This window comes from Meriones unguiculatus, chromosome 21 (genome assembly GCF_030254825.1).
Source record: "Meriones unguiculatus strain TT.TT164.6M chromosome 21, Bangor_MerUng_6.1, whole genome shotgun sequence".
Lineage (NCBI taxonomy): Eukaryota > Metazoa > Chordata > Mammalia > Rodentia > Muridae > Meriones > Meriones unguiculatus.
Window position 1 is genome coordinate 15,428,339 of NC_083368.1, and position 60,948 is coordinate 15,489,286.

The following is a 60,948-nucleotide window of genomic DNA, read 5'->3' on the forward strand; positions in this document are numbered from 1 at the left end:
CCCCCACTTCCTGTTCCCTTCCTGCTTGCTGACTATAGACACACTGTAACTAGCTGCTTCACATCTCTGGTGTTGTTATTTCTGCCATGATGTATCTCCCCAAACTGTGAGCCAACCCAGAACACGATCACACACCCTTCCACCTGCGTTTGTTATTTTTCTGATTACTGAGATGAAACACCTGACAAAAGGAAATGTTCATTTCGGTTCGAAGTTCAAGGAGAGCTGGTCTGTCAGGATGGGGAAGTCCTGGCAGCGGGACATTGAAGCAGCGGTCACTCTGCATCCTCCCAGTGTGATGGAACGGCGCTACGCATATTTAAGGCAGTCCTTGACAACACCCAGAAGCAAGAAGAATCAGGAGGGACTTCTCCCTCATACCTTCAGAGGGAGCTAGCCCTGTTTACACCTAAATTTTGGACTCTTGGACTCAAGAGTTAGAGGACTCATGCCCATCACCAATTAGGAACTGTAACCACATTTTTTTTGTACATTTTTAAGCTTTCCTTCTATGATGTAGATCTATAATTACAGCCAATCTATGTTTGAGCTTCTACAAAGGTCAAGCAGTGGAACAGTTTTCACACCACCACTTACGGAGGAAGGAGGTTCTCCATGACTTCCCTCACACACTGTGATCTGACCCCACCAAGGGTTTCTCTCATTCTCTGCCTAAGTCAGCAGCTTAGAGCTTCCTCCATTTAGAAACCAAAGGGCCCTTTACATTCCACTTAGTTTGATGGTAGGAGAGAGGGCAGAGTTAGTAGGAGCCAACGGAAAAAGACTCTGCAAAGCAGTGAAGGGGACACAGCACCCCACTCATTTTGCCTTCTTCCCGATTCCCATGTTCCCCTGTTCCCAGACACACACCCTAACACTCTAAGTAAACTCTCACCCTTGGCGGCTCTCCCAGCAGTAAGTAGATCTGGCTCATCCTACACCCTCGACTTCTGAGAGGCTAAATGTACAGTTCTGTTTTCACCTGGATATTGTGGGGGATGATGTCAAATCTCGTCCTAATCATAATGTGTATGTCACTCTTCTTGCACAGGGATAGGTGGGGGAGGTGACCCCAGAATGCACAAGCTTTAGAGGCAGATGCGGCACACTATCCTGCCCTCACACCCGATGTGATTCAGCTAGAGCCAACCTAATGGTTATTTATAAAACTGGATGTGAGAGACACACAAAGCTTCATGCTGGTTCCATTTTACTTTGGTCAGAATGTCTAGCCAGTGAACACCAGAAAACTTTAAGTCAGGCAAAATATTTCATCAGCCAGCCATCAGTGGCCATGGCCCAAGTTACCAACAAGAGCCAAGATAAAGAAAGAGCCCTTTTGAATGGCTGTAGGAATACTAGCCAGTGTTGGGACAGCTCCATTAGACAGTACTTTGGATTTGCAGATGGAAAGTGATCCGTGGTTAAAAGCACTGGCTGGTCTTTCCAAGGACCGAGGTTTGATTCCCAGCACCCACAAGTTTGCTTACAACTGTAACTCCAGTCCCAGGGGATCTGATGCCCTCTTCTGGCCCCCATGCGTAACAGGCACACATATGACAAAAGACATGTATTCAGACACTTACACACATAAAATAAAATAATTAAACAGCTCTCAGTATGTTTGTAATACCATGCCAAATGCTACTCTAATCAAGCTAATTCAATGCTGCTTGGATCTGATGCTCCAGTATTACAACTGACTTTCTACAAATATTCAGGAGAGGTTAGAGACGTTGTAGATAAATGTTTGGAAAATGATAAATAGATAGAAAATCCCTCTCTCTCTCTCTCTCTGTGTGTGTGTGTGTGTGTGTGTGTGTGTGTGTGTGTGTCTTTCCCTCTCTTTCTTTCTCCCTGTGTATGTGTGTGTTCAATACAAAAATATTAGTATTAGGTGAGGTCATGAAAAGAAGACAGCCACCGAGAAAGATGAGCATCAGGAAAAGGACGGTGCCATCCACATTAAGAGACAGACAGGAAGAAGATGCCTGCCAGAAGGAGGCAGAGAAATTAGAAGGAGACCCAGCCAAAACTGGTAACTCAGAAACCAGACATCAGTGCTCCAACCTGAGCAAGCTTGTGTCACCTGTGACTCAGAGAGTGAAGTAAGGGGAAGGCTTTAGTGGGTACCTCACAGATTACTGAATAAATGAATTCGCTAGATGAGCAAAGGCAATCACGAGATTACACACCCACGAATGTGGAGAACCTCACCAACATGCAAGGCTTCCTACCGTATTGCTGAGGCTCAACTTCCTCCTACATCATTAGCAGCGCTAGAAACGTATCCATCAATCAAAAGAAGAAAGTACAGTGAGAAAGGCATGGAGATGAAAGAGTAAAACGTGTCTTAGTTTAGAGGGGGTGGAGCGTATACATTGCATAACTGTAGGATCACATGTATCCCCAGGAAGGCCCTCTCCCAAGCACAGCTCTCCTTCCCTGCCCTCGCCATGTTGCACAGACAGAAACCTCTCTACTTTCTCATCCGCAATATGCTCAAGTGGGAACCATGCAGCTGAGGGGAGGGCATCTCTGGCAACAAAGGGAAACATATGGGATCTGAACGTTAAGACTAATAATCGTGGGAGGAGAGCCTAGCATCTCAAGGACAGCCTCTTGATGGGAGGGACAGTGTTTTGGGGTCCAGGAAAAAGCCATAAATATCTCCAGAAGTCTTGGCCTGGGAAACCGACCCCAGTCACCAGACCAGGCAAGCCCCCTCTCCACCCTCTGTCCCCAGCACACCTGCCTCTGCCACTGAGAGTTAAGCGTACCTGAAAGAGCAACTTGACATTTCTCCTCTGTCTCATTGGTCCCCACCGTAAGACACACTTCCCAAACACATGTGCAGAAATGAGAAAGCAAATACCAGCAAATCCTCTACCCACCTCCTATGAAAAGCCCACCTCTTGTTAACTGATGTTCCCTAAAAGGAGCCACATCTACACTGAGCATTCTGCAAGGCCGATTGATGGGTCAGAACTTCCATGACTACAGAGAGGCTGGGATGTTGCATGCCCGGCTTTCTCAGCCCCCATTAATAGCTATTTACTGCTCACATTTGTGTATGCCTAACATTCCTGCGTGAAGTCAGTCCTTTTGCAATATTCAAACAGATCCCTGAATTCCAGCAACGAAAGTCAGGAACAGCATCAGGTAACATCTAATGTCTACCAAAAGGATGTCCCTTCTTTGCTATAATCCACCTTCCTAATGTTGCCACCAGTGTATTTTAAAAAGGATCTTGAAGGAGCTGGAGAGATGGCTCAACAGTTAAGAGCACTGTCTGCTCTTCCAGAGGTTCTGAGTTCAATTCCCAGCAACCACATGGTGGCTCATAAAAAGGATCTTGATTTACAACTTTGTTGTTATTATAAAAACTTCATAAAACAGAAAGTAAAAAAAAAATTGTTTTAAATCTTCATTAAACTGTCACCGTATTGGAACATAGAATTTGGGGTGACCCGGAGTGTGTTCCCAAGCCACAGTTGCTCATACTTGGCACTAAAATAAAATCCTTTGAGGTGAGAGCTGTTTTTTTTTTTTCCATCATCACTTGAGATTTTCCATCTTAGCTAGGGACCACACGATGATCACCTCCCCGGGCAAACAGTCTCCTGGGATACTACCTCCTCTATTTATTTCTGTGCTTTCCAGCGATTTATGTGGTCTCTGTGGCAGCCAGGCAAAGTGTGGATGAAGGAGTTAAGCACAGACGTGGAAGCAAGCAAGACATTGCCAGGAGACCTTAGCTGAACTGTGCTTGGAGCTGAACTAATAAACTCTCCTTCCAACACAATCCCCACTCCCCACTTCCAGAAGAGAACATGGAGGCAGCAGTAATCCAACAGATGACCTCGGGCTAATTAAATCGATAGTCCCTGCAAATTAGGTTTTTAAATGAAAGCGTTTTAAAGACCTTTAAAAAAAAAAAACTGGGATTCGTTCCTATGGGGGATAACATTTGTGATAAATTAGCAAGAAGGAGAAAGGGAAAGAAACAAAATCATCTTCAATTGTCTAAAGAGTCGATTACCGATTGGAAATGCTAACTGTGTAGTCTCTCGGCTCCATTCCATTGAACACTCGGAAATGCTTTCTTGGTGGACAGCGTCAACTACGAGGGAATCAATGTGGAAATCAGGAAGAGACTTTGGGTTTTCGTACTAAATCCATATTTTCAGAAATTATTGCAAAGAGCAGGCTCGGGAGCATGCCTTTGCCACAAGAGGGAAGAAAAGCCAATGACTGTCCTGTTGGCTCTGGGCCAAGAGTCAATGTGTTGACCTTGAGCAAGATCCTTGCCCTTTGTGATCTGTAATTTTGCTCGTGTGTGTGTGTGTGTGTGTGTGTGTGTGTGTGTGTGTGCGCATACGTACGCACAGTAGCAACAATAGGTACCCACTATGCAGGTTAGTTTTTGTCAACTTGACCAACTGCTCTCACTTGGGAAGAGGGAAGCTCATTTCAGGGATTGCCGCCTTCAGATTGGCCTGTGGGCATGTCTGTGAGGTGATTTCTTGATTAATGACTGACATGAGAGAACCCAGCAATTTCACCAGACCCAGCTGGCACCTCAGTCTGGGCCCTCTCTGCCAGCAGACGTATGAAAAAGAAGCTCCTATTATCTACGAATTACCCTCTCTAGCTATGACAGCCCCAATAGACTGAGGTGGATGCTCACAGCCCAGCTGCCACTGGGGTTTGTGCCTGTGTGAACTCGATGTTAACTATGCCCCTTGCCTTTAGCTCCCACTAAATCCCGTGTAAGATCCCACTTCCCATGTTGCCTTTTAATTGTTATTTAAGATGACTTCAAAGAGTCAAGATAAGGGAGGAATAAAGATACTTCAAAATGCTTTGTGCTTTCTGTCCACTCAGTCATCCTGAAATCTCACAGGTCTGGAGAGAAGCACCTGAATATCTCTGAGGGCCATCTTTCAACCACCTACTGCTTCCCTGGCAACTGGCACAGCGCCTGACAGAAACAGCAAACAAGGATGCTAGTCTGAATAACCGACAGCGCTGGCCCACCCACACCACTCAAGACGAGGCGGTTACTTCCAAGTCTCCATAGCCAATGTGCCTCCATTTCTCATACAGATTCAGGACTTACTTTATACAGCATATTGCATGTTCAAAGCTGGTACTGGAGCATTGGCTTTTATCTACCGGTCTCCTTCAGACTCTGGCTTCTGGTGGTTTAAGAATGGCAATTTATTTATTTCATTTCCATCCATCTTCTTGGTTTTTCTTTTCATTCAACCTATAAATTTTCCAGAAACACGTGGCCCAGCGTCACCTGGTGGAGTTTCTGTCCCAGCACACAGCTTTACCAATCACCGCTACCCTGTTTCATATTTCAGTTGCTAGCCCTTTAATCATCCCTTCTGTCGGGGAAGTTTGGCTCATGGATAAATCAAAGCAGCTTCGCAGCAAGAGTCAGGGACAGACTCACTTTCAGGGAGAACTTGGCTTTGCAGCTACATCGATGCCTCAGTCATAAACAAGGTCACCGGCAGTGCCTTTCACCTTGATGAGAAATTCAAAACTCCTCAGGGAAAAGTGGCCCTGTAAGCAGAGAAATCCTAGCTCATCCCATGGGATCCTTAAAGAAAAAAAAAATTCTCCATCATAAATTTATACTGGTTAACCCAAGAAGCCTGTGGTTTTTGATTTGTGTGACCAAACATCTTAAATCTCACTGCTAACTATAGGTCTCTAAATCTAACTGATTTTGCTGACAAGAGCCAACATTCTGGAAAGTCCAGACTGTGGGGCGTTTTCAGTTTTATATATATATATATATATATATATATATATATATATATATATATATATATATATATTTTTTTTTTTTTTTTTTTTTTTTTTTTTTACTAGCTTTGCAGTTCCCCATCAGGGCTGTGGAGTGTATGTTTCACCTCTGACCTTTCTCTTTGTTTGGACACAAGGCTGTGAAAATGCACAGCTTGTACCCCATTTACCCTGAGCATCTGAGCAGGTCAGCTCTGGGTGGGGCAAGGGCAACAAGAGCCAGGGGGCAGGCCTTCTGCCTCTGTAGACACATACACGTGTCTCCAGAAACACGTGCAGCACCTTTCCAGTGCACTCTATGCCTCGCCTCAAGAGGCCATGTCTATTTGCCTTAGCCCTGGGAGGAACTAGTGACTGTTCCTTGAATAGACTCTGAAAGTGTTGCTGAGTGGTTGAGGGCTACATTAGTCTGCAACACTGTACCCAGAGCGGGCTACTTCACAGACAGAAAGCTGGTTCAGCTGGCGTCTGAAGATAGCAGCACCAGCTCCTTCTGGTAAGGATGGCATGGCAAGAATGCATGCCAGGGAAATGAAAGAGAGGTGGGGCTTTTCTAGAAACCCCTGGAACCTGGGGTCCCATGTGGGGTACCTTAACCATCTCCACCTTTTGTACTGGGGGCGAAGCTTTCAACACACCAACCTCTGGGGAGCTCAAGGCATAGCCAAACCATAACAAGAACAATGTTTTCTCTTTCTCAAACAAAAGCCACGAAGGGCTCTCAGAAGCCAGCTGCCAACGGTCTTCAGGGCCCAGGAAGAGAGCCTCAGTAGAGAGTCCCAGATGAGATTTCAGAACCATCCAGCATCAACCACCAGAGTGAGTGAGTGAGCAAATGAGAGAAGGAGCAAGGGAGTGAGTGACCTGCTTCAGAGGTTTCAGCTTTGCCTCTGAGATTCCTCAAAGGAAGCTAAATGAGGCTCACATGGAAACCCATACTAAGTCCTAGGCAATGTGCAGATGTGTGAGCAATATAAACAGTCTGATTTGTTTGCACCGCTAAAGCACACAGAACAATAGAGAGGCTGGAGAGCAGGACAGCTCAAAGTAGCGCAGCCAGGCAGAGCGCGTAGGAATCGGCAGCCAGACCATCTCATTATCATATGGACCACTACGTGTTATCAAGAGGATGGTGGGAGGAGGTTGATATGCCAAAGCTGCAACCTGGATTAACAAAAGCTGCTTTATGAGCAAGAACTTGAGAGACAATTGTAATTGGGGCCAGAGGAACACCAAAGGATTTTCAGAAACATTTCCATCCTGAGCCCCTTTCAAACAACACTTCTAATTTCCCAAGTGTCCCCACGGGCCAAGAACTCACTTGTCTTCCATCTGGCCAAGTGTTCAGAGTTGCTACATCTATAGGAGTTCAGAATTTCCCCGCATTGATTTATTCTCAGAGTGTATACTTCTGGGCTGTCTCTCCAATGCCAGTCAGGGACATCCCTGGACTTTACAGAGCAGCCTGTCTTGAAATACACACATCTGCTACTGATGAGGAGCAGGAGTGGAGCTGAGAAGGAGAGTCAGGGGAGGACATAGAAGAGAGGGGTTAGGAGGGACAGGAACGGGGCAGAGGAGGAGAGAGGTGGACAGGGGAAGCAGAGGATGGGCACGGGAAGACATAGAAGAGGCACAGGAGCACTGCACAGGGAAGCTGGGGCCATGCTGCCCCTGAGCACTCCCTGGCTAGTCACAGTGAGCTTCCTAAGCACCTCCAGGAAAACAAGCATGCTCGTGTGCCCTCCAAACAGATTGTCTCATTAACCAAAATTTCCATACACGACTGGAGAGGTAGCTCCAGAAGCAGTAGGCTCTGGTCTCCTTTGTTGGCTGGCCCTCACCTGAGTGGCAGGAGCCTGGGATCCACCATTGTTTCCGCTCCTACTGGCTGAGCTTTTGCTTCCTGACCTAGAAGATGAAGGACAAGCATAAGTCCTGAGGACTCAGCTCTAGGCACTGTGGGCAGGGGAAATAAGACTGTGGGCAAAGCCTATTCATCGGGACAGAGAGATCCACCCACTGTCATTGCCACATGCTGCACTCACCAGGACTGACGGACACAGGCTGGGGGTAAGCAAGACCTTGAGAAGCTAGGTTTGAACGTTGTAGGTAGGTGATTTCCAAAAAGAAAAATGTGTATTTTACTTTATCATTTTAGATATAAAAGATACCTTTCTAAGCCCAGCATGGTGGCACACACCTTTAATCCCAGCACTTGGGAGGCAGAGGCAGGCAGATCTCTGTGAGTTTGAGGCCAGCCTGGGCTATACAGTGAGCTCCAAGACAGCCAAAGCTACATAGTGTGACTCTATCTCAGAAGAAAATAAAAAATTAAAATTAAAAAATACCTTTTTAATACTGATGTTTCTGTATTAGATGACTCAACTTGCAAAAACTGCATCCTGAATTCCCTATTCTGGTCCCATTGTCTCCACTGCAACAAACTTGTACACACACACACAAACACACACACACACACACACAAACACACACTCTGCTCATGCCAGAACAGGGAACTGTCTCCACATATGCAGCCCAGTTTGTTTCAAGAGACTAAATTGATGATCTCAGTGTCTTGAGACCTATCATTCCTTGGAGTATTTCATGAGAAACAAAAGCGTCAAGACAATTACAAGGAACATCCCCAACCTGTCCTCTCAGAAGCAAAGCCCAATATAAAAGAAGACACTTAGCAGCCTTTGCACCACTCTAGAGGTCATTGTGAATCCATTCTGTCTCTGGTTGTGATTAAAATACTCTGACCAAAGGCTACTGAAGAGGAAAATGGTTTGTTTTAACTCACAGTTCCAGGTTACAGTCCATCATATCAGGGAATTCACAGCAGCATGTGCCCTAAGCACCTAATCACGTGACATCTGCAGCTGGTCCCATGACATCCCCAGTCCAGAGCAGTAAGAAATGAATATAAACATGCTTGCACTCAGCATTCCTTTCTCAGCTCTGATACAGCTCAGAGAATGGTACCACACACACAGGGAACCTTCCCATCTCGATTAGCATAATCAAGTCAACCCCCTACAAAATGCCCACAGGCCAACCTGATCTACACATTTCCTCACTGAGACTCTCTTTCCAAGTGATCCTAGATTGTGTCAAGCTGACAGTTAAAACCATTCCTCACAATGAATCTTTGTGTTCAAAGTGGATTTTGTAGAGAGCATATAGGTGTGTCTTGCTTGATTACCTTGTGTGTCCTCTGTCAGTGCTCTTTGACTGCATTTAATATAAATTAATGTGGTTGCTGAGAGGACCTGACTAACTCCTTTTTTGAGACTGGGCCCAAAGCTGGGCCAAAGTTCTTGCCACCCTTCCTTCCCCCTTTCCTGCTTGATGAGTTCCTGGAGACCACAGGAGATGGGCAACCAATCAGCAACTGTCCAATATCCAGCCAGAAACTAAGTCAGCCAAAGAAAAGTCCCTATAAGGTAGTCCTCTCTCTCTCCCAAAGTGAAGACTAGTCAAAATTGGACAAGCACATCCTTCCATGGGCACTGGCCAATCCCCATCGAGGTCCCATAACCACAGTTGAAATTCCCCTAAAGCCTTAAAAGAGCCTGCAAGTTCACTTCGTGGTCGCCATTTTGTATGAATGGTTGACCCTCATGTAGAATGGTTGCCTCTGTAGAATAAAAGCTCTTGGGCTTCCACATACTATTTGAGTCTGGGGTCTTCCTTCAGCAATTCTCAGACCCTTACAGTTACATTTATATCTACCATACTTGTGGGTTGTTCCCCCCTCCCCCATCTTTTCTTGCTTTGGTTTATCTCATTTCATGCCTTCTTTTGGATTAATATGATTTTTTTCTGATTACATTTTACCCTCATTATCGGCTTCTTTATAGATCTTTATTCTGTTTGGTTGCCCTAAGGCTTGCAACATCGCTTTAATATATTAGAGTCTATTTTGAAGCTGTTATCACATCATACTGTGTGCAGCATGAGGGCCTTTTCCCTGCACACCTCTGACCCTCCCTCCAGCCCCAGCCACTGACATTTTTGCTGTGACTGTGGAATGCACTACCATAGGCATGGCTTTAAACAATCACTTATCTTTTAGGCCAGACAAGAATGAGAAAAATGAACTTCATGAATGTGTTAATTTATGTCCTTTCTATCTTCATTTATTATCACACATAAAAAATTTGGCTAACAATCATATTTTTTCTGCCTAAACAACTTATTTAACATGTCATGAAGTACAGGCACATTAGTAATAAATTCTTTGTAAGTTTTTGCCCACTTCCCTTTCCGTTTTAAAAGAGAGTTTTGCAGGGTAGAGAATTCCAAGTTAACCAACTAACTTTCTCAGTCAGCGTTTCAAACCTGCTTTTCTGTAGCCTTCTCGCTCACACAGTGTATTGGGCTGCTCGGTAAAGCCAAACAGCAAGCGTTTGCTTTCTCTAAGATGCACACGCTCAAATGTACAGATTCCAAGTGAGGGCTTCTTCTTGGCTTGTGGAAACCACTTTGTTGCTACATTATAGCACAGCCTTCTCCTGTGCATGTGGGGAAGACCTCTATGCCGCCTCTTCTTCTTATGTGGACAACCAGTCTTGTTGGACCCAGTCTTTTCCCCTTATAATTTCACTTAACCTTTATTACCTGCAAATTGGCCCAATCTGTAAATATTTGTCACAGTTCAAATATTTGTAATATTTGTCACAGTTCAAAGAGAGAAAACACAGTTCAGTCCAGAGCACATGATTTCCATTGAGATAACAGCTATTGTGCTCATGGGACAAGTCTTTATTTCTCTGCCTGTCTTCAAGATTTTTCTTTGTGATTGGCCTTCAGCAATTTGAACACACTTTTTAGGTTTGGGTAGTAAGTCATGTTTTGGTGATTGTTTTTTCTCAGAGATCTAAGATCTGTGATCATGGTTGATGTTAGAAGGCTCATTCATTACCTCTTCAAAGATCCTTCTGCCCTGCTCTCTCTCTTCTCCTCCAGAGGTTCTACTTACATGTGTATCAGGCCACTTTCTGCTGTCCCACATCTCTTGAATGCTCTCTTCTAATATCTCTCTGTGCTTCTGTCAGGGTTATTTTTGTTGACCTGTATCTAGTTTCACATCTTCCCTATCTTGCATCACACCTACTGACAATCTCCTTGAGCATTTTTATCCAATTTTCCTGCATTCTGTTTCTCTGCTGAAATCACTCCCCTTCCCACAGGAAGGAGCATGCTCTCTATGACTCTTGAATAATAGGTACCATGCACAGCCTAGCTGACGGTCCTAAAATGTGTCACACCTGGATTTGGTTCTGTCCATCATATCATTTCTTAACAGTGTGCTCTTTTTATTTTGGGTGACTTGTAATTTTGGTTGAAATCTAAACATGTTGTAGAACTAGCAGAGAATGAGGCAAAGAGTGTGCCTTGGCTCTCTCTTGGCTAGGCCCTTCGTCTATGTGTCAGGTAGTTCTGTGCACCAGTCAGAACGTAGTTGCATTGAATGTGTTGTTACTATGGTAACACTCAGAATATGACAGACTCAAATTCTTTAGCGACTACTTACGCTAATGGATGGGGCTAGGTGACCAGATGTCTATTTTTCTCGATCTTCAGTCTTCTTCTTCCCATGAACACCCCACACAGTTCTCTACATGTTCTCTCCTGGTCCAGCTTTGCTTCTTTTCTAGTAACAATTAGGCTGGGGTAGAAGACTCAACTGGAATCCTGGATGTGGGTATGGACATAGATCTCAGAAGGGGTCTTCCCAGGGGCCCTGCCCTACTCCCAGTGGCAGAACACCTTTAATGGTCTGACCCCCCTCCATTTTGGAAGAAGCCTTGTTTCTGTTCCCTTCTTCCAGACCCAGGGGTCTCTCACCAGTGTTACAGAGGGTGACAAGGTTTGCCATTTTTCCCTTTATACCTTCTGATGTACATGGAATGTGTGCAGTCCCTGAGTGTACCAACGCTGTGAAAATGCCAGCTGTCAAAATGGCACACACACACACACACACACACACACACACACACACACCTCTGTAACACCTCCTTTCCCACCTCAGCCTGCTACTGTCACTGCAAGGTACGGCAACAGGAGCTGTCCATGGTAGAGACACCTTCTCTCTTGCCTCAGCCAGCTGCTGTCATGAGACACAACCACAGGAGCTGTCCACGGTGGGAGTACCTCCTCTCTAGCCTCCATGAGCAACTCTGCCAGCAACAGTGCCTCAGCCAAAGCCACCTGCTGCTGGGAAGTTCTTCCCATCCTGACCCATGAGCCTGATGCAGGGAAACAAGGGTGAAAAAAGCTACCAATCCCTCAGCACAAAAATCCACCAAGCCCTGAACAGGAAAACTCACCAAGCCCTTAGCTCAGGACTTGAAATTCTCCTAATCCTCTCCCTGGAAATCTCTGACCCCTAAAAAAAACTGATATATAAGCCCTGCCCTTTGCTCTATTCCCTGCTGCCCTCTCCTGGAAGCAGGAGCAGCCAACTAACCCTGGATTCATCCTCCACTCCCTAGACCCTCCAATAAATATCCTTTATGAGATTTGCTGCCTGGTGTGACTCCCTCATAGGAAGAAGCCAAGAAGAAGAGAAGAACTAGGGCAGGGCTGAGGCTCCTGAGCTCTTCAGCTTAGCTAGGGGTACCCACCTCTGGGAGCTGCAATGTCTCTGCTGAGGAGGCTTCCTCCCAGAACTGTGTGGTTCCTGGGTTCAAGATGCCCTCCCACTGGGACACTGTTCCACCTCAGAACTGTGTGGTTCCTGGGCTTCTAAATCCCAGGACACATTTCCATCCAAGCAGAAAGACCAACAATGTGGACAATGAGGATTTGAAAAAGCAGAGCTTGTGTAGGATATCTTAGGGGGCAAAGATTTCCAGGGTGAGGACTGGTGGGATTTCAAGTCTCTGCTGAAGACCCTGTCCTTCCCAGCTTTACACAGTGAGAAAGGCTTTTCCAGAACTTTCCCGTGCCTTGCCTTTCTTAAAAGCACCCTTTATAGTGCACAGTCCTTTTGAGAATGAGTCTCTGCTACTCTGGGGTACTTTATGATCTCATCATAGTCCACACTGAGCTTGAATGTTTTATTAGACATGTTGCTGTCTCCTGTATGGTGTTTTCTGCCAGAAGGGATGAGAGCTCTTGTCTTATTTCTCCTTAGACTACCCTGGCTTTCCTTGGGTGTCAAGTGAGTTATACAGCCAATGACTTTAGCTTTCTAAAGAATTAAAGAAACATAAATGGTCAGCCATCAGCTGACTTTTTGCTGTTGTAAATCCTCTTTGTACATCCTCTGGAAAGCCAGGAAACTCCTCATCAAATACCATGATTGAAGAAACAATCTTTAATGCAACATACAGTAGAAACTTGGGTGAGTGGTAAAGGAGGGCCAGCTGGGTTGTGATACACCTACACGCTGGAAAATCAAACCAAGAAGAGATAGAGACATGGCTGCATACAGTAGCAGAGAAGGAAGCTGTTCTGAACGGATACAAAATAAAGCGGCACATAATCGAACTGCATAATCATGTTCAAGAAAAGCAGAGCACTGTGGGAGGGCGTCAACTGTTACACACGTAGAACAGAAGCTGCTGAGAAACATTGTCACAGCTCCACACGGCAGTCATCTCTGCTAAGATGATGCTCATCTTAAAACACCGGGCGGCTCCAACACGTGTAATATGTTGGAGAACATTCTGAGCATAGTAAGAATTTTCATCTGCTCATGTTGACTTTTTTTTCAATCAGTGGTTCTTAACCTGTGGGTCACGACTCCTTTGTGAGTCGAGCAACCCTTCCACGGGGTCACCTAAAGCCAACAGAAAACACAGATGTTTACATTACAACTCATAACAGTAGCAAAATTACAGTTACGAAGTAACAACAAAAATAATTTTATGGTTGGGGGTCACCATAACCTAAGGAACTGCACTAAAGAGTCTCAGAATTAGGAAGGTTGAGAACCACTGTGCTAAGTGAATGTAGAAATCAGTTTTCAGTTTAGCTGAGCATCGTAGGGATATATAATGCACATGTACACACACATATACAAACATGCGTGACACATTCATGTTCTCCCTCAAGGATCTTCTGCTGCCCTAGTTTGCCTAAGGGTACACTCGTGTGCCTCCACACGTACATCCACACGTACTGTGTCCTTCAACATCAGCCTTCAACATTCATCTCTCTTAGCACATTTCCGTAATTCACAATGAAGATCTTTTCAGCACTTGTGTCCAGAGGCGATCTTCAGAACTTGTCAAGGTCAAGGGCAACACCTTCCACACCCTGATGACAGTTGCTCCTAGGGTCGCTGCTCTTGGCAACTGCTCCTTAGCTGGTGCTCTGTGGTCCAGTGAGCCAACAGCAGGCTCTGGAAAGGCAACAGGAGAGATTCCTGCAGTGTCCATGCACTACCCAACCACTTAACATCATGACGTGAGCTACTACTGTTATCGTTTACCAACTTTTTAACTATGTCACACAGCAGGATGTATGGACCCACCAGCAGTTAGAATAAAGAGATGGAGGCATATTAATATTTATAAAAGCTTAGGCATTACAGCTGGCCAGATTCTCAGCTATTCTAACCCAACAAACCCTCGCCTACATCCCACCATGTAGACCGTTACCTCTCTCTGACTCAGTCTTGGTACCTGTTCCTTCCCATATCATGCAGGTGAGTCCACCTCATCTGATTCTTCTCCCAGAGACCCTCTCTCAGGCCAGAAGACCCACCTTTCTCCTCCTGCATGGATATTGGCCATCACATATCTTTACTAAGCCAATCAAAAGGTGGGAGAAGAAGAATGTTTACAAAATATGAAGCAGGTGATGATCCCTAAGAAAAACAATAACAAAGTCCGGACAGTACTTCGCTCTCTGCCAATTTTGCAATCAACAATTGAATATACAAAAACAACCTTTATACAGTGCACAAAAAGATCACCCTAACAATGTCACTAATGTTTCGAGTGTTACTCCTTATTTTAGTTAGGGTTTCAGTGCTAAGACAAAATACCATGATCAAAAAGCAAGTTGGGGAGAAAAGAGTTCATTTGGCTTACACTTCCAGATCATAGTCATTCATTGGAGGAAGTCAGGACAGGAACTCAAGCAGGGCTGGAACCTGGAGGCAGGAGCTGATACAGAGAACATAGAGAGGTGCTGCTTACTGGCTTGATTCCCATGACTTGCTCAGCCTGCTTTCTTACAGAACGCAGGGCCACCAGCCCAGGGATGGCCCCACCCACAGTGGACTGAGTCCTCCCATATCAATCACTAATTGAGAAAATGCCTTACAGCTGGCTCTCATGGACACATTTTCTCTACTGAAGGTCTGTCCTCTCTGATGACTCTAACTTGTGTCAAGCTGATACATAAAACCAGCCAGTACACCCCTCTAATCCATTTTTCACCTAAGCTATGGTAATGCTTTAGGAGAGTGCATGTTGCATTAGAGCAGAATTGACTGTGGATAGTCATTTGAGAGCATAACAAGAGTATCAACTTTTCATTATGCACATCTGTGTTATATAGTAAAATTTAAAGCATGGCCCTAGAAGGCTGAAAAGCCAGTGGTACAGGAGCAAGCACTGAAGTGTCCTCACAGGCTGCTCACTGAAGAACTACAACTGTGTACTGTGCCTGGCACTCCATTCTGTCCTATTCTATAACTTTGGAAACCCACTGAGTTTGGATAACTGTGGGTAACTGTCTTAGAAACTGGCAGTGTCCCTCAGCTTCCTCTGTGGAATTTTTTGACAAAGAAGCTGTGTCAATAAGTTGACCTGAGTTTCTAGAGAAGACAGGACCATGGAACATTTATTTTATTAGTAGTATATCCATGGATAGTCCAGGAGAAGGATCCTGTGCTAAGGCAAAGTCCTCCTAGTCCCTCATGTTAATCGATGTATGGATGGATGCATGCATGGATGGATGGATGGATGGATGGATGGATGGATGGATAGATTTGTGGATAGGTGGGTGGGTGGGTGAATGAATGGGGAGATGGGTGGATGGAGAGGTGGGTGGATGGATGGAGAGGTGGGTGGGTGGATGGATGGAGAGGTGGGTGGGTGGATGGAGAGGTGGGTGGGTGGATGGATGGAGAGGTGGGTGGGTGGATGGATGGAGAGGTGGGTGGATGGATGGAGAGGTGGGTGGGTGGATGGATGGAGAGGTGAGTGGATGAATGGAGAGGTGGGTGGATGGATGGAGGGGTGGGTGGATGGATGGAGGAGTGGGTGGATGGATGGATGGAGAGGTGGGTGGATGTTTGAATGGATGGATGGGAGTCTAGAATGCAGTCAGAGCACACTTGTAAGTAGTGGGAGGAAAATAATGCAGCAAGAGGGGAAAGGGGATTGCTGGGAATGACTCCCAAAGCAAACACAGAATCTTTCCTGTTTCCTTTCCAGAACCAACTGTTGGCTCACAGGATCACAGAGCATCAGCTAATGGAGCAGCTGAAAAGAGCAGTGTCCCAAGGAGCAACTGTCAGCAGAGTCATGGACCAGGTCATCTCTGTTTGCTGTCAAATCACCTGGGTCACCCCCCGAGTTCATGACTCTTCAGAAATTTTATTTTTCTGAATTTTATTGAGACGTTATTGGCAAATAAAAATTGACATAGATTTACCATGTACAAAGTGGCGTCATTTTCTCTTTTTAATTTGATAGTGCTGAGGGTTGAAGGCAGCACCTTGTTCGTGTCAAGCAAGCCCTCTACCCCTGAGCCACACCCCCAAGGGGATTTCTTGATAGATGTATGTGCTAGGAAGTGATCATCCCAATCCAGCTAACCGCTATGTCTACCACTGCAACATGACTGTGTAAGCGTGTGTAGAACACCTAAATTCTGTCATCTTAGTCAATTTCAAGTGCATGGTGCATTGACAGTCTCCCTGATAGACCTTCGGTTCCCCAGACTCATCACTGTAACCGAACCTTCACGTACTGCAGCCAGCACCACCCTATTTCTTCCATGGTGGTAGATAGAGAAATAAGCTTCCAAAGGAACAAAACAGTGACGATAGCAAGGTGGGAAGCCAGCACTAGGTATCAAAGTCAAAGCAGAGAGAGTAGTGGTGTTGCCTTGAGTCTGAGAGCAACCTACAAAACAGAGTCCCTACCTTGAGCATGGAGATTGCCACAGGGCTGCAAGGAAGGTTATGATGGCATCAGGAGCGGCAAGGGAGGGGCTGAGGATGCTGCTAGCAGTACTATGGTAAAATTAGTAATGGCAGTAATAATGCATGGTAGTGGTGCTGGTGGTGGTGGTGGCAGTGCCGACAGAGATGGTGCTGATGATGGTACCGACACAGTGTAGCGAAAAGGGTGGAGATGACAGTGATGATAACAGTCATGGTGAGCTGTATTGCTGTTATAGTAGGGCACGAATCCATGGATTATTTTCCACATCTCCACTGTTTCCATCCCAGTCCAGGCCATCACCACCCCTTGCTGATGGCCTTTCAACTCTCAACTTTGACCTAGTCCTCTCCAATGCCATCTCATTCTGCGCACAAGTGACTTGTCATAATGCAGATCTGAACACATCCCCCTTCTGACTCAAGTATTCCACTCACTTCTTGTTGGTCCCAGGATCAAGCTCTAAGCTCAAAAAAAAAAAAAATTGTGAACTCCATCCTCACCCTGCCCGGGGCTGGTGACAACTCAAGCATGAGAAGTGAGCTAAAATGAACATGGACAACGGACAGACACAAATATCCTCAAGTGGTGACTGTGGTGCAAATGTACGACAACACCTGGGCCACAGGCACATGCACACATATGCAGATGTACATTCGAATGGAAGGGCATTGACAGTCATACATACATACTACATATGCATATATGTAAACATATGATATATGCCCATTAAAATGCTTACAAACTGAAGTCAAGAATACCTTGAAAAGATCACACAACCAAGTCAGTTCACTCCAGAAATGCAATGGTAGTTCACCTCAAAGAAATCTATAAGCTGGTTTCCGCCTTCCACCTTCCCGATGGTGAGTGCTCTCTGTCATGAACAATTCCACATTTGGCTATGGCTGAGGATCTGGCTTGCTTCCATGTATGTGGACCTATCTGCATTGCCCCCGTGGCACGCCTGGGTTGGCTACCCAGAGGCTATTTAAGCTGTAGGCTGGCTTTCCCCGGGGTCCGAGGATTGTTCAATGTTCCTGAATAAACTGCATTGAAAAAAAAAAAAAAAAGAAATCTATAAATAAATACAACACATGGACAGCCCTGAGGACAGAAATCACATTATCTCAGCAGATTCAGAAAATTCAACATTACTTGTGATTTAAAAAAAAAAAATCTTTAGAAAATACAATAGAAGGGGATAAAGTTGGAAATCCCAGACCATCTAAAGCCCAGTGGACCATATTTTTGTAGTGAAAGGGGAATGGATTCCGCAGGATGCGCAGAGGTCATTGTGCACAGTGGGGAAAGACTTGGCTTGAATAAGCTTTGTAGATGTTATTCCAGGAAGACCATACACAGAAGCCTTCAGCACGGCAATGATTTCGTTGGACAGCCATGTAAGTTTCTCCTCTGAGTTTGAGTTTGACTTCAGTTTCAGATCAAAGCCAAAGTCACTGGCTGCTTCCTGTGACATGAGATTGCCCTGCGCTGTTCCACTGGGCCGAGCTCAGAACATGTCCTTACAGGTGGATACTAAGGAGGCATCAGCAAAGGTCACATCTGGCAAACGACTCTAAGCAGATCCAGAAAACTTACTGACACAAGAGCCTGGACTGATGCAGTGTCTGGTAAGAGCCTGCATGCCTAGCGTGGGTATTTGGGGAAATGGAGACATAGCTATGATGTCCAGGTGTGGCTGCACAGTTACACACAGTTAGTGTCATCTGTGGCCATAGTCCTTTGGACATTAAAAATTAATCCCTTTGGTCTCTGTGGAACTGGAAACTTCCACAGTCTCCCTACTTTAACTTCCCAAACTATGGGAGAGTAACAAAAATATTGAGAATATCCAGACTGGCCCTCCACCTCTCCATACCTCTCAATGTGGTGACCGCCTGTCATCCCCTCTCTGTCAAGACAAACAAAACAATTTCACCTACCTGGCAAAATTAAGCAAGGAAGGAGGATTTTATTCAAGGTGGCTTCAAAAGAGAAGAGAGGTGGGCACTTAGCCTAAACTCAGCTGTTCTGAAACGTCAGGCACACAGGCTCTCTGAAGCTAGGAGAAGAAGATGGTGGGTGCATGCGTGCATTCTAGCTGCCTTTACACAAAGAGAAAGCAGACACCTCCTATGGTCACTGGAAGTGGTGGGCTGAAACTTGGAATGAGATACCTCTGTTTAGCTTCCCATCCTCCTGGGAAACTAACACCAAGATCCCTACCCTCCTCTGGTGATGAAACTGAAAAAAAAAAAAATGTTTTCAGGTTCTAAAGAACAATGTTCCTACTTATAACAGAGGAGCGAATTCTTAGTTGCATCACACATGGGCAGAAGGGGTTTAGAGAGGCAAGTTTTTAAGGGAGATGGAAGAAAGGGAGGTCAGGGCCAAGGTCAGGGGTCAAGGTCAGGAGGAAGCTTGTGTGAAGTTTAGTCCATCTAAGGGAAGCACTGGTCATCTTGGTGCCCTCAGGTACGACCTCTTCCCCACAGTTCCCCAGGCTTCAGTCTACCCTGAGAGTTGGATCTGGCAAGTGTGTACCATCTTGGGCTACACTGCGGTGAGTTTTCTTTTCTTTAAGTAAGGGGTTGAGGTTTAATGATGCTGACCCCCAGGTCACTCCTTTATTTGACTTTCCCTCTGAAATCTAATGTTGTTTCCAGTTTGAAGAACACTGTTACTTACTGTGTTGATGGCTGGAGAAAACTGAGGAGAGGAGAGGTGATCATCCGGGACCACACCCCACTGCAGTTTCTTCTGAGACCTTTTATTCTGCTTGAAATCTAAGTGCCTGTATCTTTACTCACTTCCCCATGAACACTTGTCTGCAACGTGGCTTAGCTTGTGGTCCTCGGGGACTGCCTAAAACAGTCCTTCCTCTTTAACTAAGCCTCCAAGACCCACCACAAGCTCTGACATACTCTACGAACTTTCTGTGACCTTCACCGATGAGGGCGAATGCTTGAAAAGGTAGGCTCTAGGGACCTGGTCTGTGGGAGTGAGGTCTGCAAGTAGAAAACAGATTAGGAAAAGAGAAGTTAATTTTCCTTTTAAAAAAAAATGTAGTGTGGGTAGTGAGGAGATAGCTTGGTGGGTGGGAATGTTTGTCTCTCAAGCATGAAGACCTAATTTCAGATCATCAGTACCTATGACAAAAGCCACCTCTCCTATGACCCCAGCGCTGGACTGGCAGAAACTCAGAGGGACTTGGGAAATCCTTGTGGTCACCAGCAAACAGTCTGGCTGGAAAACGAATAGCTCGGTGAGAGACGAATAAGACAGAGAGTAACGGACATCCACTGCCCTTCTTCAGCCTCTGCATGCATACACACAGGTGTACATGTATGTATTTTCAACACACACACACACACACACACACTTTGCCCAAGAATCTGCCTTAGAATTGGGAACACTTCTGATCCCACCTTCATGGGAGGACATTCTGCCAGTCCGGCTAAGGACAGCCTCTTCATCCACGGCTGAAGAAGAGGAAGTGGCTGTGACAAGCCGTCCTTTCTGTTAATTCTCCTACATGAAATAATGGATAACATGCCAAGCTTTTCCTTGAATACATTCCTCTCAGCCTGGTGCTTATTAAACAGATATTCTCAGCCCGCTCAACAGCAGCCGGCAGCAAGGCAATTATTAATGTTAACACTTGCATTGAAAACAAATAATATTAAAATTCATCAAGGTCGTATCATGCATCTCATGGTGTGAGGTGTCTCTGCCTCTGCCCAGCCCTTCCAAGCCATCTGCCCTCCAAGTAACGAGGCCTGTTGTCTGTGGTCAACACAAATCAGAGCTGACTGTATTGTATTTCCCATTTAGATGCGATTGTAGCACCATTAGGGGGAAAATACCCAGTCAGCTTTCTGTCACCAATGAAGTCAACCTCAAGCGATAACAGGCAAGAAAATCCTCTTTACCGCCAGGCACAGGGTGCAGTGTTTGGAGACTCTCAGCAGCAGCAACAATACTGCTGAACACTGTGGGTGTCCCTTGAAAGACATCTCTGCTCCCCTCAGCAGTCAGCTGCCTCTGCCATCCGCCCGGAGTCCAGGAGTTCTTTATATTCCAGGGAACACTCCCTGGGTGAACTTTAATTAGTGATGAAATATAAGCCCGGATAAGTCAAAGAGGATGACAATTTATTCTTGCGGGCCTTTAATCAATACTCGGGGAGCCCCTGAAGAGCCAGTAACCCGTTATTTATTATTTAATTGCTCTTATTTTATTTGAGCCACAAAGAACCTTTGGGAGGTGGGGGAGGCAGCCGCAGCCCCTGCTGTCCAGAAGGTACTAGGTGGGCGTCACCCTTTGTCCTCGGACTCCTTGCTTCTGCGCATGTCAACCAGTTCTGGTGGCCCGTGCCTACTTCTCCCCGGCACCCTGGACAAAAAAAATAAATAAATAAATAAATAAAATAAAAATTAAAAAAAGGCAGAAAAGGATTGACACAGTTCACTAAGGGCGCACATGTGAACAATGGTAGTCTCTTGGACATGGAGAGTGTTTACGTGGGCTTCTATGATCCAGATTCCCAGATCCCTGAACTCTTGCCTCCTACAAGGTCCTTTTGACCCATTCTTGTATCAGCCCGTGGACCTGCAGCAAAACGTGGCGCTCATCAGATTCACCCAGAACAGGAGTGAGCGGCCTCCCAATTCCGGGCAGCCGGGCGAGGACAAGCCAAATGTTCCCACTCTTGTCATCCTGGCTCAGCTTCCTTCAGCCTGGCTTGGAAAACTAAGCTCCGACTTCCCAGACCCAGCTCCTTCAGAACGGTGTCCACGGGGAGGGTCCTGGCCGCCAAACTCCTAAAATGTATAAATAGGAGAGTGCTGTCTGCGTTTTCCAAGGGTGCTAGTATAAACACAAAAGAAGCAGTTGCTAGGACTCTATGCGGTCAAGATTACAGGAGAAATGTTTTATCGTCTGGGACAAGCTTTGAACCCCTGCTCTCTGTGTCTGACTAAGAGGAGCTCAACACACACACTCACATACTTACACACTCACACATCACACACACAAGCATCCGCTCTCAGGGATAAACCAAGCTCAAACGCAGAGCTTTGTCAAGGTCCATCCATGCATTAAAGGAGACCCTTGGCAGCTGAGTGAGCCAACACTTTCAGTGTTTTGTGCAACCTTGAGGTGACCAGTTCAGACAAATGTCATTCTGCCGTCACAGAAAGGGGAGGAAATTCCTTCCTGCACACCCCCAGTCTGAGTCCTCCCTGGATGATCACCCTCCTGTGGAAGACAGTAGAGTGCTCCTTCTGCAACGCAAAGCTCAGGTATACACACAGGAAGAAAAGAAAATTGCCCTAATGGGAATATGGTAATGACAGTGGGTACCGAAGGCAGAAGAGGGAGGAGCTTCTCCAGCGTGCATCTGCCTGCTTTCTCCCTGATCCCAGCCGGGCATCCTCAGGGGAGGTGAGCCCAGTCTGTAGCCTTTCCTCTGCTTGGCCCCAGACAAGTCTCAGGCACAGCTCTTCCTCAGTTCCCACAGGAGGGCAAAGGGTGGCTCGGGCCAGGAGCCCTGTGCTGGCTGGCTGCCAGGGCAGGGAGAAGGATGCTGGGGCAAAAGGAGTTGCTTTAAGAGTCTGCAGCCCTGCCCACAACCTGCAGCAGGAAGGGCACTGCCCCTCTGAGGACACACTGCTCTCCAGAGGGCTGTTCAGTAGCTAAGCCCCTTCCGCAGGCTTCAATGCCTGCATTGTCCCTTTCCTGTCCTGCTGCAACTGCATCCCTCCCCATCTTTCATTTCTGTTCCTCGTCTGCCATCTGCCAGAACTTGCTGCTTTCTCCTCTGAGCTCTGTATCTTCAGCAGCAGCCACTCCAAAAACCCCTGCTCTCTGTGTCTGACTAAGAGGAGCTCAACACACACACTCACATACTTACACACTCACACATCACACACACAAGCATACACCCACACCACATATCCACACAACACACACACTTCACACACACAAACACATACCCTGCACCACACACACATACACACACAAACACCATACACACTCACACAACTCATACTCACAGACACACACACACACACACTACACATATACACCCTATATACAAACATTCACACACACACACACCACACAACAGTCACCTTTCTGGGCAGCCAGAGCTAACCTAGGCCTGCTTTAGTCCTGAGACACTGCCCTCTCTTCCTGTGCCCTGCTCCTTCTGAGACAGCCTGAACCCTCATGGTCTCCCTGTGCCTGCCTTCCCCCAGCAGAACCTGCTCTCAGGATACTGCCCCTCCCCCATTCCTCTTTCCCGATAGTGCCATCCTTCCCTGTAGGAAAAGGAGCCATGCCCAGATATGGTGAGACAGGCGGCCAGACCCCCCTGTAGCTCCTAAGTAGGTCCTGCTCTGCCCCTCTACCCTCTTCTTCAAGGACTCTTGATGCTGATGGGCTGAACCACACCAGAACCCCACAGTGGCTACTGTAGTTGGCTAGAGCCAAGAAAGCAGTAGAAAAATAAGGACTTGAGCAAAAGGAAAAATACCAGCACATTCTAGGAAAATCACTAGGTACCAGGTGACCCCAAAGTAACTTTCAGCAGACCCATGCTGGCATCAGCATTTCCTCTCCATGAATCGCAGCTCAGCCTCTGTGGCTGCGACCTCTCTCCCAGTGCTCAGTTGCAGGTAACTAGACAGGCAAAGCCATCTGGGCTTATGGATGACTGGGTACCCCATGCCTTCTAGGGGCATGTGTGGGGGGCAGGTTTTGCCCCACAAGTTACACAGCCAGGTCCCAGAAGTCTTGCCAGCTCACATAGCACTGAGGAGTGGCAGGTAGCCATCATTTCACTCGTGCCCTGAGAAGCTCCCCAGAGAGTGGGAAACCAGGTAGTGAGGAAAGGATGCTCCCTGGGCACTTTTCATCTGAAGAAATTAGTCTTTGAATGTGTGCAATCTGTCACAACCTGGAGTCTGGAAATAGAGACTGCTCTGTTGATGTTGCAAGGGAGGCCTAGTTATTATCGGCCGTTGCAGTATATATTTTGCTGCTGTTAGTCTTCAAGACTCACCAGTCACTTATCAATTAAGATAATTTGTCCAGTGAACTGGTCACATTTGTCCCAGCGCTGGACGGGTGCTTTAGGGAAGCTGACATCTCTTCCACTTGTGTACATTTATGATCCTGTTGTTCTGGCCCTGGAGTGTGAGTGTTTTTCTGGCTTGGAATTATTAGTTATGCCTCAGGCCAAGGGGAAATGAAAAATACATTAGAAGGCACGCACTCGGGCTCAAAATCAGACTCCAGCCCTGTGTGGCGCTGGGCTTCTGGCAGAGCCCAGAACTTCTGAGGAATGGCTAATCCTCCTCTGGAAGGGGTAGTCACTGAGCTGCTGAGTCACTGTGACTGATTGCAAGCTCAGATCACTCCCGTCAGCAGCTTCCAGTCACTGGTCAGACCTGGAATGGCCAGGTGACAATGGTATGACCCACAGGCCCCAGAGAGCCTGCTCCTGGGAATGGATGAAAACCCAAAGCAAACTGGACATGTGAGCTCAGGACAGGCAGTACAGCATACAGGACCCTGAGCACAGCAGCTGCCAACAGCATGGAAGAAGAGAAAGCCAAGGCCCAGAAAGAAGAATTGCTAGTTGGAGAGAGTGTGTCTCTTCCTCAATGAACTCTGAGTATCAATATTTGGGGACATGCAGGTCTTTTCCAGGCCTCTTACTAAATGCATGCACCACTCAGGTGATAGGTGACAGAGAGCCAGAAAACGCTCTGTGCCACCTCCCTCTAGAGTGCTGGAGCCTAAAGAACACCCAGGCCTTAGCAGACCACCCTCTCAGCCTGTGTGAAGAGGCTTCCCACGTCCCGTGGTGCTCACTGACCGCCATCCTGCTCTGTCTTTATTGACTCCAAAGTTGTAAAGCCAGGACAAGAGATCTCTCCAAAGCCCTAGTAACCCTGGGAATCAGTGTTTCTTCACATCTGCTTTCAAGAGATCTTGATTCCAAGATCTGAAGGAGCTTAGATAAGACCATCTGGCAGCAGCCAGCACCCTGCTTTCATGGGGGTGTGTTTGTCTAGAGACAGACCACAAGGCCAGCTCCAGAAACAAGCACTTCCTGGAGGCGATGGTGTCAAAATACCCATATAGAGAAGTAGGGGGGTGGGGGTGGAGAGGGGAGGAATAGGGACAGACACACCTCCAGGAACTCAGCCAATGGATTCAGCCTGGTGCCCATGCTTGTCTCTGTCCTTCCCTGTCCTCCTGTCTCAGCCTTTACCCCACACCAAAATTTGAAAGGAGAACTGGTTGGGCCTCTCTTGGATTCAAAGCCCACCTTGGCCAAACAGGGGACCAGGCACCAAGATGGAGCGGAGAGCAGAGCATCAGAGTACAAGATAAGAATGGAGAACATTTTCCCCTGTCATTCCTGGGTGGCTCAGCTGTGCCAAGTGCCTGATGGTACCATCACGGCTGAGGCTGCTGCCTCTTGCTCCCATCAGCTCAGGGGTCACGTTAGCCCTGAGGCCTTTCTGGTTGTGCCTCCCGCAGCAAGCCATAGTGCATGCGCTGGGTCTTCCCTGGCATCTGTTGGCAGGAAGGGGCTTAGCGAGGCATTGCAGAGTCCCATATTCTCCTGGGACAAGAAGGAAAGAGACACAGAGCCACTCTGCCTTTGTCATTCATCCTCAGCACATAGGAGATGTCATGGAACTTTGTGGGTACTAAATCACTTTTATTAGCCATATGATTTGATTGATCTTGTTAAACCTGACAAGAAATCAATTGGAAAAAATATATGTACCTTCCCGGAATGTGCTCTCTACCTTAAGGTAAAAGAACAACCTGACAAGAGCAGGGGAAGATCCACAGAGAGGCCTTGTAAATTATCACCAAGCCCACAGCCCTAGGAAAAGGCTAGTTTCTGACCTTCAAAAACCAGGAAGAAATGAGGAAGTCAGAGAAGAGGGGTCCCATAAATCCAGGATGCCGCCTGCAGAGGTCCTCGGAGCTTTAGCAAAGATTGACTGAAGAGCAGAGGCCCCTGAAGAATGACAGGAGAAGCAGCACCAGGGCGGGCAGGGGTTTCCTGAAGAGGCAGCAGAATCAGTCCCTACGAAAGAGAGCAGACTCTGGTCAACGCCGTCAAGACTCGGCCGTTCTCGGCCTCGGTAACCTTGAACCTATTAACGTTCTCTCAGACCCTCAGGGTGCTCAGCTGCGAAGCAGGAGCCTGCCTCCTGCTTCAGACAACCATAAGTGATGATGACAGGCCCCATACCTCCGTGTGGGTATGCTAAACACCCACATGGCCAAGGCACGTGTAGGCTCTGTGTATGCTCTGCCCTCCCACCACTTTATGGCTGTGAAAGCAAACCAGCACAAGAGCAAGAGAGGGCCCTGGTGACTCATCAGAAAGAAGCATGCCCACCTAGTCTTCAGCCGTGACAGGAGCATGCTGTGGAACCTTCAGGACTATAAGATGACCTTGCATGAGGATGGAACTGCTGATAGAGGCTAGATTTCTGGGATCCTTCCCAGACCCACAAAACGGGAGCCCTGTGAGCTGGGCTTCCACCCAGCCTCATCCTCACCCCCACACCAGGTGCTGTCCTGCACATGGGGCCTGATGCCCGCAGAATGGCATGGCTCTGTCAGCTTTCTTCAGTGAGGCGTTTCACAGGAGTGACTGAACTACAAACACACCTATGCTGTTACTTTTCTCACTGCCATGACCAAACCCTGACAAGAAGCAACACAAGGAAGGAGGGTTTTGTTCCAGCCTACAGTTCAAGGGGATCATTCCGTCCTAGGGGGAAGCATGGTGGCAGGAGCAGCGGGCTGGCTGGTCACACTACATACCCACACAGGAAGCCGAGAGGGAACAGGAAGTGGATCCAGGCTATAAAACTCAGGGCACGCACTTGCGAACCACCTCTCCAGCCCCACCTGAATCTCTTCTGCTTTTCAGAATGTGGCTACAGAAGGCAAGGACTATTGGTCAAGCTCACAGGGGTTTTATTTTTGTTTTTGTTTTTGTTTGTCTGTTTCTTTTGAATTGTGTTCACTGTGGATCTTTTTCCTAACAGCTCCAGATGAGAAAGATATGGTTGAGATCAGGCAGCAGCTGGCAGAACACAAGATAAGCCAGGTTGGGGGACAAACAGACACTTACGTGATTTCATCTACAGCTTTGAAATTCCTTTGGCCACACTGGGAAACAAAGCTGTGAGAATGGTCCATCCAGTCCAGATACTGACAGCATCAGGTGCTGGTGAGGAGCATGAGTGTGTGTGTGTGTGTGTGTGTGTGTGTGTGTGTGTGTGTGTGTGTGTTCATGAGTTGTATGAGTATGAGAGAGGGGGGAAGAGTGTGTGTATGTATATGTGTGTGTGTGTGTGTGTGTGTGTGAGAGAGAGAGAGAGAGAGAGAGAGAGAGAGGAAGAAAGTGTATACATGTGTAGTGTGTGTGAGAGAGAGGGAGAGAATGTGTGCATCCGAGTTGTGTGTGTGAGAGGGAGAGTGTGTATGTGGAGAGAGAGAGAGTGTGTGTGTGTGTGTGTGTGTGTGCGCGCGCGTGCGTGCGTGTGTGTGTGTGTGTGTGTGTGTGTATGTGTGTGTGTGTGTGTGTGTGTGTGTGTGTGCGCGCGCGCACTGTCATTACTAGAGAGGGTAAAATGGCATTGCTGCTATGGCAGACAACATTCCACAAAACTAAGCATACCCTCCCACATGACCCAGCAAGCACACCACTCAGTGTTATTCCAAATGAGTTGAAAATTCACGCTAACACAAAAATCTGCACAGAGAACTTAGAGAGCTGTGTGCACAGTGGTCAGAGCTGAAAGCCAGCATGGCCTCCTACGGAGGGTGGATGGACAAGTAACTGTGGTACGTTCACGCTGGACTACCATGCAGCCCTGAAAAAGAATTTAACTCTCAAGCCGCAAAAAGACGGGGAAGAAGCCCAAAGGCACATTGTCAAGGGGCAGAAACCATTTGAAAGGCTGTGCCCTGATTCCAGCTGTGTCTCTGGGAGAAGACAAAGCCATAGGAAGCACAAAAATCACGAGTGGTCACAGGGAGTTTGGAGTGGGGATGAGTAGGCAGAGAAGTGAGCCTGGGAGATGCTAGGGTGGAGCGTTTGTCTGAGACACTGTACCACAACACCAAGAGTCGGCCACAGCAACAAGTGTGGACTTTACTGACGATTTTAAAATGTGCTGACATCAGTGTTAATTAATATGCTCCAGTAACGCAAGATGCTAAGGAGTGGGGGAAGGGCGAAGACTGTGGGGAGCCAAGAGTTGGCGATAACAATAGATATCCAGGTAAAAATATTTGGGTTTTATAGGACAACACACACCAAAACAGAACAGGGAATATTTGAGGTCAGGAGAGCAGCTAGAGGAAGGTGGGAAGTAAGAGGAGGAGGTACTGGAGGGGTGAACGTGGGTCAAAATGCCTGAGAGGCTTGAAGATGCCATTCCCAGGCCCACTTTATACGAAGGATGTACACTGACATAAAAATTACAAATTATTAAAAATTAAAAATAATCAACTTTGAAAAACATACAATGGAAACCTGAAAACAGATCCAGACTGCAAGCCAGCAAAGGCAGGCCACCTTCGGAAAAGCGGTGTGGTCAGACACGGTGGCACCGTGGAATGATGAAGTAGGTGTGTGTGAAGGTGTAGCTTCCTAGGGACAAGAGACTCGGGATGGTGCCCCGCCCTTCCCAGTTTCGAAGTTTATCCAAGAGGGGGTGTGGGGAAGAATCTACCAAGTCCTGAATATTCAGTCTTTTTTTTTTTTTTTTTTTTTTTTTTTTTTCAGTTACTACCTAGGGAGGAAGAGGGGGAAGGCTCCCTCTCGTCTGTCCAACCAGCAGATCCAGAGAGCAGCATGCACCCAAACTGGGAGCAAGTGCCGCCTGTGGACCTCAGCCCAGAGCTACCCACACACCAACTGCAGCCACCATTCCCGCTCCGCCCTAGCCAGGAGCCAAGGTTACAAGTGAGGAGGGCGCTAGGAAGAGGGCGTGGAGGATGAGAGGAGGGGAGGAGAAGCAAGATTTAGTGGGGAGAGAGCAGAGCACCCCCAGCAAACAGCCCTTACTGAGTTCTTCCCACGGGCTCCGAGCATTATTTCTAGCGTATTGTTTTAGTGTACAGTAGTTGATCTTTTCAATAACCTTACAAGCAGGAGCCACAAGGACATCCATCTGGAAGTTTAAAGGGTGGGTGGTCTGAGAGAAGGAACATTTCTCAGAAGAGCTTCCTAGCGGGACGGGAGGAAAGGCAGCTCCCACCCTCCCTCCGCTGTATAGAGAAGGAAGGAGGCGCCACAGGCTGAGTTCCCATTACAAAACACACACCCCTTCCCCATGGCCCCCGCCCTTAGGCTCTGGGGCTGAGCTCTACACCCTCCCAGGAAATCCATCTGCAAGGAACCCGGGCTTGCTTATACAAGGTCCCCTGCTGACTTACAGGCTGGGCGCAGTGAGCCAGAAGTGGGGGATACCGTGGGAACAGTGCACCTTCGGCTGCCATGCTCTGGTCTTAACGATTTTGTTCACTGAATGACAATACGCTTCTGTCACGGGGTGGCCACCAATTTAGTACACCAACACTGTGGGCCTAAATCAGTCACCAAGTGTTGTGCAAGGCCATGATACGTCAGCCCAAAAGGGGGCCATGCCTGGTTCAGCAGGTGATATATTGGAGCCAGACTGTGAGTCTAAGTTAGGGGGTGATCCATTGTCATTGACAGCAGTGACCATGCTTTACTGTTCGAAAGACCCTCTTCCGGAGGAGGCACGTTAAAGCCCCAAAAGCTGTGTATTTGCTTCCCTGGATTATGTATGCACGCAGCCACTGACACTCACTTCGATGGTTAATAATCCAGTTTAACATGCCATCCTTCCCCGACTCCCTAAGTTTAAGGCTGGAGGACCCCTCGTAAATGCCACTTCATTAGGAATCAACTGGAATAACCCAACCAGAAACATTTTTTATTGATGAAGCCCGGACGGAAAAGTATCAAGTTCACTTATCATTCCTCACAGAGGAACGAGACAATGAAATCTTTATTGGAAAATTCCGTGTGTCAGGAACGCACTTCATCTTGTCAGGAGGAGCACAGCCGTGAAAATATACAGCCTGCTGTGAATAATGGTCTTGGGAGGAAGGCCTGGCCCAGCACTTCCCAGTGGCTCCGTGTCAAGTGCCTCTGGCGTTTTCATCCCTTCGTGGTTTCTGGTCACCAGTTACTCTGAGATTCTAGCTCTTTCCAGAAGTCTTGGGACACTGGAGGCATCCAATTGGGTTCTCTGTTCCCCTGCCCAAAAGGAGGCCAGCTCCAGATAGACACTCAACCACACAGACTCCTGGTGGGTATGTGACACTTCAGGGTCCTCCTGCAGCTGTGATCAGGGAGCCAGGGAGGGTTGACACTGAGGTGAATCTGTGACTGGACACATCCTGCTTCTCCGAACTCATGGCCCACAGGTTCCTTTTTAGAGGGGTCCTGGAGAGCGTACCTCCATATCTTCAATGAGAGTCATGGACTATAGGCTTGAGGGGCGCCCTGCAGTTGTCAGGGGGGGGAAGCAAATCGCAGGAAGAGATAAGGATAAAGCCCCAGTGCGCACTGACTGCACCGACCAGATCTGACTCTGGTGGGTCTGATGCCAGGCGGTTCGTTGCCACCATATTAAAACACAGCACAATTTGGGGAAAGGTTTACAGGCAACAATCAGTCCAGTTCCAGGTGCACAATGAGGCTTAAGGTGTGACAAGATAGAAACTCCTTTACTGAGTACATGTGACCATGAGGGTGGCCTCTGTAGCTTCAGGCCTGGAATCTAGTGCGGTTTCTGAGATAGCATAGAGGTCAGCAGGGCACAGAGTACATGTGACATCTCCCCTGAGGATGGGTGACAGTCTAGGGAGGGAAGAGTCTGGGACAATCATTCTGGAGAATTTGAGTGAGGTCTGCCTCTATAGCAAAAGGTAGGTGAGGTCTGCCTCCACAGACAGCAGTAGCTCACTAACAGAATCCACACACAGATTTCTGGATGGAACACAGGTATTTGATTTTATCTCCTCCACTGGGGAGAGGCCCCTGTGTGTTTACCGTGCCTGGTTCCCCAGTGGTCCGTGGGCACAAGGACCTTTGTATCCTCAACAGAGGCTGCTCCTACTAGCTCCAGGGAAGCCCTAAGGAAGATTTCACCAATAATTCCCTCTCCATCTGACAGGCACAGTTTGCAAAGAGACAACATGACCATTGGCCTCATGGAATAGATCAAGAGGAGCAGTGATGTCCAATTGACCTGCAGCATCCTCACGTGCTTTTGCAAGCTCTTTTCTCTGCCCTGCAAAGCTCACCATTCCCATGCTATCCTAGTCCCTCCTGTCTTCAGGGACAACCGTGAAATCCAAGAAGGGACGAACACAAGCCTTCCAGCAACAGGAGGCCTCTTGGCCGCAGCACTGTGTGCACGTAAGCCAGGTGCTGTCGGCTGACGGGCGTCTTTAGGCCTTACAAAATGTTTGGCAGCATGCCAGGCCTTTACCACCAAATGCCAACAGCACAACCAAAAATGTCTCCAGAATGGGCCCATAGCCCTGGAAGACAAACTGGCGCTGGCTGAAGACCTTGCCAGGGGCTGGTTCAATTCTAACAGAATAAGCACCAAAAACTGGTGGAAAGAAAAAAAATAAATAAATAAAAAATAAAAAAATAAAAAAATAAAATCCAAATGACATAAAACTAAGCCTGGGTTTGCTCACTGTGAACCCTGAAGGAACTCCATGATGTCCAAGTGCCCTACATCCAAAGACAACTCATAGAGGCACGTTCTGTAATCCCAGAATATAGGACGCAGAGGCAGGAGAATCAGGAGTTCACGGCTATCCTCAGTTACTTAGTGAACGCAAGGTCAGCATGGACTGCACGAGGACCCTGACTGAAACAGAAACAGAAACGCCCCACTGTGCCTCAGTTTCCTCGCTGCAGACTGGCAGGCCTTCTCTGCCACTCCTCTTCTTCAGATAGGAGCAGCCATTCTACACAAACTCTTTTTGTTGCTTTAACAACTCATAATTCTTATCATAGAATAATAATTTACATGTATGCATGCATATAAATGCATGTCTCTACATGTATCTATCCAGAATGGGACTGGACACATATATACATAGTATTTTTTACATAAATTTAAATCTACTTTCTAGCCTGTTTTTTTTTCACTTCTTCTTGTATAATAAGCATTTTCCCATGGTGCTTATAATTTTTTCAAATTATAATTTCTGTTGAAAATATTCCAGCAAAGGCAAATCAATTGAATCAGTCTGGGTTTTGCAGTGATAACACCCAGATTTTTTATTAACTCTTTGAGAATTTCACAGGTACACACGTACAATATCTTTTGGTCATGTTCATCTCCCACTCTTCCTCTAACTGCTAGGTCATACACATCTCCCCTCCTGCCTTCTGTCTACCTCCGACCTTGTTTGCCTTTTGGAAATAAAAATATTTAGCCCAATTTGTGCTTCCCATGTACTCATGAGTGTTGAGCTATACACTAAATTGCGCTCAACCTATCAGAAGCCATACCCTTACAGAAAACTCTACCCTCAGAAGACACCAACAGTCAATAACACCTCAGCTAGGCGTGGTGACTCACGAGCTCCTCCCCACTCCATTCTGAAATGTTGACTTGTCAGAACATTGTCCAAGAATGGAGTCTGTGAGGAGAACTCTGAGCACTTGTGAGGAAACTCCAAGGGAACAAGACAAGAGTTCTTGTGTCCTCAGTCTCTTCAAAATGCAGAATTGTTCTTGGAATGTGTTTTTTTGTGCTCCTTCCAGGTACAGCAGATAGGAGTGAGTTTACTTCAAATTATTCATTACAGCTGGCTATTATTTGTTTATTGCCTCTATGGAAAAACGTGTTTTTGCCACATGTGGCTTGTCCTTGTGATTGTCCACTTTACTCAGGTGACTCTTCTTAACCCTCAGAGTAGAGATTGTCTGATGCTCTGAATAAAGCCAGCCATTGCGTGAGACTTCAGTCCACCTCATTTATCGGCTCCATTCTTCCGGGTCCCACTGCTTTAGAGCAGCAAGTATTGGTTGACTTGATCTCTTCACTCAGGTCCTTCCTGGCCCCTGGCTTTTACAATCGTTTTTGTTCCTTTCTTATAAAATGGTTCCTGAGCCTTCAGGGAAGAGTATGCAGCATGGATGTCACATCTGGGGTGAGATATATCCACAGACACTTATTCTTGTCACTTTTGTCAGATTAAGCATTGAGATTGTCCATTACACGAAAAAAACTCTGAGAAATTCTGAGAGTTTCACTAATATACAGATATAGAGATAAGAATTTATCTATATATATATAGAGAGAGAGAGAGAGATAAGACCAGTTTGATGCTATATCTATTTAGCAAAATAATTGCAGTAGGTTCACCCCTGAGACCTATGTACTCCCCAAATGTAGGTTCTTGACTAAATTTATAGTACAAAGCATGTGACTTTCATTCTCTGCGGTGTTAGATTGTTAAAAGGCAGCTATAGAGAGATGGAAAGCAGAAAGAAAGGGAGGCTCTGTCTGACTTTAGGAGGGAACATTTTTATTTGTGGTGAAGGGACATTGTTGGCACTTCCATAGATCCATAGATCCATATATATGGATAGCCAAAAATGCCTACAGAAGAAAATGGGAGGCAGGCCCTGATAGGGATGAAAATGACTTCTGTAGTTCTCAAGGGAAGCTAGAAAGTATATATAGTCTTTCGGCAGGCAATTATCATAGAGCAGACCTTAAATTCAATCAGAAAGTGGTTGAGTTCCCCAATAATAACCATGCCACGGCTAATCCATGGGCATGTCCTGCCACACTGTTTACTACTGAATCTCTCAGGGTTCACGTCTAGATAAGACTGCTGCATACTTTCCCTCAGCCCAGGTAGCATCTTCTGTAAAAGCCAGCCAACAGAAAAGACGTTTGCTGGTCAGTACCAACTCTTTGTCCTATGACCAAAGTGTTACCATCAAGTTCTTGGTGGTCATGGTAAGGTTTATTTGTTCTCACTTAAAATCCACTATGTATGCAGGGGTCAAGCAGGCAGGTATGTTCTTGTGTGATGGTTCACAGATGCAAATGACTGGGTCTGGAGGTTCCTCCTAAAAATCTTATTTCTAGGACATTCGTGGTCAGAGAGGAGTATGTGGAAAATGAGTTGTCACTTTCACCTAACTCCTTCTGTATAACATCACTTCGGCTCCCAGGGCATTGACCAGAATCCATCACTTTCCTGGGGCTGGGAAAGTCGCCCCTGTATCCAGTTTGGGGAAGAACTGGAAATCCTGAGCCATGTTGGTATCTGACATTCACTAGTTTCACCCAAAATAAATCACTTGTTCCCACTGCTGAACTTTATCTTAAGAACCCAACGTCTACGCACCAAACCACTGCTTAGAGGGATGACGGTCACCAGAGGTTCCTCAGAGATCCTCCAAACACGTGGGTGGGGCCTAGCACTCAGCATTTCAAAGGGTACAGGGTTGCTATTTACCAGCCCTGTCGGAGACCACAACTTCCGAGTAAGTGCCAGGACCATTGATGTCCTCCCTCTGCAGCAATCTAGATCTCGATGTCTCACTGTGAGGGCTTTAGATCCCTGTGGGAGTCTGAGAAATAATTGCAAGAGGTCCACAAATCTGTACTTAGCCCGAGCATTGATTGACCAGCAAAGAGCTAGTATTGATGGCGTATACCATTAGGAAATGTGTGTGGCGCGGTTATTTATAAACGATAGATTCCCTAGATGCATTTCTAAAAATACAGTATAGATCTGATTTTATAAATTATCTCATGATAACACTGTAACATTCAGGTTTTCAGAAGGAGCAAGCGGATGGCTCAGAGCGAGCAGGTTAGGGGCAACTACAGGGGATCAGGAGGCAGATTCACTGCAGGAGCCCAATGGACTCCTTTGAAAAGCACATTGTATATTTGCCCAAGCTGGGCCCATTTAGGATCTTCAGCAGCCCAAGCACAGAGAGCCCTTTGGCCTTTATCTAAGGCCATGACTTACACACAAGATGGTGGTGCTAACCACAGAAGGACTCCACATTTTCACAACCTGACCAGTTGGCCCCTCAACTACCCATAGCTTGTATTCTGTGTAAGAAAACACACATCTCTCCTCTGGAGCTACATCCCCGCCTACATGAAGAAGGGTGTTTTTTTTTTTTTTCTTTTTTTATGGGGGGGGTGTTGTTGTTGTTGTTTAATTATTAAAAATTATTAAAAATTCAACAGTTGTAAGAGCTAGAAGGATTCTCAGTATGTTTATCCTTTGTGGGGTGTTCTTGTTGAGTTTGTGTCACTATGGGCTCTAGGTTTTGGCATCTTTGGTATGTGTTGGTGGTGATAGTCTCCTGTCACTCTGAGCCTCTGCAGAAGCTCTAGAGCAGGCTCTTGTAGTTCCTCCTGCTGCTAGTCTCAGCCATGCCGTTATTTCCCTTGCTGTCTTGCTGGAGACATCCACTCTGCAGTCCTTCTCAGGAGCAGCTTTGAGTTGCAGATTTTCCGTCCTCCGCTTGCTGTTTGTGTGGCTGCTCTCTTAGCAGCAGCAGCCCCTGCCCCATGCTCACCTGGAATTTTACCTGTGTCTCTGTTTCCTGCAGTTTTCGCGGTGGGAAATATCATCACGGAAGCGTCATGTGTCCGTGCTAATGAGAGCATGTCCCTGTTTGCCCCTTGCTAGAGCAACACGCACCGCAACGGAACAAAAGCCACCGTCAGCCTCAGAGGATGAACTGTGCTTTGAGCTGAAGCGTGGCGGGCCCCGTGTCTCTGAACATGGCTGTATACGCTAGGGCACACAGCTAGGTCCCGAAAGAATGTGTCCCTATCACTGAACTATAACCTTAAATCTGCAGTGACCAGGAAGTCCCCTGGATTTCTGCTATAGGGACAGCACATGGCAGAGACTTTGTTACAGAAGATCAGCCTGCTTCCTAAGACTTATGAACAATTTTTGCCCTAGAAAACTGGATTTACTGGCCAACCTTGTCATAATTAACTCAGTAACTTTGACATAACAATCTTTTGTGAATTCAGTCACTCTTAATAAAACTGAATAGATTATAAAACACCTAAGGATCTAGATCATCTTGCTGTCAGCATAACAAATGAAGTTTGGGTGTTTATTTCAGAAAACCGTGAGAAACCCCAACTCCTAGGACACATCCTGTGTCCCCCACATTAGACTAGCACCCACATCTTGACCTGAAGGCTTAGTACCACCTTTTAGCAAGCAGTCTTCATTTAAACTTTGGAACACCCTCAACCCGCCCATGGGTCTATCTACATCACTGCCCAGTAGTCTGGGTGCTCAGCAGCACAGAAAGGCTTTCACCAGCCCCGCTCATCAGTGAGGCACACACGCATGCTTGCTCTCTCTCTCTCTCTCTTTCTCTCTCTCTCTCTCTCTCATACACACATGCACACACTCCTTTGGTCTCTGGCCTCTATGGTTTTGCACTCACTGCACAGTGTAACTGGCTTCTTGGCACCACATAAGGCTGTCTCTTTCCCATCCAGTTTGATGATACAGAGATGGACGCAAAGAGGAGAGGTATGGCGAGAAAGTACTGCTCGCCTGACAGGTCCCAGGAGTTTCATGAACAGAGATCTTGCCCACCTTTGCTCTGTGGATATTGACTTGCAGCTTAGAGAATGGCATGTCCTTCCACAGCACCACTGTCCAAGTGACATCATCACGGGATTATCATGATGTCCTGATGGTATCATCCTGTAGCCATTGTGGTGGCCTGGATGTCATTACAGTGACATGCTATCCCGAAAGGGTCGTCATATTCTGATGATACTATCATGATGTCCTGATGGTGCCATAGAGTGCCATCCTGGCATCGATGATGCCACATTTTGATGATGTCATCACCCTCCTCTGCTTCTGTTCCTTTTCTCTGTGCCTTTTTTTTCATCACCATGAATCACCATCCACGGTCTCTATAGATCTATCCTCCTGCAGGAGGCTGCACATGTATTTCCTTGCCTCTTCTTAAAGGAAATGGCGTAAGTTGTCACTAAGCATTCTATTTGCTTGTTTGTTTGTTTGTTTGTTTATTATACAATGTCTGCATGTATGCCTGCAGGCCAGAAGAGGGCACCAGATCTCATTGTAGATGGCTGTGAGCCACTATGTGGTTGCTGGGAAATGAACTCAGGACCTCTGGAAGAGCAGCCAGCGCTCTTTGTCACTACGCATTTTTAATGAGCTGAGTGTTGTGAACATACTTCACTCTATGGTACCATGTCTGTCTGCATGGGGGCGGGGGCATGCCTGTCTGCAATGGCAGCATGTGCCTGGCATGGAAGTCCTGATGACCCAGCCCAGCCCGGAGCTCCAACACAGACACTGATTCTTTCATTGCAACCCAAATTGGCCTTGTGTGTGGACCCTGTCTTTGGAAGAGCAGTCTACACCTCTAAGTCAGGCGCTATCTCCTGAGATACACCAACACCTAAACCATATCCCAGCATTCTATGTAAGACACACTGACTCTCCCCACGTGAACTTCATTCTGAGGAGCCAGCAGGCCACACAGCAGGCTGAACTACAGATCCCGAAAGGATCAACCTGGAGAGGGAGATCTCCTTTCCATCGTCATTCCCACCATGAGCCTCATCTCATCCCTGCAGTCCATGCCCCTCCCCTTTACCAAAGTCACACATTCCATGCATTCCATCTTACTCCCCCAAAGCTGGGCACCTAGCTCTCCAGCCCCCCATCATCAAGAAGGGGCCCTCACCCTGCACAGCCTGTTTGCCCACCAGATCCTCACCACCTTCTACTCCCCCACTGTCCCTCAACTGCCCCATGATTCACAGCTGCTAAGACCTTCTATGAGTCCACAATGAGTCCCACCATTTCTTACACACCTGTCACCCCCACTTTCAGCTCCACAGGGCATCCCTTCCCTGTCCCCATCCTTCTGTTCCTACTAATGGCAGAAGTGACTACAGTGCCTGAGACCCAGGGAACTTTGTGGCCATCTTTAGGGACACAAATGGGGTAACAAACTGAGGCTGATGGCACAGTCCTGGAATATTGCAAGTTCCAGGCCTGCCTGGGCAACAGAGAAAGTTCAAAGCTTGGACAACTTAGTGATACCTTATCAAAAGGGCTGGGGCTGCAGCTCAGCAGCAGAGAGGCCCTGGTTTGATCCTAGGACACATAGAGTCAAACACAGAGAGAAGCCTGGAAAAGACACTGTGTGAGGTAGATTTGAGGAGTCAGATCCTGCCTTCTGAGCAGGCTCAGGGAGAAGATGCCCAGAGGAGCGGTGCTTTTAACCCAGTGAACACAGCAGACTTGTTCCGACACTTCACAGTGAGGCCCCTTGGGCTGAGAGACCGTTTGTTCTTGGAAGCTCTCCAGAGCTTTCCGACAACAACAACAAACCTCTAGAAGCATGTAACTCTTCGAGGAAGCTGTGGACCTCTCTAGATTGGCAGCCAAGATCTGGGTAGCAACTCCGGTCTTGTGAGCATTTCTGATGACACACTGGGGAGCTGGGGCCTGGGGAACCAGAAAATAGGGCACTGGAGATCACAGGGGCAGCAGAAGCCAGGGCAGAACACAGGGCAGTGGCAGGGGCACAGGGAAGAGCTGGGAAATAGCTGAGTTTGTTCACATGTGTTTTGGGCCTGCTCCAGGTGGACACAGCTACTTCCTATGAACTCAGTTCTAAGTAAATCATTAAGAAACCAACTTGCAACTGACGTATTGTCTGTAGCTCTGAACTATAATGTCTGGATAGGTGAGTCAATTCCAAATAAAACTGCCAGGTGTGCCAAAGCTACACAGAGAAATCCTTTTGAAAGAAAGGAAGAAAGAAAGAAAGAAAGAAAGAAAGAAAGAAAGAAAGAAAGAAAACAAGCAAACAAAAAACAAACAAGATACCTGTCAAATGGTTTCCAAACTGCAAATGCATTCCTAAACCATGCATTCTCCTCCTTCACACTGAAGTCCCAGAAAAACATATCCCTACTAAATACCTGGAAGGCTGACTTAGGGTTCCCTAGAGGAACAGAACCAGCAGTATGAGTATATAGGTACATATATATTTTAAATCAACTGACCTTAAAATGTCAGTGACAGCTGAATCCCACCTGAGAGGCTGAGACCCTCTCAGGTGGGAGTGGCTGGTCCTTAACAGTAGGGTCTTTGCAGTTGGAGTCATCCCACAGTGGCTGTTTCTCACACAGGTGGAAGGAGGGGTCATGATGTGGACATGCTAGGAGGAGGGAGAATGATGAGGGCATGACAAGAGGAGGGGGCATGATGGAGCAGTCACGGTGGAAGAGGAGTCCTAATGGTGACAGGAGGGAAGACCATGGCACTCTTATTCTCTCCTAGGAAGACATATTTGCACTCCATATCGCAGAAAGGAATCCGACCATGCAGTGGACTCTGTCATCTGCCACCAGGTTTCTGCCTTGCCCTCTCCGGGAATGAAGTGGGCAGACAGCAAAAGAAGAGAATGGGTGAGCTTCTCAAGCAGCCTGTGTATATGTTACCCCCCTGAAAAGATCACAAAGTCCTCCATAGCAGGCCCCGTGCTTCCTTCTTACTCCCACAGTACCTCGCAAGAGGCTGGGTGAGCCTCCCGGAAAGGAAGACAATGGCACAGGACTGGCCGGGTGATAGTGGACAGTACCATCAGTGCTAGCCAGTAACGTGAAGCATCTGGAGGCCAGGAGTGACCCCTGCAACGCAAGGACAGTGTCAGAAATGCAAGACGACCCAAGCTGGGGCTGTTGCTGTAGTGTTCTTGTGGATGAGGCCCTTGTCCTCTTCAAAGAGCTGAAGAAGCACGTACAAATAGCAGAAAAGTGGGGAAAGGGGGCTGTTCAGAAGCAAAATCAAAGTACAGGCCAGATACGCTGTGAGAGAGCAGCGTCAGAGAGCAGGGGGTTCGCTGAGCTAGAGGCCACACTCAGCTGCCAAGACCCTGAAGGCCTGCCTGGGACTTCCATTTGAAGGCCTAGAAGGAGGAGCTGGATGCTGAAGGCAGAATTAGTGACATTCTGCTTTGACAGGCTTCGGTTATGTAAGCTTTCTTCACCACATACATCCCTTCCCATGATGCATCTGACTTTAACCATATGCATGCCTGATTGTAAGCATAAGGTAGTAAATAGTTTTTCCCTGAACATTGATTTTTGAGGACAGTTTACCTTACTGCTGATGTGCCTATAACCAGTCTAGGTTTGATTGACTCACTATTCCTAATTTCAGGGTATTTCAGGATGTGTCTGAACACACACACAGTTGCTAAGGGTTGCTAGGGAGCTATGTGTCAGAGTGACCCGATTACCTTTGCTTGTAGACAGGGTGTTGACGGGCCTAAGACAGCTAATCACATTGGTAGGAAAGAGCTATGCCAAATAGGGTCTCAAGTTCTAAGCTATCCTTAGGTTTTCCTGCCTCAGGGTGACTGGACCAGGCCTCGCTAGCTAAGGGAAGTCCAGAGGAGGCATACTCAGACATAGCTGGGGCAGCTGAGCAAGTGCTCAGTGACCAACCCTGCCCTGGCTCTCCTCGAGCACCTTCCTCCCCTTCTGAGTTGCTACATCAGACATGTCCTGGGGAGTCCCCCCCAGGCTGAGGTAGCCAGGGGAGCAGAATGCTAGGGATACCCAGCAGGATGGACCATTTTAATCTCAGAGGAAACTGCCACCTGACACCACAGCCTCTGATGTTGGCCGCTGGGCATGTGTGCTGGGTTGGGGGACGAGAAGTTGTGTAACTTTACCTTGAGGTGTGGTGGGGATACAGTGGTGGTTTGGACACGTGGCAGCTGGGGTCTTCCCAAACACTGACCACACTGAGGTCCACGGTAGGTTGGGTGGAGTCATAAGGCCAGAAAGAAGACAGGGCCAAGAGTGGCCCATTCACCTGCCAGTGTTCTGGGAAACACTGCCGGGTGGGTTGGATGCTTCCTGGACTGGTATATAGGGCCACTGATCCCCACAGCCGACGCAAGAGGCTGAAGAAGTGAGTTAGTGTTGAACAAGGGTAACTCTCAGACAGATATAGTACCACTGAGCCCAGTCTGCCCACAGCCCTGAGCCCTTGATTCTACAGAACTAGGCATTCTATGGGCACAATCCCCCTGAGGTTGATGAAAAACCCGGATCTCACCTGAAAGGCAAAAAAGAGATAGTTTATTCTGAGCCAAATATGAGTAACACAGATTCAGGTCATGTGAAAGCACACTCCCATGTGAAAGCAGTTTCATGCTTCTTCATAGTAACAGCACAAAAGAAAGTGATGGACCAAGGCACTTGCCACATATATTTGGTAAAGACCTCAGGTGGTTCCAGCAAAGTTCTGCTGTAGGTTTCTAACATTTCCAGATCACCATCTTAGCTTTTCAGTTGGTTTTGGAGGCTAACTGTCTGCTAAGACTACATCCACAAAAGTTTACCTGATATTTGAAGGGATATAAGTCAGACAGACCATTGAGCAGTCAGTGGCTATTAAAGAAACTAAAGATAGCCCAAGATAACCTAGCTCTGGATGTGCAACATTCCAAGTCCATAGTCACAATGACACGGAGGGGACAGGAGCACCAGAAGGACACCAACAAAGCTAAAAATCTGAGCCCAGGGGGGTCTGCAGAGACTGATGCACCAACCAAGGCCCATGCACAGAGAGGACCTAGACCTCCTGCTCAGATGTAGCCAATTGGAAGCTCAGTCTCTGTGTGGGTTCCCGAGTAAGGGGAGCAGGGGCTGTCTCTGACATGAACCCAGTTGACTGCTCTTTGATCACTCGCCCTGATGATGCAGCCTTGCCAGGCAACTGAGGAAGAGGATCCAGGCAGTCCTAATGAGACTTAACAAGCTATGGGCAGATGGCAATAGTGGAGAACTCCCCCTTTCAGTGGACTAGGGGAAGGGGATGGGAGAAGAGGGAAGAAGGGTGGAACTGGGAGCAGTTGAGGGAGGGGGCTTCAATCGGGATATATAATGAATAAATTGTGAAAAAAATAAAAATAAAAAACAAAGTTCTACTGAGTCAAGCAGCCTTGTACAATCTTCTTCTGAGGATGGGGGTTGCGGGTGGGCAAGGCTTTGTCCTGGAAATGCTAGTTTACCCAGGTAATCGCAGAATGATGTCTGTAGCCCAACTCCCATTCATGCATCGCTATTCCATATATGAGACTCTAAAACAACCTTAAAGAGTCTGTGTGGCTTCTTCTCCCCACCCCTTAAGATTTCAGCTTATAATTGACCTCTGCGAGATGGATTCAGCACTTTGAAATCCGTCAACACTGCCCGCCAAGGACCCGGCAGCCTGCACAGGCTGCGGTGCCAGGCGCCCTCTGGTGTCCACCTCTAAGATAGTCAGCCTGGGAGCTTTCATTCTAGGTCAGAGAGGGCCTGAGGCAGACACCTGGGCACACCAGACCTGCGACTTTCCCACCCCACAAAGCCGAGGAATCAATGCAGAGAGAGGGCACAAGCGGTGTGCCAGGACAGTAACCTCACTCCCGTCCACCGTCCCCACCCAGAATCCCCGTAGCTCAATTCGCTGAATTCATTTGGCTTCGAAGGTAAGCCATAAACACAGATTAACATTCCTGACCAGTAGTTTATATTCAAAGAATCCACTCATGAAGTGCCTGCCCTGAGCGCTGTGTGAAACTGTGGGTGGGTGCTTTCCTCCGGAATCTAGCCTGGCATGAGTGAGTTCCTTGTGTGTGAGCATGGGGAGAGCTGAGCAGCAGTTGTGGTTCCAGGTCACCCACATACTAAACACTCTGTGAAGAGGGTAGCTTGAGTCTTCTGGAGGACAAGGTGAAGGACGTGAACAGAGCAAACTCCTGGAGCTGCTTCTGCCAGGCTCTCAATGGATGGTCCCCATCTATGTCCCTTCTCCCTTCATTGCTCCCCTAGAGATAGTGAAACCAAGTGCACTGGGGATGAAGCCCTTGAGCCCGAGGCAGGAGGATTGTGAGTTCTAGACCAGCCTAAGCTATAAAGCAAGACTATCTCAAAACAACTCTCTCGTCTATCCTCCTCCCTTCCTCTCTCCCTCTTTTTCTCTCTCCCTCTCCCTCTGGTTTCTCTGTTTGCAAGCACAGAAGATTGATTAACTTTTTATGTCTAAACGTATGTTTGTACACCATGTCTGTGCTTGATGCCATCAAGGGCAAGAAGAGGTCATCAGATCTCTTGGGACTAGAGTACAGACGGTTATGTACAGCCAAATGGGTGCTGAGAATCGAACACGTGTCTTCCGGAAAACCAGCCAGTGTTCTTAAATGACTGAGTCACTTTCCAGCCCATAAAACTATAAAACATGAGTGATCTGCCTGCCCTCACACCATAGACACAGAAACCACACTTGTTTTCTTAGAAGGAAGAAAATCAAAATGCTAATCATCCCTAGGGCTTTCAGACATGACTAAGTCAACATTGCTCATTAAGCACACTGAGCAAACACCTCCCCATGCCTCCGTTTCCTGTGAGTAAGAAGGAAGATGCCTGGGACTGACAGTTCTGTGAGATGTGGCAGCTGGTTCCCAGGAAGCATGTTGGGGTCATGATGACACAGGAAGTGCTCACGTAGCCAGGGCCATAGTTCACAGAAGCAGTTTTTTTATCAAGGCCAGTGGTCCCAAAACAGACTCATGGAGCAGTGGGACAGAGCAGAGCCCAGAAAGAACCGCTTTCCTGCCCCCCGACACAGTTCCAAAGTCTGCACACCCATGGTCAGGGGGGTTATAGCAGTGACCCCACTCTTACCCCAGTTTTCTCATCGCTGTGACCAAAATGCCTGACAAAAGCAACCTAAGGGACAAGGGGCTTGTTTGGGCTCCCACTGTGAGATTACAGAGCAAGACAGAAGGGTGGCAGGGAGGGTGGGGCGGCAGAGCTTGGGGTGGCCTGTCACTTTGTGTCTGCAGATCAGGAAGCTGAAAAAGGACCGCCATAGAGCTCAGTTCCGGTTTCTCTTTTTCATTCAGCCCAGGGACCCACCCCATGGGGCAGAACCTCCCACAGTTGGGGCGGGTCTTCCCACCACAGTTAACCCTACCAATCTAGAGACACAGTCACATACCTGCCGGTGTTTGTCTCCTAAGTGATCCTAGGTCCTGCCAAGCTGGCTTTGTACTAACCTTCACGCTGGTCAGAGGACATGAAATTCATACAGGAGTGGGAAGCTCAAGAGATCTGGACGTGGTGGTGGCTGTGGAGCAGTAACTATTGTGCATTGGAAAATTACTGAGAGTAGATCTCAGAGGTCCTTGTCATAAAAAAAACGGTAACTATGCAGCTGGGTGCGGTGATGCACCCATCACCTATCATCTTCGCAGGTGGGAGGTGGGCGCAAGAGCATCAAGAGTTCAAGGTCATCCCGAGTTTTAGGCCAGCCTGAGTTATAAGAGAACATGTCCCATAAGTAATAAGTAGTAATTGAGAGACCAAAAAGATTAAAAATTAGCAGCTATTATTAAGGCCTGAACTATGTGGGTGGAGAAGTCCAGTAATGCCCTGAGGGGAAGGACCACCTTACTGCATTCTTTCCCCACCCACTAGAGATAACAGTTGCTAAGGAACTGGCCCATCCCTCTAGGGAAGGACACCAGGTCATTATGGTCTGGGGACCTTCCTATAGCCAATCAATTCAAAATGTAGCATTTTGACCAATAGATGCTTGCCAGGCAGGAATCGCCCCTGCCTTGGGCATGCTGGGAGGGACCAGAATCTAAAATCACCCAACTAACCTGAGCACTGGGTGCTCAGCTCCCACCGCTTCGGAGGAGGGGTTGTGTAGGCCCAAGCTGCAGCTTGTAATTTACAATAAAAAGAACCTCATGTATTTACAGCGGAGTCTGTTTATTTCTGGTCTTTTGGGGTTTGTGAACTGGGCAGAACATTTATAAAAGCATAAGAATAATTAAAGCATTTTTAATCTAGTGCACAGGTCTTACCCTTAGAGTTCTAATCTCTTCATGGTCTAGACATTCCTATTGAATTACCTGAAGGTGGGGATCCTACACCCAGATCCTACATCTCAAGATCCCAGACTCCCCTGTACAACAGGACTGCAAACCACTGGGAGGTGAAAATGTAAGTTATGTTACGCCATCCACAGAGTACCCCAGACAGGCCACATGACTTTCATCCTACTATAGGCACATGTCTAGGGTAACCAGAGGGTCAGCCTTGAGCAGCAACTGCAGCAATGGCCACTGCATTGTGGCAAGCCTCCGCCAGCACAGCAGGAACCGCGAACTCCCACACGCACTCCAACAGGCACTGTGAAGCAGGCACAGAGGGGCAGGGGCTGGCCTCCTGGTGGGATGTAGTTAACAAGGGCCTCTCACAGGAGTCAGCCTGGAGCACCCTGCTTTCACACACTCCCGGGAACAAAGTGGGTGTGAGATGGAGGAGTCCGGCCATTTTTCTTACCTTGTTTAAGTCTCTGCATCAGGCATGCATGCATTCGCGGGGCCCCTGGACAGGTGACTTAGTCCTGTGTTTGAGCACACGGCCTTTGTCCCCCTCCCCCCCCCCACCTCACAGTTCCCCTATCTAAGTCGCTGAGTTTTCTGTTTCAAGTGCCTCATCTGTGAAGTAAGTATTGAGAGGGCTCCTGATTGCACCTGGCTTCCTGTGACTGCTGTTACCCTGATGATTACAACTGTCATTAGATTTCCCAAACTAAAATACAAGACAAAAGCAACCATCAGGATATTTATTGTCTCCGGAGAGACAGGCAATAAAATGCGAGGTGATGAGCCAGGTCTAAAGGCAGATTGGAGGAGGGCCTGCAGCTTGAGGGCCACTGTCAGCACTCCAGGGCCTGACACTGCAAACCACTGGGAGGTGAAAATGTAAGTTATGTTACGCCATCCACAGAGTTGAATAAGGGCCTGAGCTTATTCCTACGGAGGCTGGCCCCTTGGGGAACTGGAGAGACCATGTTCAAATGTCCGGGTGCATGAACTCAAGTCTCCTCAGGCCACTGCCCACTCTTTCCAACCAGAGGTGAATACCCCCCTTCCCAGGCCCCCAGGCCCTTTCCTCCCTCCCTCCATCGCCAGGAGCCCCACTCAAGTGTTCCACGGGTCACCAGGCATTATCCACAGGTTGCTGTGTCCCAGGGGCAAGAGGAAGACACAGACCCTGACACCCGTCAGGGCAGGCGATGAGGCTGGATGACGGTGTGTTTGCAAGGTCTGGGTGGGAACCTGGCCCGGGAGCCGCTCCGCAGCTCCATTGCCTTTCTTGGCACGTCCTTGAAGACAATTCAGAGATGACTACTTGGGTTCAAAAGGAGAGCATGCCAATTCCCTTAATGCCTGAAGATGCATGCGTCCCAGCCCACCGATTCACATTTGTGCGGGGCTGTCGAGAATTCCCTTATCTGCCTCTGGCAAGGCGCCATCCCTGCAAGGTCTTCATTACTTCCCAATTGTCACAATTTATTCGCTTCATTTTTCTTGTTAGGAAACATTTTAAATATTAATCTCCAATCTTGGGCTGCTGTTAATTTAAAAGCCCCCCTCGTTTATTAATGACACTTTTACTTCAGTCCCACCCCAAACCACTTAAAGAGGCTCATCCACACTGCCATGCACAGGCATGTACACACTGTCACACAAACACACCCGCACTGCCAGGCACACAGGTGCACTTGTCCTCATGAACATGCTGCCATATACACATTGTCATGTGTACACCGTCACACACAGCCATAAACACACTGCCTTACACACATTTGCACATCCATCAACTAAGTGTTTTCTTTCAAAGCAGAGAGGCAAGTGTGCTCAAGTGGAGGGTCATATACACACTGTCATGTACACACGTACACATGCTGTTGTAAACATGGGCTATCATACACACATATATCCACAGGCTGTCATGCACATAGCATGTACACAGACACCCACATGCTGGCATGCACACACATGCACACACAGCCTATACAACTGACTAAAGCAGAGCCCTAGAGTCCTTTCTTTCCTCTCTCTTCCTGGTTAAAACCTGATTGTTTCATCTATTCAGAGGCCACTGTCACGGTAACATACACTTGACTTTCATGAAGGGAGAACTCCCAGGAAAGACTGCAAATGGAAAGACACATCCTGTGTGCCCAGTTCAGAACACTCAGTACAGGGCTGGAGAGATGGCTTAGCGGCGAAGAGCGCTTACTCCTCTGGCGGAGGGCCCAGGCTTGATTCCCAGCACCCCCAGAACAGCTCACAACCATCTGTAACTCCAGAGCCAGGAAATATGGCGCCCTCTTCTGGTCTCCTTGGACACTGCATACATTGGTGCACATACACACAGGCAGGCCAAACAACCATACACATAAAATAAAAATAAATCTTAAAAAAAAAAAAGTCAGTGAGGAGGGGAAAAAAACAGACTCTATTCCAAAGAGAGCTTTAGGAACTCACAAAGGTGGTGATAGAACCCCTGGAAAATGCACAGAAAAAGACAGACAAGCCCAGCTGTAGCCACATGATTCCAGCATGTGGAGGCTGGAGGTGGGGGCGGGGGAGGGAAATACACTCATCAGAAAGGAAGCCAAGCAGCCCTGGGAAATGGAGGCTGGCAGTCTCACCTTCAGGAAAAACAGTGCTCACAAACCTCACACCCAGTTGCAGGTTTGGGTGGGACAGTGGTTCCTCCAGTGAGTGGTCAGCCGTGGAAGGGAGTCCTCTTCCGCCAGGTCAGTCTCTGTGGCTCAGAGGGCCATGGTCAGGTGCTAACCTCACAAGGAATCTATTGTTCCCTGAAGAGTTAAACTGACAATCTGAGGGGAGGAAGGAAACAGCCTCAGGCCAGGAAGCCTGGCTTTAACAGGCCAGCTCCAATGAGAGCCACAGCCCAAGAAAGCTCTTAAGGAGAGCAGAAGGGCTAGGTGCCGAGAAGGCCAAGAAGGCAGGTGGACTCAGCCCAGGAGGTGGAGTGCACAGGAAAGGGAGCCCCGACCTCTGTGACTCAGCATAGACCTTCCCAGCTTTGCGTCCATCTCTCATTAGCTCCGAAGCACCCCACGCAGCTCCTCAGTATCAGGAGGCCACAAACGCTCACTGCAAAATTAATTAGGGGGTACTTAAGAGGGGAAAAACAATCTGCTTCATTAACCAGCATCCATGAAGAGCCTCCCCAGAACTAGCAGAGCAAACAGGTTTTCTCTCAAGAGCCTGCGCTAAACACTCGTAGCCTCTTCCAGGTCGGTCTGAAGCCGAGTCTGTGCTCTGGAGGAAAGAGAATGACAGCTGCTCCCCAAGAATCTGCCTGGCCTGGGGGCGGCAGAGTCTTCCAGAGAACGGAGCCAAGAGGGAGAAACAGGAAGCCAGGGGACTGTTACGGAATTTGCTCGTGAGAAGCGAGGATGGGCAGGCTTGTGGGCAGAGCCTCAGGCTGGGGACCCCAGTGAGTTAGGCAGAAGCCCTTCCTTCAGGAAAGAGCGCAGGTCTTGCTGCTGATTAGACAAGGCCCTCCTCTGCAGCAGAGGGTGGTCTGGAGCTGAAGGCCTCCGGACCACACCCACAAGACACCCTCCCAGCAACAACATGCAGAACCCCTGTATTACTGTCCTATTGCTGTGATAAAAGGCCTTGACCAAGGCAACCTAAGAGAAAGTTTACTTTGGCTGATGGTTCCAGCAGGATAGAAGTCCGTCATGGAGGAATCTTGGCAACAAGTGGCAGACATGATGGTAGGAGCAGGAACCTGAGAGCCCATATCTTGAACCACAAGCATGAAGGAGAGAGAGAAACTGGAAACTCAACACTAGTTTAGGAAAGGGGCCAGCAAAGGCCTCGTGAGTTGCCTAGCATTCAGGCTTGACCCAGAAGGCTTTGATGGGAGAATGAAGAGCGAAATGGGGGCCAAGTCCCAGTACTGTGCCCACATGGCCAGTGTGGTAACAGAGTCAGGGCAGATTGAGGCTGGGGCTCCAGTGCCTGGGGCTCCAGTGTCTGCCCGGCCCCCTGCAGGGCCTGCTGACCTCATCACATCCACCTCAAGTCAGTGGGCTGAGGGGAGTGACCTCACTCACTGTGCAAATGTGAGAAGCAGAGTGGGGACTCCAGCCTTACATCTCACTCTGAGGCAGGAGGCTGTACATGGAAACTAAAGCCTTTTAGAGAAAATGTGTAAGGCTGCAGAAGTATATGAGAGGCTTTAAGTAAGATAAAATCACAGATGATGCATAAGCATGGATTCAGGGAAGGGACAGCCAACCTTCACATCTGACCAGTACATGAATACCATGTGAATGCTGATTGGTGTTCCAATAGTAGACAAGAGACTCGGCCACTTAAGAGCAAGACATCAGCCAGTGGATTACATTGAAGTGCACCTACCTCAATGGAAGCTGAGGGGACACCATGACCCAGGGGGAGGCCAAGCTTTAGCTTATTGATCAAAAGACAGCAGCAGGCTTTTGTTGATTACTAGGGTGGGCTGAAGTTTAGCAGCTCTCCGCAGGTCACAGCACAGTTTCGGAAGACGTATGTTCTTCGTGCGAGCCGGCATCTTAGCTTTGTGCTTGGGGGCTGACAGGCAGTCCACTTGCTTGGAAATCTGCTGGGTCACACTGAGCACCGCCCCTTTCTTAAAGACCAGGCTTTATGATGGGGTCAGTGCTTGAGGCACCCGAAAGCTACGAGGTCGGGTTAGAAGAAACACACACTCACTCTAGCACGAGAAAGGTCACGTTCACCCTGCGTGATAGTACTAGACAAAAATCTCCCTTAGATGATTGACAGGCCAGCATGCAGAGCTGGGTGGAAAGTGACCCAACATTGAGGCAGCAAAGAGGACAGACAGGATGAGACGGAGATGCCAAGCATTTTACCCTATTCAGTCACTGACCAAATACCCACAGTCCAGGAAAGGACTGGTGTCCTGGAAAAGTACCTTTAGGCTTCTGCCAAGCGTCCTGCATGCTGGTACCACAAGCCAGGTGGCAGCGGTGTGCTCTGCAGACCACAGCCTGCACCACACCAGCTGTGGAGCTGAATCCAGGGACTTAGAGAAGATACCTAAGGGCTGAGTCTTTTTCCTTCTCGTCTTCTTCTGTTTTATTGTTTAAATAAAACTTCAAACTTTCATTAAAGTGCTTAACTACAGAAAAGCAACCTAGAAAACAGCCCTGTCAGAGGCAACAACCAACAAACAAACAAGCCAGGCTGTTTTAAAGACCAAGGAAGCACTGAGCAGAAGCGAAGGCCTTATAAGTGCTGGATAGTTGGGCTGAGGGGGACAAGGGGCTTCAAAACGTCTCAGAATACTGGTGAATAGGTAAAAATCCTTGAAACCTCACAGATCATCACACAGCAAACCGCAGATAGGTGCGGAGTCCCTTTGTGAGTCTGAGAGAACACTCACAAAGGGTCACAGCATGGGTGGAGGTGAGGAGTGAGGGGCATCTTCTCCTTCCCCTGACTCTCACCGGAAGAGGAAGAGTCCAGGAGGAGAGAAGCAGGAGCTCTGGCCAGGTGACCTGAGGGGGAGGGGAGGAAGTTGGGGAAGAAGAGACTTGGATGAAAGCCCTGTATCAAATCTGCCCTTTGCGTTCATGCTGTGGTCCTTACCTGTCTCACACCCATTGGTCAAGGTTTTTTTTAATTTTATCCAGGTGAGCGACTGTGATAGTTAATAATCTCTCAATGTGACAAAATCTGGAATCACCTAGAAGGCCTGGCCTTGCCTGTCAGGGGTTATCTAGGAAAGCTTCTCAGAGATTATCTCGATTAGGTTAACTGAGGTGGCAGCGTCATTCCACGCCTGGGGTCTGGATGGAATAAAGAGAAAGCTAAGCAGTAGCATGCATCCTCCTCTGCTTCCTGCATGTGAATGTAACGTGTCTCCGCAATCCTGCCACCATGACTCTGAGGCCCTCAAACTGTTATGATGTATTTAAAATGCCATGCATACAACAGATCTGACATGAAAGGAGTTTATTTGGAGGAAGGGAAGAAGGTAGTTAGGGCATGAGTGGGCCATGTGGATAAAGAGAGAAAAATATAGATAGACAGACAGAGAGAGAGATGGGGGAAGGGGCACCCCAACAGAGAAAGGGGAGAGAGACTGAAACAGCGAGGGCACGAGAGCCACAAAGTGGCGGGTTGGTCTGGTGCACAGCTCAACTGCATGGCCAGGCGTGTCTGCTGCCCACCTGGTGGGCGGCACATGATGACCTCACAGGTTACTAGGCAACCCAGAAGCAGGCTGCCACATGATAACTGTGAGCCAAGATAAAGCCTTCTTCCCTTAAGTTGCTTTGGTTGGCCATTTGTCACAGCGGTGAGAAAACTCACACAGTGACTAACTGTCCAGACAGACATGACCGGCATGTGTCAAGACAGAGGCCTCGCCATAACCTGCAGTACAAATCAAACTGTCCTGTGCTATGACTGACCCCAGATGGTCTGGACATGGCTCACACCTGCTGTCTCCCGGCTCTGGACCGCTGCTTCTGATTTGGGATCAATCAGAAAGCCCCATGTACCACCCTGACCTACCCCACAGCTAGCAGCCAAAAGCTTGCCACCGCCCCTGCCTCCCTCGGCTCCGGCTAGCCACCTCCCGCAGTTCCTGGGCTGAACCAGGGTCTGCGGCACACCACAGTTGCTCCCTGGGGTCCGACTGACTAGGCGGCTCCTCCTGCTCCCGCTAGAGTTTGACTTCTTTATTACAAATGATTTTTTTCCAGAAAGTAGTGTTGCTGTTGTTTTTTAAGTGTGTCTTTGCGTCTCTGTGTACGTATGTATTTATGTGGTGTATGTATGTCTGTGTGTGACGTGTGTGTGTATATGTATATGTATGTCTTAGTTAGGGTTTCTATCGCCATGACAAAACAGCATGACCAAAAAGCAAGGAGGGGAGGAGAGGGTTATTTGGTTTACACTTCCTCGTTGCTGTTCAGCACCAAAGGAAGGCAGGACAGGAACTCAAACAGGGCAGCTGGGAGCAGACCCTACCCAGCTCATTAGTGACACTGGAAACCTTGTCTCAACCCCAGATGTGATGTCACTAAAATTTCCCAAATGAACATAAGTTATTTCCCTCTTTCAAAATACCCCCTCAAGCACATAACTTTTAAACACGCAACATGAAAATAGAGCACAGGGACCCCCAATTCTTCCTGAAGCAGGTTCTGTGCGACGTCACATCCCTCTCCCCCCTCCCCCCCCCACAAATGAGCAGAGGCTACTTTCCTCGGTTGTCACTATGACCCCAGGCCATACTCTGCTATTCCCACCTGTCAGCACTGCTGAGACCCCCAGGTGTGAGATTCCAACACACACACTTGGATTATTGTGTTTACATTTCAAGTGCAATCCCAGTTACTGAACTCCCTCGGCTTCTTATTCAAAGGGTACTTAAGTGCAGCTTGAGGACATCTACTGATTAAACGTTTCTCGGCCCAGATGAGGATGAGCACAAGAACAAGACGGAAGATACAGCAGGAGCCAAGAGCCCCATTTTGCTAATTACAATCTTTCTGCAGAGTGCCCTGGAACTGAACTTCTCCTTAATTATTTATGACCAATGACCATCAAAAGAACACTCTCTTTTCTCATCAGCTCGAAATAAAAGTAATATCCTAAAGATTTTTTTTTTCCTTTCTAGAACCCTTGGGTTCTCTTCCACATTCAATCAGTCTTCCAGGAACAGCAATGAAGGCATCTGCCATTAGGTGACCCATCTGAAGACAGACACACCCATCAGAGGGCAGCTCTTCCGGTGTCTGGCCAAAACTGTCTCTGCCGGTTTGCAGGTGGGTGCCAGATGATGGCCCAGACTGTGGAAAGGCAAGTGAGCCTGATCAGTACAAGAATCTCCAGCATCCTAAAACCTCCCACAAGCCCTCAGTTAGCCATCATGTTCCACTGTCAAGCTCCCTCAAGCTTGGAACTTGCCCATGCTCCACTGTGCAACACATGCTCAGGAGCAACTGCTGAGAAGGGAGCCCAGTTCATTTGGAGCCAGCTGAGTCACCTTTACTGGTCCTTCCTGTGAGGCTTACTAGGGTCATGTGAAGTGGCCCATGGGACATGGGCCTTCTCATGTCTATTGCCTCCCTGATATACAGGGAGAGTGGAAGAGGTGAGCTGGCCCTTCTCCAATAGTGGGAAGCAGATATCATATCTACTTCCTGATTACCTGGACATGGGCACTTACAGGGAGTAATTCCAGTACTCATGGCCAATGGCTTTCCAGACAATCCCCGGAATGGTAGTGCTTCGGGGAGAGACAACTGTAAGTGCTCATGCACACACACACAGGACCACTGCATCAGTGAGTTTTCTTTGTTGTTGTAGAAGAAGAAGATAAAGAAGAATGAAGGAGGAGGAGAGGGGGAAGAAGGAAGAAGAAGAAAAAGAAGAAGGAAGAAGAAGAGGAAAAAGGAGGAGGGGAGGAGAGGACCAGTTGAGCTGACTCAGTGTTTGCTGCAAAGCCTGATGCACCTAACCCTGGGCCCCACAGAGTGAGAGAGCAATACCAGCTGCTACAGGCTGTCCTCTGACAGCCACACGTGTGTCACGGCGTGTGTGCATGCCTTTATACAGACACAAGAAACAACAAACAAGTCTAAATTGCCCACCAAGTGGCTAAGAACAGGTGCGGATGAACACCTGTGAGGCCGTCCAGGGTAATGGCTACTACAACCTATGATTATGACTTTGACTATATATGCCACCCCACTTCCGTATGAAATCAAGTACCTCTTCACTGTGGCACAAATATAACAATCTCCCACGGCACCGGCACAGGAAATGAAGGCCCCTGCTGTTGGGGCCTGAATCAGCGGGCACACCCTGCTGGGGTTTGCCACTGCTGGGCCTACAGTCTCTCCTCACAGCTACCAGCTCTGTAGAGGTCAACCTCCTGTCAATCAACCTAGACCTAAACTGCACATTACCAGAGATTTATAATACTATTAATACTTGTTCTCAGGGGACTCTGTGGTCACATAGAATATGGCAGTAACTTCCTGAGACTCTAATTCAGAGCGCTGTAATTACATTGCACAGGCATGTTTTGATTACCTATAAAGTTTAATTTATCGTGAGCGTAAGACCTAACGAATAAATAAGTTAAAACATGCTAATTGGGCTCAAGAAAACAATCAAGTAATCAGAATGGCAAGGTAAGTCTACTAGCCTAATTAAGATAAATGACGTCACGAAAAAGCATGAGCTGCCTTACCCTGCTAGTTAGCTTCTTTCCAATTATCGCTTGCACCAGCCTCCAGCAGGCTGCTGCACCCTAAGTTTTTCTTCAGTAGCTCTCCAGCACCGCTACATAGGTATAGATCACACTGGGTTTTTTCTTTACAAAATAAACAAGCACAGTGAAGAAAGGGTTGTTGCAAATACTTCTAGATTTGGCCAGAAAATGATCTTATTGGTAGCTCCAGTTTTAAAGTTACAAACAAGGGACTAGAGAGATGGCCCAGCGACTAAGAGCACTGGCCGCTCTTCCAAACCAGAGACCTCTGGTTCGGTTCCCGGCACCCACATGGCAGCTCCCATTATCTGGAACTTCAGTTCCAAGGGATTCGACGCTCTTTTTCTAGCCTTCATGGGCTGCGGACATGCAGATGGTATACAGACATACATGCAGGCAAACACTCAGACACAAAAAATAAAAATAAAATTACCTTTCCCTAATGGCCCTGGACTTTATGATAATAAACAGTGGCCATCTGTGACACACATCTGAAGGTGACAGTGTCCAGCTATTCCGCCTTCTCGTTCTTCTGGTAACTTCGCCCAAAGCATTACAGTGAGGCGTGCATGTCACCACGCCTCCCCCGCTACGTCACTCTGCCTAGCCCAGCTGCGTTTACAGAGCTTCTTCACCGAGCACTGGTCAGCAGAGGTCACGCGTCACAGACAGCCAGTGTCTCCTCTCCTCCCCAGTGGTGCTCAGTGACTAGAGAAAAGCTCTTGCTTGAAATTTGGGGTTTCTTAGACCTGTTAAAGGGTTTTGGTAGTATAGAAGTTACTTTACTCTGTTTAACAGGTTGGGGCTCCACCAATTCTGAGTATTTAGCCAAGACAATGCTGGGAAAGCTTCAGACTCACTTCAGTAGGTGCTGGGGGAGCCAAGAACACTCTTAATGGAGTTCACTGGCCTCACTGATCTGACCCCAATATTGGCGTTGCAGCCAAAGCCATGTCATTAAAGTTTTATTTGATACCATAAACCCCCAGGTTTATAATTATTCACTTTTAATAATTTAAAGCTATATTTCACCAATTAATTTTTTAAAACTTCCTAGTACTCATATATTAACTGAGAGTACAAAATACACAGCTGCTTCGACTGAGGACAATACAGGGTTTGTAAAAGCTGCTGTTTTAAACCACAACCTTTTATATGCTATAGTTTTTTTTTTTTAATATATTTACTTTTAAATTAGATTTATGTGTCTGTGTGCAAGCATCCACCGTTCCTGTGGAGGTCAGAAGAGGGCAGCATATCCCCTGGAGCTGGACCAGCAGGCAGTTGGGAGATGTCCCATATGGGGTTTCTGATAGCCAAACTCAGGTCCTCTGGAAAAACACCAAGCATCCTTAACCACCAAGCCATTTCTGCAGCCCCTCTTCTCTTTGTAAAAAAGATCTTTTTTTCATGTGATCAAGTAAATTTGAAGAAACTGCCAATCAGCATTCCATGCAATTACGCTGTCAATTAATTTGTTTTTCTATGTAGCAAGCCCGACAGTTAATTTAAAAGGAAACATTATGGAATAGTCTTTAATTAAGTAAAGAATTACTTAACAAATAAATATTCCTGACAGGGCACTCTCATGATTCAAAATCAGCTGTGTGCTTGGTTCAGCTGAGAGGCTGGCTCAACCGGATGTCTGCAGAATAGGGGAGGAGCACAAAGAATGAACGACCTATAGCAAGTCCAGACTTCACACGAGAGCCTGGTGTGCCGTTAGGAAGCTGTAGCAGGAACTGTCACAACTCTGAAACATACTCACCCCTGCAGGCCTTCCGCACTCCTGCCTCTTGCTGAGGGACGTTTCTCGAAGCCACACTCCAGTTATAACCAGACTGGGGGGACCACCTGAAACTTGCTACCTCAACACACCGGCTCAGCCATCGGCTCCCCGGGTTCAAGGACCACCTGCCATATGTGAAATTCAACTCTGATTTTATGATGCCATTAAAATCCTTAAGATCAGAATCATTTATATGCCAGCACTCAACACCCAGCTTCCTCTGGGTGTCTCTGCCAGGGGATGCACATCCATGAAGCAGCACACATCACACACGTCACCCGGAACAGCAGTAACAGAGTCCCCAGCTCTGGCAACTTCTACTTCCCTCCTGTGTTTATTTTTCATTTAATCTCGGTGTGTGTGGTGGCAAAATCATTAAAATCTCAACTTCTCTATCCTCGTTTTGAAGCGGTAGCTTATGGATGTCTGCAGTTTTTAAAGGAGGGCTTCTCTTAAGAGCGTAGAGAACTCCTCTGAGCAAGCTGCTGTGGGATTGTCAGGAAAACCTTGTTCAATCCAGGCGAAAGGGCGCAGAGGATGGAGGAGCAGGAAGAATGTGAGTGGCAGGCCTGGGAGAAGGAGACGGATTCACATACTATTTACTATTGCTGTTTGTTTGTTTGTTTAAAATTGACAGATAAAGCTTTTTGCATTTATCCTGTACAGCATGAGTCTTTAAAGTCCATATACATTGTGGGACAGCCAAGTTCGTAGGGTGTTTTCTTGGCTATTGGCTGACGTGGGAAGGCCTCAGGATGGTACCCCCCCCTTGGCAGGCGGTGTAAGCAAGCAGGCTGAGCAAGCTGTGGTGAGCAAGCCTGTAAACATGGCCTCTGCTTCCGTTCCTGCCTCCAAGTTCCTGTCTTGAGCTCCTTTTGTGGTGGACTGTCATCAGCACATGAAAGCCAGGTAAATCCTTTCCTCTCAAAGTTGCTTTTGGTCATGGTCTTTAACACAGTGGCAGAAAGCAAACTAGGACACAAGATGTCCACAGGAAACTTCACTTGGAGCCATGAGCTTTTTCCTCATGCAAGCCTGACTTTGCCGTGAGTTGTATTACATGCATGATCTAAGCTAAGTCAACCTGAGCAAAAAGCGTGTAGGGATTTTTTTTTTTACATTAGTAACCTAATTCTAAACCTTCTTCCTTATGACGTGACCAGTGCACATTACCAAATCATATCTGTGTTTTCTGTATAGTATCTGGAAGCTTTAATCAATAAACAACAAAAAATTAAGTTCAAACCTACTGGCAACAACTGGGGAGTCGAGGAAAGAAGGGACTAGGTATAATTCACTTAAGGAATAGCCAAATTTTATACTTCCTTCTCTGAGTCAAAGGTCTTCTTGTCAGGGCCTGCAGGCACCATTTCAGGCCAGCTCCACCTAGGAGCCTGAAAAACGAAATAGATAGGCAGGCCTCGGACACCTTTCTTGTTCATTCCCACTCCCCACTTCTGACTGACGTACTTCCTCTAAGATGTGTCTTGCCAGAGCTGCAGAGCACAGCACCACACAGTCCTGCTGCAGTGGAACATACCACCTAAAATAAAATGCTCCCTGAGCTGGGAAGGAAGTTCCCACTTGGCAAAGGGCCTGCCATGCAAACCTTAGGGTCTGAGTTTGGATCCCAAGTACCCATGCGAAAAGTCAAGACATAGGGGCACATGGCCATGACCCTAGCACTGAGGAGCGTCAGGACAGAGATAGGAGGTCCCTGGCCAGCTGGTCTAGCCAAATTGGTGAGCTACAGGCTTGTGGAGAAATTTTGTCTCAAATATAGAGAGAGATTGAAGAAGCCCCCCAACACTGACCTCTAGCCTCCATAGGCATGAACACACACATGTGCACACACATTAATACATATACCATACACACACGCAAATTTAATTTAAAAAAATGAATTAAGGCTTTCAAAAGCAATCTTGTGGCAGAACAGGGAAGCTTTAGACATTCTGGGTCTGAGACCAGGTTACACTGGCTCTAGTTTGGCTAGCATGGGTGCCAGCACTGTCATATGGAAGTTGCCTTACACTGGAGGCTTGGAGAAGGCGTATCAGAGAAAAAGCAGAGAAAAGCACCTCACAGCATGCTATGTGAGGAAGGTCAAGGGCACAGACAGGAATGCACAAGCCTAGACTCTGGAGGAAGCTTCCGGGGACTGTTCAAAGTGTCTTAGAAAGCAGTGTGGGGAGGGAAGGGCTTGTGTGGTGTATGTGTCTCCATCACAGTCCACCGTGGAAGGAAGTCAGGGCAGGAACTCAAGCAGCAGCAGATGCAGGAGCCGTGGAGGGACTGCTAACTTGCTCGCTCCCCTGCTCGTGCTCTGCCAGCTTTCATATGCAGCCAGCTCCACCTGCCCAGGGACGGCACCACCCACCCACCACAGGCTGCACAGGTTGATGAGAAGCCGAAGTTCCTAAGGAGAAACTCATAGAAATGCAGAGAAATGTGTCCGGATGAAAGACAACTAAAGGTCCCACATCCTTGAGTGGGAGATTATGGCTGCGCATCCCTGCAACACAGGAAACAGCATGGGATACTGTAGGCTGATGGGGGATATGGTCCATGCCACCCAGCATGTCTGAAACAACAGTTAGCACCACCTCTACACTCGGTCCCAGCTTACCCATAAATACTCACGGCTGTGACCTGGATGTGCCGTGTCCCCTTGCTTCATGTGTTGGAGGCTTGGTCCGCAGGCTGCCAGTGTTGGGGAGGGGTGCAAACCTTGAATGGTGAACAGCCTCAGAGACATCGGTTATCTCCTTCCGCTATGGGTGCTGGAGGTCAGCCTCAGGCTGTCAGGCTTGCACAGCACAGCTTTTACTCAGAGACCCATCTCACTGGCCCGAGTCAGTCTTGCTGTAGCTCTCGCTCGCTCGCCTGGAACCCATTACATAAAGGGCCTTTGGATCACCGTGGGAGCTCTGTCCTCACAAGATGCTGAGGTAATGCCTAAGGCTGAGTCACTACAAAAGTCTGAATGCTGTCCCACCCTGTGTTCTGTGGCCCAGGTACAGGCCCTCACTCCTACAACGCTTCCCACTGGGCCCACCTACCATGATGTGAGCTAATGAGAGGGCCCTCACCAGAGCCCAACCGATGCCACTGAACCTCTGAGATTGGCAGCTCACGAAAGCTCTTTCTTCCGTGAGTAGCCTACCTCACCCAATACTGCACTAACAGACCAGCAGCATGTAGTTCATACACTCGGACAACATCCTGACTTAAATGGTTCACGGGGTTCCTCATGCTCCCAACTTTGTTCTTTTCACGGACGAGCTACGTGGCCTGTCACACTCTCTTGTCAAGTGCGGCAGCAGCAGTTAAGCTGCAACTTGGTCACCGATGCCACCAAGAGGAAACACCGCCCTGTGAGGAGTTTCCTCATCGTGTCAGCATGACACAACAGTGTTCTTACATCGGCACAGTGCCTGTGTGTATAGCCAGCAGTCGCGTTCAATGATTTTGCCCATGGGTAGGCTCACAGGACTGTGATGAGAACACCTAGGGAGGCTGGGCTTAGCTATGATGTCCGGCAACAACAGCCTTGATGTACAGTTCTCAATCAGCTTAATGGTACATCGCCATATCGTAAGCCACAATGCATCTGTCTGTGCTGCCTACGTGGATAATATATATGTGTGCATACATATTTATATACCTGTATGTTGGCTTTTGCTACTGGTTTTAACTTTGGGGAACATTTATTCGTAGCATATATGTGCATCTGCATGAGCATATGTACCACAGCACACAGGTAAAGGTCAAAGGACAACCTTGGGGTCCTCCTCCTCCTCGTCCTCCTCGTCCTCCTCGTCCTCCTCCTCCTTCTCCTTCTCCTCCTCCTCCTCCTCCTTTTAAATCATCACTTATTACAATATATTCACTTTTTATCCCAGCTGTGGCCCCTCCCTCACCTCCTCCTAATCCCACCCTCCCTCTTCTCCCTCTATGCCCCTCCCCCAGTCCACTGATAGGGGAGGTCCTCCTCCCCTTCCATCTGGCCCTAGCCTATCAGATCTCATCAGGACTGGTTGCAGTGTCTTCCTCTGTGGACTGGTAAGGGGGAGATGATCAGATTCTAAGTATAATTACAATAAAAGTTACATGTGAGGCCAGGAGGGTGGCTCAGCAGGGAAAGGCACATGCAAGCCTGGAGACATGAATTCAATTCCTGGACCTACGTGAAAAGAGAGCGCTGACTCCAGAAAGTTTTCCCCCTGTCCTCCGCGTGTGACCCTGGCACTTGTGCCCACACATACACACCATGCACACACACAGTAATAATATTTTTTAGTTATGTGCACTTACCTGAATGTAGTCTCTGTGCTTATCAGAATTTTCCACTGAGTGTTCTCACACTCCAGATGGCCATGAGTAACTGAAGTGCAGAATCGAATGTGGGGATAAAGGAGGCTACAAGGCTCAAACTACTTTCCAGAGTGAAATGATGAAACCAAATGGTTACAAAGGGAAGTTTTCTGAGAGTAAAATATGCCTCACAACTTGGAGGATTATGATCACAATTTTTAAAGTAGCAAGGATAATGGGGGAAAGGGAGCCTGGATACCATGAGGATGTCCCCACCCCTTCCAAAACACAGCAAGCTGGTTATCCACGCACTCTTGGGGACAGAGTGACATCACTTTTAAGACATTCCCTTACACACACACACACACACACACACACCCCATGTCGATCATCAAATCCTCTGCAAACCTATACAGAGTGCCTCTGAACGGAGGGGGAGCCAGAAGACTTTGTATGTAAACACGCGTTTGCTTTAATCCCAAGGGTGGAATTTTAATTGAGCTACAGTTTGTCCATACCTGCCAACTGTCTCGTGTGGAGCATG

General features: G+C 47.7%; 1 long non-coding RNA gene across 2 annotated transcripts; it reads right to left on the minus strand.

Moving 5' to 3' along the window:
• Positions 1 to 21,559: 21,559 nt before the first annotated feature.
• Positions 21,560 to 58,969, minus strand: LOC132649743 (uncharacterized). 2 transcript variants are annotated; one of them, XR_009588258.1, is made up of 3 exons: positions 58,731 to 58,969; positions 25,896 to 26,079; positions 21,560 to 21,784 (listed from the first exon to the last, which is right to left on the minus strand). It is a non-coding gene; the product is annotated as an uncharacterized LOC132649743 (long non-coding RNA). The 2 variants fall into 2 exon arrangements; XR_009588259.1 differs by having other exon boundaries at positions 58,717 to 58,969.
• Between the last annotated feature and the right edge of the window lie 1,979 nt (positions 58,970 to 60,948).